Genomic DNA, 72,089 nt, shown 5'->3' with positions numbered 1-72,089 from the left:
AAGACATGTTTGGTGAGCAATCTTGTTATGCAGTGTTTGATCGCTATTGCCGGGCTAATTAAGGGCTTGTTACTAATATCCTGGCTTGGACAAGCAAACATTGTAAGCAGGAAACTCTGGTCCAAGCAATATGTGCGTTGTCATTACTGTTACATGCATTCACCACGCATTAGTCAAGCCCTCTTAGGTGTTCACTTACTCTATTACAGTCTGGCAGGCTCAATCTCAGGAAGCTCATTTTAAAGAGGCCTCTGGCAAGGTTGACAGAAATACTGGGAGCATGACTGATTTAAAATGTTTATTTTATAGTATTGCGTCCTACAGACACTGCTGTGGAGCGAGTTGGTTTGGTAAGGGAGAGGGGAACATGCCCAGAACCAGAGAGAGGTTGGCCAAAGTCCCAGCGGTACAGTGTTCAGGGTGCGTTGCTGGAGAGCGTGCATCTGGGGTAGTCCCAGAGCAGGTGTTCCAAGTCAGCCCTGGTGTAGCAAGGGGTGGTGGTGATGTGGAGTCAGCAGCATCACCATCTTGATATTGCAAAATGTAATGGTCTGCTTAAGTGAGAAGTCAGGTGAAAGGGGTTTGCTGTGGCTGCAAGGTGCCAGACCAGTGAGAGCAATTTATTTCACACTGCAATATAAGGTCGGCTTCTCGAGGAGCTTGGCAGCATATTGTTTGTGTATAAGCAGGAGCTAGGTCTTGGCTAGCATGAAGAGTAGATATGCACGTGCTAGTCGATAGACCTTCCTTGTTGCCTGGCGTATTAGAATGTGCAGAGACCCAGTAAATCATAGTCTTAGAAAGTGGCGTGAGTGCTGTAGTGTACATTGGAACTGGTTCGGTATGTTATTTGCAAGTCTGTATAGATGATAATGCTTAAATGTACCATTGTCATGCATCAGGGCTGAATTGAGATACCACTTGCAGTTTGGCTTGCATACTCTGGAACAGAAAGTTGGTGGTGTGATGTTGGTAGTCCTGTGCACGAATAGTTTGGTTGAACCAGGCTGTGTATATGTGTTGAGTTGCATCTACAGCTAGCATGGCAGCATCCATATAGATAATACCTTCTTGTGGCAAGATTTCTTGGGGAAAGAAAGCATGGCACTTAGTATGTGCAGATTTTCCACTGCCATGATGTGTTGGCTTGAGATAGGGAAGTCTACTGTTTGTAATGACTGTGCACTCCTGTTGCAGAGTGCGTCTTAGTAGTGGCAGCAGGCCATAAAAATCATAGCCGATCCAGCGCAGTGTGTGTCTACATACCAGCCTGTGCTGTCCGAAGTCTAGTTTTTTTGAGCTGGCGAGTTCCATACTGATTTTGGAGTGCCAGATAAGTCTCCATGTTGGAAAATACCCTTGATTGCGAACAAGATGTGTTTCAAATTTTGAAAGTCCTGTAGAAAAGAAAGGCCTTCTTCAATTTCTTTCCAGCTTTCAGAAATGATACTTCAGAATGCCCTTTTGTTTCTTGCCTATATCTTTATTAACAGAATTGCTGCTATGGCCAGAGCAGCAGGTAGAAAGCTCATGCCCAACTGAAGTGACCATTCAGTCTGTGAATAGTTCTTCAATTCTTCAGTTTATTCGTGCAGTGACAAGTTCTTAATATTATTTGTGGCAGATCTATCAAGTGTGCATGGCAGATTCAGGAAGTCATGGCAAAGCCCAGATGAAGGTAATTAAAGATTGCTGAGTCTTTTTAGGGGCACATATGATTACAAACCTGTTAGTGCAAAAACAAATGGTGTTCTTTTCTATTCACCGACTTTTTGGTTCCTAAAATTCGGACTCTGTCTTTCCAACCAGCTGCCTATCTGTAGGAGCAATACTGCTAACAGAGTCATATCCATTATTTTATGCCCTGAAATACAAAAGTAACGCAACATGCAAAAGCTAATGATTGAACACATTCCAAGAAATTAAAGATAGGCCACTTTTGTAAACGTTCACAATTTGCAACTTGTGGGTTGTTGTGGGTTGTGTTGGGTTTTATGGCGCATAAGCAACTAAGGCTATCATGCGCCAAGAGCGAGGTTAATGTATGTTCTGGTTGCAAAAGAGGAAATGGATATGTTTAATCTATAGTTTATTTAAAAAGCTTCCTTCTTCTAGGAAACTGAGAACAGATGCTAGGTTTACAAGTGCTCTTTCTCCTAAAAGCAAGGTGGGATGGAATGGGATGGTATGATTGTAAAATATAGTAAAATGTTTTCTCCGTAGTGCCTCAAGTTTTGAGCATGTAATTAGAATGTGGTTTACAGTGAGTATCTCGTCGCATTCTTCACAGGTCGGTTTGTTATGTTTCATTAGCAGAAAGTTATGTGTTAGATGTGTATGTCCAATACGAAGACGGCATACTATCACTTCCATAAAACGTTGTTGATGTGTGCTCGATTGCCATTCTCCTAGTACAGGCTTTATGAGACGCAACTTATTATTTTCTTGGTTGTTCCATCTGGACTGCCATTTATTCATCTGTTTATGTTTTATTAATTTCAAGCAATCACTATGTGGTATGTTTACTTTCTGAATCAATTTGTTGTGGGCAAGTGCAGCACATTTGTCTGCTCTTTCATTGCCGTCAATGCCTACGTGACTAGGGACCCAACAGAACACTATGTTATGTCCTTGTGTCGTGATCATTTTTACATTATGTATTATGTCACCGATTAGAGGCATGGCAGCATTTCTGTGATTTAAAGCCATCAGTACACTCAACGAATCGGTGTAGATGACACTGTTCCCAATGCCTTCATTCACTATTTTTTCTACAGCTGTCAGGATAGCATAGGATTCAGCTGTAAAGATTGATGCGCACTGAGGAAGCCTAATTATTTGTTCCCAGTTCTCTTCAACTACGGCACAGCCAACATAAGTAGAAGTTTTTGATCCATCTGTATAAAACTCTGTATAATTACTGTACTTTTCTTTTATTGTGCGAAATTCTTGTATTATATGCTCTTTAGGAGTTTGGCTTTTGTTGAAGTGTGTTAGAGTGAGATCGCAGACATTTGGAAGTTTGTACCATGGGGGTAGGGGGCTGTTTTTTGGTGCAGTGTCGGGCAAGGTGTCCAGAATTTCTAACTCACTGCAAATGTTTTCGAAACGCATTATCAGTGGCCTCGTCGCTTGTGGTTTATTTGTGAAAATTACTCGTGAGCGGCATGTTGAGACTATTGGATAGCAGAGGTGTTTTTTCTGTGACCTTATTCTAAGGACATAAGCACATGTAAGTGAAGCCCTTCTATCTTTCAGCGGAGGCTCGTTCGTCTCTGCATATAGACTATCAACAGGGGATGTTCTGTAAGCGCCACAAGAAAGGCGTAAACCTAAGTTATGTACCGGGTCCAATTTCCTTAGGTATGATGGTCTAGCTGACCCGTAGACTATGGACCCGTAGTCCAAGCTAGACCGCACAACAGATCGATATATATGTAGAAGACACGCCCTATCAGACCCCCAGTGTTTCCGAGAGAGAACCTTCAGTATGTTTAGAGATTTTATGGCTTTCCTCTTTAGGATGTTTATGTGAGGCAGGAATGTTAGTTTTCTGTCGAACGTTACACCCAAAAATTTATGTTCGCTCTTTACTGGCAACTCAATCCCATTTAAGTGTAACTTGGGATTGATCTGTATACCTCGTTTCAGCGAGAACATTACTGCCATGGTTTTCTGTGGGGAAAATTTGAACCCATTTTTAAAAGCCCATGAGTCTAGTTTATTTAGTGTTAATTGTACTTGTCTTTCACAAATTGATATGTTTGAGGATGTGCAGGCTATTTGAAGGTCGTCGACATACAGCGAGAACATAATGGATTTTGGGATTACCTTGCTGATAGAATTCATTTTTACAATAAACAAAGTTGTACTTAAAATGCACCCCTGAGGTACCCCATTCTCTTGAATAAAGTTCCTCGAGAAGGTGGTACCGAGACGTACTTGAAATGAACGACCTGATAGAAAGTCCTTCAGAACATTTAGCATCCGGCCTCGGATGCCCAAATCTGCTATATCGCGTAGGATCCCGAACCTCCAAGTCGTGTCGTATGCCTTTTCCATGTCAAAGAAAACGGCGAGGCAATTTTGTTTATGTATGAACGCTTCCCTGACAGTATTTTCAAGACGCACTAAGTGGTCGGTCGTTGCACACCCTTTTTTAAAACCACACTGATGAACATTAAGAAGTTTATGAGATTCTAAGATGAAAGTTAGTCGGATGTTTAAAACACTTTCAAAACATTTTGCTAAACAGCTGGTCAGAGCTATGGGTCTGTAACTGCCCGCTGAGGTCGGCGGCTTTCTTGGTTTCAGAAACGGAACAATAACGGCTTGTTTCCAAGCCTCCGGGAGTTTACCCAGAGTCCAAATTTTGTTAAAGAATTTCACAAGTGCCTCTACAGAGGATTCGGATAAATGAGCCAGCATTTCGTAATGAATTTCGTCAGGACCAGGCGCAGTCTGTTTTCCAGCAGCAAGGACGTTCTTTACTTCTTGGAGTGTAATAAAACTATTATATGATTCATTTCTGCCACCACTTGTTGGGAGTTTTTGTTTCTCAGCTATGTTTTTGTATTTTAGGAATGTTTCTGTGTAGTGTGACGAACTTGAAACGTGTGCGAAATGTTCGCCTAGTATATTGGCCTGTTCTTCTATGCTAGTCTGAACACCAGGGGCTGTGAGGATGGGAATTGTAAACGGGGAAAAGTTTCCACAGAGTTTACGAACTTGTTCCCACATTTTCTTAGACGTCATTGAGCTATTTATTGACGTTACATACCTCTGCCACGATTCTTTTTCAGCCTTTCGACGAATAAATCGTGCTTCTGCTCTTGCCTTTTTAAATGCTATAAGGTTTCCTTGGGTTGGGTACCTGCGGAAAGTTCCCCAGGCCTTATTTTGTTTCTTTTTTGCATCCCGGCATTCTTGCGTGTACCAGGCTTTGTTACTGCTATGCACAACTCCCGAAGACTGTGGAATAGCTAGTTTTGCTGCACGTATTATGCAATTAGTAAACCTTTCATTCAATTCATCTACAGTGAGCTCCTCTGAGAAAACTTCTTCCAGATTGGCTTTGGACTCGAAAAGTGGCCAGTCGGCTAAATGGAGCTTCCATCGTCGCGGTTTGCTTGGGGTGACCTTTGGTGATGATGACATGCGGATTAGTACTGGTAGGTGATCACTCCCATATGGATTCTCTAAAACTTCCCATTTAAAATCATTAAAGAGAGAAGGTGAACAAAATGACAGGTCTAAAACACTCATCTTTCCCGTGCTCGGAGAGCAGTAGGTCGGTTTACCCGCGTTTAGTAAGCAAATGTTGTTAGATAGAATAAAATCTTCAATAATTAGGCCTCGCGCATCAATTTTTTCGCTTCCCCAGAAAGGAGAATGTGCATTAAAATCACCAACTACCACATAAGGTTCCGGTAGTTGATTTATAAGGTTTTCTAAGTCATTGAGAGCTATTTTTCGATGTGGCTCAACATACACGCAGCACACCGTGATTCTTTTAAATGTAAGCAAGGTGGCTGCCACTGCTTCAAACTGAGTGTCAAGTTTGTATTCACTAGCTGCAATATCATTCCTTACAATGATAGCAACACCACCCGAGAGCCTGCTAACGTGCTCTCGGTCGCGGCGAAAAACTTTATATTTTTTTAGTATGTTTTTATGCTGCGCACCGAGATTGGTTTCCTGAACGCACAGTGCTGCGGGTAAGAATGAAGCAAGAATGTCTTTTATATCGCTGTAGTTTCTTAAAAGTCCTCTACAGTTCCAATGAACTAAGAACGCCATTTTATATGAGGAAGGTAGAGAGACTAAGTTTTTTCAGGCCCGGTGATTCGGGCCTTTTCTTTTCTAGTTCGCTCCAAGGAGCTCCGTCGCCTGTCAGATGTTGACGGCCCCGGACGGTCGTCGTTTGTTGTGTCCATTGCGTCCTCGGACGTGCTGGACGATTGTGCAGACTGCACAGACACATTTGTGGTAGATCTCGCCGTTACTGGAGAGACCTTGGGGCCAGCTGACCTAGAGGCCCGCGCAGCCTGCTTTGGGGGTGGTGGAGCAGCCCCAGCTACTTCCACCGGGGACGTAGAGGTCCCTGCCTTAGGTGCACCGTGTGTCACCTGGGCAGGTTCCAAAGACTGTTGTGACGCCGCCCCCTTTTGCGTCACAACAGAATAAGTTGGGGTGTGAGTGGACGTGAGTTTCTTACGTGCTTCCCTGTAAGTGAGGTTTTCTTTGACTTTTAGTGTGATGATATCTTTCTCTTGTTTCCATGTTGGACAGGTTCGTGAGTAAGCAGCGTGGCTGCCCTCACAGTTGATGCAAAGATGCGTTTCGGATTCACAGTTCTCAGTGGGATGCTCGGGGGAGGCACACTTCGCACATGTAAGTTGGCCTCGGCAAGTCTGTGAGCCGTGGCCATACCTTTGGCATTTGAAACAGCGACGCGGGTTAGGTATGTACGGTTTCAGTTTTATCTTCGTGTACCCTACCTCCACAGCCTCGGGCAGTGTGCTCGATTCGAAGGTAAGGACTAAGTGCCTGGTCGGTATCTCTTTGTTATCCCGTCTGATTTTAATTCTGAACACATTGATGACATTTTGTTCTCTTAGTCCTTCAAGGAGTTCTTCTTCACTTAGGTACTTTAGGTCGTCATCTGAAATGACTCCCCTCACCATGTTTAGAGAGCGGTGTTTGGTGACATTAACTGGGCATTCCCCAAAGCTGGTTACTGTAGGAAGTTTTTCATTTTGATGATGGTACATAATTTCCAAGAGTAGGTCGCCATTTGGAAGTTTTTTGACATTGTATCCTTGGCCTATTGCTTCAGTCAATGTCTTGGTCACGACAAAAGGAGATATTTGCCTAGCTGTTTTTTGAGGGTCTTCACTGTGCACCACGTGGAAGCGTGGGAATCTGTTTGCATTCTTTAGAAAGAAGTTTGCAGTTTCATCGGTCCGTCCCCTTTTTCGGGAACGATCATTGGAGAGCAAAGAAGAAGCCATGCAGTAAGTTTTTGTTCAGCCGGGGTGGCGGCCACCCACCATGGAGCCCAACGAGGGGACGGGACAGGAACTCGCAAAGCAGACCTGCCCGCGCCAGCCGTACACCCCGACTATAACCAAATATGGCATAACGCAGGGTGGTTAGCCACACAAGGTTAACCCTCGCCGCCTGGAAGTAGGAAGAAACGAAGAAGGTAAGAGAAGACAGGACAGTTGTAAGAGAGAGGATAGGAAAGTGAAAGATGGAGGGGAGGACAGGAAAAGGCGACTGCCGATTTCCCCCGGGTGGGTCAGCCCGGAGGTGCCGTCTGTGGGAAGCGTGGGCCAAAGTGGTGTGTTGCCTCCGCCGAGGGGCCTTAAAGGTCCAAACACTCGGCATCGGCTCAACCACCAGGATCCCCTTTTCCCCAGACACGGCGATGCCACGCACGGCTAAGCGTGGGTGCTCGGGGTCCGTGGTGTCGCACAGTACACGCAAACATCTGCTTTAACAGATGCCCCCTGCGGGGATTTGCAACTTGTGTATTGCTTGCAAATGAACATGCACCCCTAAACTTGAACTAGGCTTGCCAGGCAGTCAAAATTTAGTGTGGATATTACCAAAAGGACCTATAATCATATTACGAAGTTGCTAGTTTTGAGTTTTATATTTTTCGAGATGCGGTAATAGCTCACTAATTCAAGCTTCGTGGGACTAGGAAAAAAGTTTGGATTATCCGATGTTCAAATTATCGAATGGCCTCAAAAAGACAGACAAGAACCATTTACATTATGGTAAATTTGCCATATTTATCCACATAACGAACCCACTCGCGTAATGAATTCTCCAATCCCCAATTTGTGTCTAAGAATTTGAAAAAAAAAAAGGCGTTAGTCGTTAGCGAATCCCTCCGTTTTGCGCTATCATGGTCCACAACACATTTATTTCTTGGCAGTGTGCAAAGATTGGGCCCAGCAGTAACATCATAGTGTATTTACCTTTTGATGTTAGCACTAGTGGCAAGGGGGGGGGGGGCGAGGATTGGCAGAGTGCAAGTGCTTGTCCAGTTGTGCAAGCCTCGTTTTCAGAACAGTACATTCGTGTTACCATGCTGAGCTGGATTGGGGCTGGCACCGTCTGCTGGCAATCAATCATTTAAATGCGCGAAACCAGTAAACACCTTTTGAAGTGAGCGATGCTCAAAGCCAGCGTTATGCGTTTCCGTTGACGACTGGTGGGTGGAAGGAAGAAAGACTCTCGCAAAGAAAAAAAAAGTTCTCTCACGTAATCTGTGGTGCCCCTAGCCATTCATGGGCATTAGCTGGGACCGCGCTGGCAGTATTTGTCTGTATTTTCAAGTTAACAGGGCTCGAATTAAGTATTTAATCGCAAGTTTCAATTATCCATAGCAGAACCGACTCGCTTTTGAATAAACAGGCTTTTTGTACACGGATGTCTATAGCTCTTGGCCGGACCAAGTAGTTTAGTTCAAATTATCCGAAAATTTGAATTAACAAGCTTTCACTGTATTCTCCTCCATAATTTGAAAAGTTTTCAAAATCTGCTGTGCTTCATTGTTTTTTTTTATAGCTGTTACCGCATTGGGAGTATGTGGAGTACCAATATATATATAGCTGGAAAACTGGGTGCAAATAATTCCATTTTGCAAGGCTTCAAAGTGAAGGTTGTGCAAACTGTTGAAAGCTGACCCATCCACCAAATTTGTTTTGAAATTATTTTTGAAAACTACTTTTTTTTTAATGAGCTACCTTGGACATGTTCTTCAGGGTACATTTCCATGACAGTATATTTTTTTGTTGAAATTAAGTGTTGGACAAGCATGGTCGATCTAATGGGCAGACCATAAAAGTTCCCATTAGAGAGTACAATAATCATTGGCCAACTTTGTTTGTTAAATGTGAATGTGAATGGCCCTGTGTGTCAAGCAACAGTAGTCAATTTGCCTTGTCATTTACTTTACTGCTGAGGTTTACTAAAATTCTTTTATCTTGCACAAAAATCCTCAGGTGATTAGGACATTTAAGCTGAAGACGGCAGCTGCGAGTTCGACAGGGCTGGTGGGCAAGATAGCATTATAGGTTCTACCCGAGACGATGGGAAGGTAATTGCCTTCTATCTACTGTTCTGTTGTCTGGCCTACACGGGTGAACCTAATCTAGATCTAGACTGCCCTTTCACTCTGCGGGAGCTCGAAGTGGCCCTGATTGCTAATGCTATCTGTCCCGCTCTCGGTGAGGACAGCATTACATACGCTATATTCGGCAACCACCTTGACCACACCTGAAGATTTTTGTTCCTATTTCAGTGAAACCCGAGACACCGGCACCCTGTCATGCATCAATACTATGATTCTTAACCAGGCAAACCTCCTTCCCTTCAAAACCTCCTCCATATCTCACTGGCATGCTTTGGTAAGACTCTTGAGCAGATGGCTTAGGCTCGCATTTCTCATTTTCTCAAGATGACTTTTTTTCTCATTTGCTCATCAGCTTCTGATGCTCTGTCTGCGCAGGACATGTTCCTGCTTTTTCAGAACACCTTTCTTTTACCTTCCCATACTCAAGCACATGCTGTGATCACTGAGTGGGCAGGACGGCAGCAGCCTTTACAAGATGCCTAATCGTTGCATGTTCTTCGTGCAGATCCTCGCGGCTGTTGCTGTTTCGCTTTTTTGCGACTTCGACTCAAGAGCGCCTGCGCAACCATCAAGCTTGCGGCACGTGGATGGGACCATCAGCTTCGCTACGGACTGCCATGTCACCCTTGTTGGTGATATACCTGGCGTGCTCCCCTGGGCACCTGACGGCTTCCCACGTGCATGTCTACACCGTCCAATCACCATCGGCCCTTGGTCTACGTCAGCTCTTCCTCGGACTATAAATCAGACCGCACCGGCGTACCGCTTCAGTGGGCAGGACGGCAGCAGCCTTTACAAGATGCCTAATCGTTGCATGTTCTTCGTGCAGGTATGTTACCTAAAGAACGCTCACTGCGTTCGATCTGATGATCGTTGTTTGCTGCTGTTTTCCTGCCCACACAGTTTTGTTACCTTCTGTTCAAATGCTGTATTTTGCTTTTCTCGCCTTCTACAAAGTGGGGACGTTGAACAAAACCCAGGCCCCCCTAAACGATCAGTCTCAGCTAACTCGTCTAAACATCTTAGTGGGAAGCGGGCAACGCGTTCCAATACTGACTTGTCCTCCACTCCGGGGGTTGCAGACGTCCTTTCTCAGCTCTCGCAACTGATTGCTGGTCAAGAACGAATCGCTAGTGACATTACAGATATTAAGAAAACTTTTTCCGCTCGTCTTGATGTCCTCGAAGCTCGTGTTTCATCACTGGAATCATCTGCAACTCCTTCAGCCTCTGAGTCATTGAGCGCTAACCTCCGTTCGGACATTCGCTAGTGACATTACAGATATTAAGAAAACTTTTTCCGCTCGTCTTGATGTCCTCGAAGCTCGTGTTTCATCACTGGAATCATCTGCAACTCCTTCAGCCTCTAAGTCATTGAGCGCTAACCTCCGTTCGGACATTACCTCATTAAAAAAAACAATATCCAACTTGGTTGTAAAGAATGAAGACTTAGAAAACCGGTCAAGGCGGAACAATCTTGTTGTGCACATTCTACATGAGAGTCCTGATGAAGATGGCGCCAGTTTATTGTCCAAAATCCGCAAAATATTTACTGAAAATCTTCGCATAGAATGTCCGCGCATTGAGCGTTGTCATCGCATCGGCAGACCCAGTGATGGACGTACACGGCCTGTCATTCTAAGGATCCTCGACTTCAGTGAGAAGATTGTTGTCATGAAAAACGTATCGAAACTCAAAGGGGAAGATTTTTACATCACTGAGGATTTCTCTGCGAGCGTCCGTGCCCTTCGTAAGAAAATATGGAATGCATCTTCCTCGCTTCATGACGGTGGTTCAAAAGTGAAGCTTCGGTACAATCACGCTTTCATTGATGGTGTCAGGTACACATGGGATGAAGCTTCGAGTAGCTTGAAACGGGACCCCCATCACGATGCGACCGAATCTTCTGAGCTTCATTCGTTACCCTGTCATGAAGCTACCGAATCTAATGAGCTTCCTCCGTTACCCCGTTGACGTTCACCTAGCTCGCCACCAAGTCTCGTTGTCTTAAATCTTAATGCTAGAAGCATCTCTAACAAACTCCCTGATCTTCTCGCGCTTGTGTCCTCCCATGACCCTCACATTATTGGCATCACTGAAACCTGGCTTCACCCTGACATATATGACTCTGAATTTACCCCACCTGGTTACCTTGCTATCCGTGCTGACAGGCATGAGGACAAAGGAGGTGGTGTTGCTTTACTTCTGCGTTCTTATCTTAGATTTTCTATACCTCCTGCTCCATGCAACACCGAGTCAATTTGGTGCAAGCTTTATTTAGAAAAACAGACTGTTATTATTGGCGTTTTTTACCGACCCCCCGGAACCACTGCTGATGTTTTGCACTCTGTTGGTCAGTTCATACATAGCCTTTCAGTATCAAACATAATCTTCATGGGTGATTTCAACGTGCCTGGTATTCACTGGCCATCGATGTGTTATTCTGGCCGTGACGCTTCTTTAGCAAAAGAGTTGATGGATCTCTCACTCTCTCTTGGACTCACTCAAATAGTTACGCTTCCCACCAGGCTGAATTCATTGCTAGACTTAATCTTTCTAAGCCCCAACCTAATAGACACCGGGTTTCAGTGTACGGTTGTCGATGGTATTTCTGACCATGAAGCAGTTCTCCTTACCCTGTCCCGCTTCTCTAGTAACCCACAGTACTCCTTCATGTCATTTCCGGATTTCCATCACGCAGACGACAACTCCGTAATCGACAAACTAGCCGAGTGCTTCGACGCCTTCTGCGCGCTCAGCCGTGACGGTGACGTTAATGACCTTGTTGAATATTTCGAAAAAATTGTTAGACTGTGCATTAAACAGTTTGTTCCCGTCAAAACAAAGAAAAGAAATCCTACTCTTCCTTGGATTAATCGCGATGTTTTACAGATGTCACGTCGTGTAGCCCGGCTGAGACGCATGGCACGTAACAATAACCCTGATGTTGTTGCTCGATTTCAAGCTGCAAAAAATGAACTTCGAATTAAAATGCACTCTGCTAAAGATTTCTATTTCCGCGTTGAGCTCCAAGGGCTGCTAAGAGATAACCCTCGTAAATTTTGGCGCTCTGTTCTACCCTCAAACACTTCCTCCACCTCATTTGTTATTAATGAAGAAATTGTGACTGACCCTGTTCAAATATCTGATGCATTTAATGCCTACTTTTATTCCGTCTTTGCACATGATAATAACATGATTCCACCTTTCAGTCTTCCTAATCATGATCATTCTATCTCAGATATCATGGTTAGCACTCCGGGGATTTTAAATCTTATCTTGTGCCTTGACACAAAAAAATGCGCTGGACCGGACTGTATCCCAAACACCTTCCTAGCACATTATTCCCTCTGGTCATCTCGATATCTCTCAATTATATTTCAAAAATCTCTTTCCACTGGCATTGTCCCTTCCTCATGGAAACTCGCCAATGTACTCCCTCTCTATAAATCCGGCAACAAACAACTGCTTTCTAACTATAGGCCGATCTCTTTAACTGCACATTCATGTAAGATCCTAGAGCACATTATTTATAAACACATTATGGAATTTCTTGAAGCAAATATTCTTCTGTCCAGAGCTCAACACGGGTTTCGTAAGGGGTTTAGTACAGTGACTCAGTTAACCGAATTTGCACATGACATTCTTCTCAGCATAGACGCTGGTAACCAAATCGATGCTATATTCATCGATTTCTCAAAAGCTTTCGACACGGTCCTTCACTCTAAATTGTTATGCAAACTAAAAGTAATTCTCAATAACTCTCAACTCGCTGATTGGATTGCCGATTTCCTCTCACACCGCTCTCAGTCTGTTCGCTTCAATTCCGTCGATTCTTCTTTAGCCGATGTTACCTCAGGTGTTCCCCAAGGCTCTGTCCTTGGCCCTTTGCTATTTTTGCTCTATATTAATGATTTACCTGACAGTATAACCTCCAAGATCCGTCTATACGCCGATGATTGCGTACTGTACCACACTATCAACTCTGTTGATGATCACCTCCTTCTGAATGAGTCTTTTGGTATGTTCCGTGACTGGTGCAATACGTGGCAGATGAACATCAATTTCAGCAAAACTGTTGTCATGTCTTTCACAAACCGCCTATCACCTTCTATTTACGACTATGCATCACTGCAAAGGGTTCATGAATATAAATATCTTGGCGTCGTTTTTTCTCACAATATGCAATGGTTAAAACACACCGATTACATCACAGCTAAAGCTCTTAAAAAGGTAGGTTACTTACGACGCACAGTACGGGATGCTCCTAAAGAAGCAAAATTGCTCATGTACAAAACTCTAATTCGCCCTATTCTTGAATACGCTTCTAATGTCTGGAATCCATACAAGCAATGTGAAATCGATCAAATAGAATCTGTGCAATGTAAAGCTGTAAGATTTATTTTTCGCCGCTACGACTTTCATTTTTCACCCTCATCTGCAATGTCTTCCCTAAACATAAGCCCGCTTGCATCCCGCCGAAAAACTGAGTCCTTAAAACTTCTTCACTCCATAGTTCATTCTGCTAATTGCCTTTCAGAGGGTAAGCATATCTCGTTTTCAAAACCATCTGCAACCAGGAGCCATCACGATCTTAATATCCAACCTTTTTTTGCCCGCAATAACGTTTTCAAATACAGTTTTTTTCCGCGCACTGTGGAGTGTTGGAATTCTTTGGATGGCAACATTCGTGCACTATCAATCTCTGATTTTGCGTCGGCAATTGAGTCGTAGCATTGTATGTTGTTTTTCTAGCGTTTATATTTGTAATGCTTGTATGTACTTTTGTATGCGTGGAATTGTTCCACATTTTTGTACCCACTCCTGCTATAGCCCCTTGAGGGGCTGCAGTATTTTCAAATAAATAAATAAATAAATAAATAAAATATCTGCAAGACCTTCAAGGAGGTTTGGCATATCTTTTTTTTTTTTTTTCAGAACTTTATTGCTTGTGGCTCCAGCATGTACTGTACCTCATTTTCTTCCTCTCTGAGTGGCTCACTTGCAAGTAAATACCCATTTGTCCTACCTCTATGAACTCTCTTGGGGCACTCCATGAAGAGCGTTCCCTCCCTTACTCTGTTCAGTCTGGCTATGCCCTCTTGCCTCCCAGCTAGCCCAATTTCCCAGCCTTCACATCGTTTACCAAAAAAAATCACTCTGCTGTTTGTTTGTCTCTGGAATTCACATGTGCAGCATACCTTATAACCTACCCTAAACCTCATCAAATCATTTCCAAACACTGCACCTGGTCTCTTTCCTGCTTTAGATATCTGAGCTTATCTTTCTCAACCACCGTTCATGCCAGTGCACTCACAACCCCTGATTATCGACCATCTCTGCTACTGCCATTCTGATTTTCACCAAATTGCTTAACTACCTTTTTCATGCAGCCAAGAAATTGCAATCCTTGCATTGTAATGTTAGCACCTACCACTCGGTAACCAAGTGCTTCTCAGCCAGGCATTCTTAGAGACTCCTTGTCGACCAGTAGAAGTTGTGGTTTGCTATGTGATTAATCCTGTTGTTTTGGTAGGCTCGACAGGCAGCTTACAAGTTCGAGACTATCCAGTAACTGTGTTGTCTTCGGTTTGCTTCAGAGATTGTTAGGGCTATTGCTACCTCCTCCGCTGTGCGGATGCATTTGGTTCGTATAGTTAGTCCGTATATGAGTTTGCCTCGTGAATCAGTTACCATGGCTGTGGTTGCCTCTTCGCCTTTGTACCTCACCAATGAAGTGTTTATCAATCAAAACTGCTGTAGTTCCAGGAGCAGATTGCATGATTGAGATTGTTTCAGGGCCAAACTGGCCTCTAAAAAGCATGAACTTGAAGCCAGAGCACCACGGTGTATAGAGAACATGGAAAAGAGCAAGTATACTACTTCAATATTTTACCGGCGCTGCGACAGGGGACGAGGAACAAGAAGAGACGACAAGACAAGCGCTCGCCCCGAGCACTTGTCTTGTCTCTTCTTGTTCCTCGTCCCCTGTCGCAGCACCGATAAACTATCAAAGATGAACCAACTAGCTCAAATTTCTGTGTTACTAAAAAAAGAAAAAAAAGTATACTACTATTGCACCTTTTTGAATATTGTCATGATTTAAGATACTGCTTACTGCAAAGCAAAATGTATGTATGCATGTATTCGTGCTTTTTCTACAGTTTCTCAACATTTGGACTTGAAATGTGAGTTCTATTAGTGCACCGATGTAAAATTCTGGGAATTCGCTGCAGGTGTATGCAGGTGCAGATGCATGGATTGACCGGAGTGCGTGGGACGTACTTCTCAAATCGCCTACTGACTCTATGTTCTGCCGTGCTGCGGCTCACCTCTACTGGACGCCAGACCAAATGAGGAGCCGCAGCGTGACTGGGGTACTGTCAAACAAGTCAAAGTAACTTGGCAAGACAAGTGAAGCCTGCCCTTTCACCAGAAAAGGTCTCGGCTCTAAAAGGTGAGTTTTTCTATTTGCTTTCAGTAATGTCTAAAGAATAAAAAGGCGTCGGCAATTGAAGCAAAGCTTGAGATTGGGGCTGAAACAATGCTGTTGCATGTAACTGTTTGGTGTCATATGGTTAGACTCTATGCAGGCAAGCATTGAAAAACTGACTATTGCCACTGCATGCAGACCTTTTAGCGCAAGAGTCCTGTTGTGCAGAAAATCCAGCGCTGTCATTGTGAATAAAAAATCGGAGCACACCTCTTGCAGGTGGCATGGCTGGGCACTGATTTATCGATAAATTGTGTAGCATTACAAGACCACATGGCATGGCTGAGTTGGCAGGGGGAGCCAACTCATGTAGCTCCTTTGAGATGGGAATCAAACTCAGAACCCTTTGGTTCCTAGGCTACACAGGCACATTTGCAAGGCTTGGTTCAAATAGAGCTTTGTTTCTCAATACCAGCTTTGTTTCTCAATACATTATCTTTTAGCTTGCTGCTGTATGTTGAGTTTTTCTGGAATAGCAGAGGTACAGATTAATGAATTAGTGATTTGATGAGTTGGAAAGCACATATGCAAATGAGGATATGCAAGGGAAGCCAAGACGGGAAGCATGAAGGCTGTCATGTCATGCCCTAAAAGGCAAAGATGAATGTCCTGAATTTTACTCAGTGCATCACTTAAGGAAACAAAGTGGATAGGTACACCCATACATAGAAAAGATTGGTGGATTTGCTGCATAACTAGGATGTAAGTTCAGTGCTCCGCATAAGACAGCTGGGTGCTCTGTATTTTGTGGGTTTGCTGCGGTATGTATTTTCGGAGTATATTCAGAAGTAAAGCTCTTGAAAGGCAGCTTTTTATTCCAAGTTGATAAAAGGCATGTTGCACTTGCATAAATCGTGAAATTCAGGAGGGGCTAATGTAAACGGTTACGATCTCGTCGTTTCTTGCATTATAGGTTGGCGATAACATCAGGTTTGCACAAAGCGTGTGAGCACAGCCTTGTGGATATTTGGGTGCAATATGTTTCCTGCCAATGGCACCAGTATATCCTTTCTGTGTTAGCCTGGGATGTGCGATATGTATATAAAGACTGCGCATGCATTTTGATGGTCATGGGGTACACCTTTTAATTTGTCCAGCATATGTTACGAAATATTTTGACTGCTACTAATCGATAAGAATCTTCCTTTGGGTTATGCTTTTTGTTTGCTCGATTTGCCAGCTACCTAGAGGGCGCCTTACCGGAGGGCGGCGGCCCTCTTGTGGGTATAAATAGTATTTTGTGGGCACAGACTCTCCGGCTATGTGACCTTTTTTCAAAAGAAGGCATTCAGTAGCACCTTTTGACCCTGTACTGCATTGCATGAAACACGGGTTCAGGTCGTGTGTGGACTAAGCTGGTCACTGAATCACGCTTCATTTGAAGGTAATGCTGAGCATCCCTCACCTGTGCTGTTCTGTAATCTTGAATTAAGAATAGCATTCTCAGCGTGCCTTTTTGGTGTCATTTTAATGTTTGTAAAAATAAGCAAAACAAGCTTGAGCTGATTTTCATGTGTACTGAATATGAGCCTCAGTGCCCATTTTGATATCATTTGCACAGGTAATGCAAAAACATGGATTATTTCTCGCCTTTACATGACAGATAAAGTTTGTCTTTGTCACTCTTCTAAATTGTTGCTCACAAAGTTATGTTCTAATGTGCCATGTCTTTTGTTCTTTTGTGCAGCACTTTTCCACATCTACATGGGCGACGTGGAAGGCGAGGAGAAAGGCAAGAGGCTGAAGCAGGTGTGGAAGCACCTCTCACAGAAGCTGGGTGACATGAAGCGGAAGGGGACCCACATGTAATAGCTCCCAGCGGCTGCAACTGCCAATGGGAGCTGTAATAATTTTTTTTATCGTGCAAGTATGGCTTTCGATCAATAATAGAATAGGTAATCGCTAATAGAATCAGGACAACCTTAGACTGCAATCAAGCAAAGGATCAAGCAGGATTTCGTAAACGGTACTCTACTATCGATCATATCCATACCATCAATCAGGTGATAGAAAAATGCTCGGAATATAACCAGCCCTTATGCACAGCATTCATTGATTACGAAAAAACATTTGACTCAGTTGAAACCTCGGCGGTGATGCATGCATTGCGAAATCAGGTTGTAGACAAGCCGTACGTGAAAGTGCTAGAAGATATATATAGTGGCTGCACAGCAACCATAGTTCTGCATCAAGAAAGTAACAAAATTCCCATAAAGAAAGGTGTTAGCCAAGGAGACACAATCTCCCCAGTACTATTCACAGCTTGTTTAGAGGAAGTATTCAGAGACTTGGAATGGGAGCAGTTAGGGATAAGGGTAGATGGAGAATACCTCAGTAATCTGCGATTTACTGATGACATTGCCTTGCTAAGCAACTCGGGGGATGAACTGCAAATAATGATGACCTAGACAGGAAAAGTAGAAAGGTAGCCTTGAAAATCAATATGCAGAAGACTAAGGTAATGTTAAACAGCCTCGGGAAGGAACAGCAGTTTACATTAGGTAGCGAAATACTGGAAGTAGTAGGCGAATATGTCTACTTAGGACAGGTAGTAACCGCAGATCCGGACCATGAAAAGGAAAGAACAAGAAGAATAAGATTGGGATGGAGCACATTTGGCAAGCACTCGCAGATTATGACCAGCAGCTTACCGGTATCGCTCAAGAGGAGAGTATACAACAGTTGCATCTTGCCTGTACTCACCTATGGGGCTGAAACAGGAAGGCTAACCAAGAGAGTTCTACTTAAGTTGAGGACCACCCAGAGGGCTATGGAACGAAAAATGGTAGGGGTAACATTAAGAGATAGAAAGCGTGCAGAGTGGGTCAGAGAAATAACTCAAGTTACCGACATTCTAGTTGAAATTAAGAAGAAGAAATGGACATGGGCAGGACATGTAGTGCGAAGAGAGGATAACCGATGGTCGCTAAGGGTAACAAACTGAATTCCAAGGGAAGGAAAGTGTAGCAGGGGGCGGCAGAAAGTTAGGTGGGCGGATGAGATTAAGAAGTTCGCAGGGGTCAAGTGGATGCAGCTAGCACAGAACCTGGTTAAGTGGAGAAATATGGGAGAGGCCTTCGCCCTGCAGTGGGTATAATCAGGCTGATGATGATGATGATGGCTTTGAACATAAGGATCTAAATATATTGATGCAGGCCTGTAGCCCCAAAGAATGCCAACAACTCTCGGCGGTGTGGCCCATGTGTCCATACTCTTGTGCCAGGCAGTCTGGTAGGGTAAGCGTGTCTTCTAAGGTGTACCTTGCGGGCCACACGAAGACCAGGACAAGTTGTTAGTAAGTGGTCTAGTGTGGCCTTCGTAGCAGGGGCTGGTCAGAGAGGGCAGTTCAGGGGAGCAGTCTGGATGGTCCAGGAAGATTTGACAGCAGGCGCTAATGCAGCACCCATGTGGATTCTTCTCAGTGCCACCTCCTCATGGCGAGTTAAACCGCCGAGAAGGTTTGATCCACACGATGAAGTTAAAGCACGCGTGGAGCGGCAAAGAAATTCTTTCGCAGGCACTACGGCATCTCCTGCGGACAACTTTAGCATAGGCAGATGACATGAACCTCTGGAAACAGGACGCATCATCAGTTTCTGTGAGATGGTGCGTAGTGTGGGGAGCCCACACCACACGTACAGGACAAGGAAATGTTTGCACAATACTGCAGATATCGATGATGTCAAAAGTATTAGCTATACTCTGTAAGGCTCGGACTGCCTGGGTGGATTCTTTATGTAAGATCAAAATGGTCAGCGGTGCAGCATGTAGGCTGTCTGCTAATGCAGACAAACCGTCACGAATGGCAACAGCCTCTGTTATTAGAGAAGGAAGGTGCATATGCTCCTGTTCTATATGAACATATCTGGCATATTTATGGAAGCATTGGACAATTATGATGGTATTATGTAAAATCTCATAGTCAGTGCTTGCATTTACATAAGCTTAAAATGCCCCTGTAGTGTCTGTGCAATGATCGGGCTCTGCTTCTTCCACCGAATGTTGAACTCTGCGCTTTACTGTAATAAAATGTTTATTTGCATAAAGTCTGTGTATCGTGGAGCATTTCTACTCCTCTTGACCAGATGACAATGTGGGCTCATGGGATAGCATGCTTTTCTGTATAGTACACTGCTCAGGTGCTCATAATGTATTTCAAAGTAGGCCTAGCAATATCCGAACAGTGACGGGATCAACAAGCCATCACCACTAGACTGTCGCCAACAGACTATTGCCTTCAGGCCGTCGCCTTCAGGCTGCTGCCTTGAGGCCGCTGCCTTGAGGCCGCTGCCTTAAGGCCGCTGCCTTCAGGCCGCCGCATTCAGGCCGCCGCCTTCAGGCCATCACCATCAGGACGTCACCAACATGCCCGGAATTTTTGACAAGGGTATCTCAGTTATTTTGGGCATTTATGACCTTCGAAAGCAATGACGACTGGTCGGGTCTTACCGATCCGGTTTGCCTGTAGGGCCGTTGGGTTTTATGCTTGTGCACCAAATTGTTCGGAATATCCTTGGCCGTATCCTCGAGCGGGATGCCCCTTCGTAGGAACTTACTTTGTGTGCCGTGCCGCGTATGTCGATCCTTCCGACTGCAGTGTATAGATCGCATTCTCTCTCTTGGAGGTGCTCAACACAACGATATTCTGCTCGAGGTTGGGGCATACGACGTCTTCACTTGCTTCATTGACGGCGATCTGTGCCGCCGCTACAATTGCAAGACTTAGTTCAACGCGGGTCACGTCGCTCACGTGCAGCCCGCCTCATGGTTGTAATACAATAATTATGTCGCCGCACGGCAAGTCTGGCATGCGCGCGGCCTTCAACAATTTGCCCTTGTTTATATTTTTCGCCCTTGAGTGACGTGTATCGCTGCCAGTGGCGTCTCTGCCGAGGTTGTTGCTCCGGCTGTTAACATTTGCAGCCATGGCCTTGGAGCCATCTTGGTTCGTTTGAAGTACGGGATTAAGGCCTAGCTTGCCCATGCCTTTGTGCCTGACCCTCTCGCCGGAAGTTTTCCAGCCTTGCAATCTTGTGCACTGGTCCGGCGGAATTTCAATGCCGTCCACCTCTACTCGCAAAGCGGTAGTTACCTTAGGTCAATGATCACTTGCGTAATCACTGATGATTCGATGTTCCACTGGCGGCTTCACCGAGGCTCGGACTGGGCCTACCGCTCCTCCAGCCAAGGTCGGAGTCAACGTTAAGCCCAGCTGTGGGCGCTCCTCTTGGCCCACAAAAGTCCTTTAAATTCGGTTAAGGCGGTCCCCTACCTCGGAATTCGGGTTCCCGGTGGTCCACACACATTCATGCATCCGGTAGATGCACTTTCATTAAGATGAGACTCAAAAAATCCGGCAGTCAATGAAAAAAGCATGGGGCCCATGTGAAACGCGTCCTCTCGCTCAGCAGGAACGCAGCTCTTTTGACGGAATCGTTATATAGCTCGTTCAAAAGCTATCGTGTCCCAAGCGAAAAGTGGTTTTACTGAAATTATTTAGCGCCCTTATGAATATTTGTGCGCCTTGCATGAATATTATTTTGTGGTACAAATCGCGCTTTGTTACTTTCCATACCACGGGACTCATTCGCATGTTATTAATGCAAAAGCATTACTTCGCTATGTTCGCATATTTCCGTCTGCAGACCGTGTTGGCAAAATCGTGTCAGCAGCAGTTGCAATTGAGAAGTGGTAGAGGCTAATAAGTAGTGTGAATCGATAGAGGGTGACATAGTGTCCAAAAAAAATAATTGGGCCAATAAGTTAATTAGGTAATTAATTAGAATAATTGGTTGACAGGAAAGGCTCAGTAACTGCCACACTTGTTCTGTGGACACCTGAACCAGACCGTAAGGGAAGGGAGGAAAGTGGGAGTAAAAGCGGAAAGAGAGGGGTGCCGTAGTGAATATTACGTCAAGAATGTGACGTCACGCAATCGGAAGTATAGCCAAAAAAAAGGGCATGTGAAGGTATTGGAGCGCAATTTGAAAGTACCAGACTAAAATGGGTACAGAAGTTAATAATTATGAGATAGAAGATGTGACGTCACGCAGCCGGAAGTAGGGCCGAAAAAGGACATAGGAAGGGATTGGCACGTAATTTGAAAGTACCAATGACTAAAATGGGTAAACAAGAAGTGAATTAAGCAATTAGAAGCAACTAACAGCAGCATCCGCGCTTTCGCATTACTCCAATGCAGATTCTGCAGTGGACTTTAATTTTTGCTAGCTTCCCTGTAACACAGTTTTGGTGACAGCACTACACGACCAGGCGGAATTAATATTTTTTCTTTGTCTGGCCGCACATAACAAAAACTAAAAATATGTGTACTTGGGATGGAAATCATCCAGCCAAGCACGAAGCTCGCGCATGCGCTGTTTTCGCTCATAACTACCTGCGCTTCGTGGGGCTCACAGTCGATTTTGTGAAGATTAAAAAAAATAAAAGAAAAGAAAATGCTTGTAATATGACTGCATTTACCCGTTTTCCGGTATGCTTACGTTCTATGAGTTTCAAGCGTTTGGTAGGACTTCAGGTCGTCCGTAAGCGGCCACACCAGTTCAGTGAACAAAGATAATTGCATGCATGCTTGCCGAGACTCATCTTTTTCAGGGCAAAAATTGCTAATAAGTGCGTGTACTAAGGAGTGCTGCATATTGTGCCGGATGCGAATCCAGCTATCGCAAGATTTGAAGCAAAAATTGCACAGCAGCAGGCAGCTTCCCGCCGCTGCTTGCAGCAGGGAGACCCGGCTGAAAGGAGTGCTTCTGCCTACCAAGCCTGGCGCTCCCTTATTGTAATGTGCCTCCTTGACGTCACATTGTTTGCAAACAGGGAGAGGTCTATTGTGAATGAATCGGATCGCCTGCTGCTACGGCGTCCAGCTTGAAAAAAGTATACCCGGCACCATACTGCCACTCTTGAGCATTTGCAGAGAACTTTGCTGCTGCGTTCAGGTAGATATGTCCAGCAACCTACCTTCGTTGTTGAGTGCGATATATGTTACAAGTGCTGTACGGACATTGAACATTTTATCATTGCCCGCTCTAGTATTCTCTGAGCCCCGTACTGCTATTTTATTTAGACTGGACAGATATCGAGGCGCTTATCATGCGGCCCTGTAGACGTGAACCGCAAATCAAGGTGTATACATCAAGAAACGGCATGCTGAGCATCGACAGCATTCCTGAAGTCACTTTCCGTCGGCAGTTCCGCTTTGAGCAGATTTTCCTGTGCTTCTTAATGTGCTTGGCGTACCACAACTCGTCACGAGCGCCCAGGGAGTGTGAGTTTCCGGTCGCACAGCACTGTGCATGTGCTTACGCAGATTGGCGTACCCTAACTGGCTGTGGGATCTACAGGAGTACTGCAGCGTGATTTCGAGTATCACTAACAAGGTGATGCTGCAGCGCAACTTGGATGACCTCATAAAACATGAATGGATGTCACTTGTCAATTTGGAGGAGATGAACAAGGTTGTATATTAAAACATGCATGACGTTGCAGGTGAAAATAAATTTGATGTTTCTGTCTGTATGGTTTAATGAATGTGAGATCTTTAACGACTCGCAGGGAAGCATCCATTGATCATTGGGGGGGACTTCAATTGTGCACACACAGATTGGGGCTATCGGGCCAACTCGAGCCGAGGGCAACGCCTCTGGTCCTTGGTACGTGGGCTCAGTCTCACTGTGCACAATTTCACACTCCCACGCGAATCGGCAATAGCGTCTGCATGGACACCAGTCCAGATCTGACGCTCAGCCGCCACCTCGTGGACATCACCTGGAACAGGACACACCATATACTAGGCAGCGACCACTACATTATCTTTCTCGCGGTACCGTTTAAAAAATTCCTTACACACAAGCTAACAAACTGGGATGCCATCCGCAAAATGCGAATGGACTACCTAGATTCAACCATCACAGACATCGACCAATGGGTAAGCTCACTCATGACCGATGTCTCCACACACACCCAACACATGGAAACAACACAGGACACTCCTACATTAGACTCTAGACTCGCCCACCTCTTGGAGGCTTATCACAGCCTCCTGGAGCGCTGTAAAAAGAACAAACTTAACCGCAAGCTGAGAAAGAGGCTGGCCGCACTGCAGTCACAGATCACCCAACATGCAGAGGAGCTCTGCCGGTCCAACTGGGGACAGGTTTGTGACAGCATGGCCGGCAATCTCTCCACCAAGCGATCCTGGCAACTCCTTCTACATCTAATCGACTCTACACAGTCCAAAACAGCTACGCAACATCACGTCACTCGGCTCATACACAACATGGACTTAACCTCGGACGTCCTTTTGGACAACCTAAAACAAACACATACATCACCCGGCACATCCGACCCCCTCCCTCCCTATACAGGACAACCAAATTCTACTCTCGATGTTGAGATTACGGAAGCCGAGGTCCGAGCGGCCCTCCTGACTCTCCGCACCTCTTCCGCTCCTGGTGTTGACAAAATCTCCAACTCCATGCTTCGCAACCTGGATGATCAATCGATCACCCAGATTGCGGACTACTTTAACAAATGCTGGGCGGAAGGCACCCTCCCCCAGTCTTGGCGTCATGCCAAAGTTATATTTATTCCCAAACCAAATAAACCACTCACACTAGCAAACCTCCGACCCATCTCCCTCACTTCGTGTCTGGGAAAACTTTTCGAACGCGTCGTGCTGGCGAGACTCACTCAGCACATGACGGACAATGACCTCTACCCCCACAGCATGGTCGGCTTCCGCCCCCGTTTGTCCGCGCAGAATGCCATGCTGCAGCTCACCGCCGACATTTTTGACCCGGCTATCCCGGGCCATACAAAGGCTGTCCTGGCTTTGGATTTATCTAAAGCATTTGATCGAGTTGATCATACCGCGATCATGTCTTGATGTGGGCGTGCGTACGCACACCTATATCGGAGCTTTCCTTAACAACCGCACGGCTGAGGTCCACTTTGGCCCACACACATCACCTCCTTACTCCCTTAAAGGGGTCGGTATTCCCCAGGGTATTCCACGGAAACTGAGCACAGCGGTGTGCTCAGTTTTCGTGAACATGAATGTTTTTTTTTCGTGGTGCTGATGTCTTGTCATAATATAGTTCTACAGATGCCACTCACTGCTCATGAGCAGAGACTGATCACTGCCACAAGTATTACAGGATGTCACCAGCAAAGCTAGAGGAACTTCATGAGTTCATTGAAGCCCCGCTCACGAAGAACCTATACCATCACGAGCAAGACTTGCCATGACGTTAAGGTACGACTATGAAGCGCACACTTTCACCGACTAATTGCTGAACCGAGTATGCCAACCTGAAACTGCTTTTATATTTCCAACCAGGTACACGGCATTGGGAATGCAAGTTCAAGACATTGCTATAGCCTACCGTGTGGGCATATCTACAGCCGACACAATTATCTGCGAGACCTGCCAGGTGCTGTGGGAAATTCTTCAGCCCATTATTCTGAAGCTGCGTTCCTGGTAGGAATAGGTGTTCTATGCTTCATTGTTTCGAAACATTCCTTTTTTGCAAATGCAACAGTGATAGAGGCTGGCACACTCGCACAAGACCAATGAGCTTCAGACAGGATTATTATGCAATTCGTTTTCTGTGTTTGTTTTTTTAATGTTTTCATCAGGGAATTCAACATGGAGTGTACTAAAGGGAATATAGAAATGGCTGTAATGCATAATAAGCAATTCCTTTTAAAAATCACTTCATTTGAAGAGCTTTTCATAGTTCAGCAGTGCCTCCAGAAGTTATAAAAAGCATTGTATATGCAAGAAAACTATTTGCAAACTGTGCAGTGCTTCCATCCGCATGATGTGCATGTTGGGACCTCAGCTACTAGAATCGCTATTGTGTGCATGTGTGTCATACCCTCCCTAAAATGAATGGTTTAATAAATTTAGCATAGCGTTTGCACATCCTTTATCTTCCAAAGAGGAAGTAATGCTTGAATACTGCCATGAAACACTCAATGCACTGCACAATGTTGCTAATCTCTACAATTTGTACCTCAAGCAGGTAAATCAAAAACAAAGTTGAGTGAGTGAATAATTTACGAATGAATGTTTCATTTAAAGGGAGGGATTTTAAGAAACTGCAGGAAGAGTTCTCTCTGCATGCCTGTCTTTGGTGTGCACTGATTTACTCTGAAAGTACTCTTATGCATGTGCTTTAATGCTTCTACAGGTGCCAACTACCACTGACTGGCAGAAGGTGACCAGAGGTTCTTTTGAGAAATGGAACTTCCCCCACTGTCTCAGTGCCATTGATGGCAAACCACGTTCAAATTCAGGCCTCGCCAAATTCAGGCAGCCTGTACTTCAACTAAAAGGAAAGGCGCATGTTAACCCAATCCTTTTATTTTTTTTACCACAATATTGTTTTGCATATGTGAAGTGTTAGCGTACATACTCTATAGTTTTGATTGCTGTTGCCAACAGCAGCCTAAAGTTCATACTAGTAGACGTTGCAGCCTATGAAAGAGAGAGTGATGGAGGAACGCTTGGGGCCTCGAGGCTGGGAAAACTACTGATCTGTGGCCTTCTTGGTCTGCCGCCACAAAGGCCAGGAACATCAACAGTGGCACCGCATGTGTTTGTTGGGGACGAGGCGTTTCAGCTTCGTTCAGATTTTCTTCGACCTTACCCGGGGAGAGGCCTGGATGAAGCGAAATGCGTATTCAACTACAGACTCAGGCGTGCAAGGTTTGTTAAAACGTAGTATGTTCTGCAGTGGCACCACTGGCCTGATGACACAAGATGCTAGCGTATTTAATGTGCCTCTTCAGATGACTCATGCTATGTATGTTATAAATTTATTTTCAGGAGGTGTAACAGTGGCAGCGCATGTGTTTGTTGGGGACGAGGCGTTTCAGCTTCGTTCAGATTTTCTTCGACCTTACCTGGGGAGAGGCCTGGATGAAGCGAAATGCGTATTCAACTACAGACTCAGGCGTGCAAGGTTTGTTAAAACGTAGTATGTTCTGCAGTGGCACCACTGGCCTGGTGACACAAGATGCTAGCGTATTTAATGTGCCTCTTCAGATGACTCATGCTATGTATGTTATAAATTTATTTTCAGGAGGTGTGTCGAAAATGCGTTTGGGGTGATGGCATCAAGATTCCGAATTTTTCGAAGTTATAAACTTGCTGTCCGAGAACGCAGACTTGTAATGGCTGCTCGTGTGCTGCACAATTTTCTTAAAGAAGAAGCCTACATGCCACCAAATAATGCAGACACGGAGGACTGTTACAGCAACTTGACACGAGGCCAGTGATGACAAGAAGGAAGGAGGAACCAAGACGGTAGGCAATGAGCAATATTGAAGTAAATGTGGACAGTAGCTAACAGTTTGCAATCATTCTAACCAGGAGCCACAGCAACCATGAACCAACCGACCTGTCAGACTGTCAGATGGCCGAACTTTTCTGAAAACAGTATCAGCCCAGCACCCAGTGGTTCAAAAGAACCAAAGGACTGTTGTGATGAACTAGCAGCGATATTCCAGTCCCTCAGCTGTCCTGAACAATGCGATCCAGGGCCTTCTAGAGTCTCTTCCAGCCACGTTCCGCCGAGGCCCAAGAAACAGAAAAGGCGGCAAGAGCTCGAAGCCTTAGAAAGAGACCTGCAAACGGTGCAAAATGCAATTGCAGCACACAGGCCAATGGACTCACACAGCCACTTTCTTCTATCACTGATAGCCGCGAGTGGATGCAACCCCACCACACATGCTAATGCACTTTAAGATGGAAATGCTAAGCATAGCCAAAATGTACAGTACAGCTCCGGGGAGTAGTTCTGTTTTTTCGAGACAACTCCTAATTGATGCTGCCTGACAAAGAAGGTGGCTTCACGGTCCTCCCCACTAGTATGCCCAAGACGAAGGCAGTTGAAGCCCTTAACAAGAACTTTAAGACTTCCGTGCTTAAACCGGTTAAGGCCAAGTCTCGGGCAGTGGCTTTACTGTCGGACTTAAAGCTGGACAAGATGGTGCATGAAGTGAAGGACTGCAAAGCTAACGCCTTGCGTATGTGTTTTTCCGCCAAAACGCATAAGGGGCTGTGCCCTTTCAGAGCCATTGTCACAGAACGGGGGAGCTGGCAAGAGCGGGTCAGCAGGTACCTACAGCGTCATCTGAATTGTCTCACCCCGGATGACCCCTTCAAGGTCGTGAACTCGGGAATGGTTGTGGCTGCCTTGAAGGCAGGGATTTCAGCAGCCAACAGTGCTATTTCTGTGGACGTGGACGAACTGTTTTATTCCATACCGCATGACGAGTTGTTTTCTGTTGTACGTGAGTTGATAGAAAGCACGGGATGCATTACGTTTCAGAACGCCTGTGGTGTATCCATGGATTCCTTTTTGGAATTGCTTAAATGTTACTTGGAATCCACAACTGTTAGTTACAACAGCAACCTGTATGTCCAAAGCGGGGTACGTGCATTGGGTACGTGCATTAGGTCCTGTGTGGCTCCAGTTCTCGTCGAAATTTTTCTGGCCCAATTTGATAGATATGGCAGTCTCATCCGCTCTACAAGGATACCGAAGCAGCGTACAGTCAACAGCAAGTTTGAATTGGAAATTTCGACCACAACACCGTTGTGTCCCTCAAACATCACTCTTTCCCGACGCTTCACTTCTCGCGCAGTCCGGCACCAAATCCCCGCGTCCCTTCTTCACCGCCCGATCTGTATGCATCCATGCCATTTCGTTCGCTTCCCGGCAACTGCCGACTCGGCCTCCAAGATCTGCACCTCCACACTCGCACACCACTCGGCCTCCAAGATCCGCACACCTACACACGAATGCATCCCCTTCGTCCCACCCTCGTGGGATTGGTCCGCTTATGCCGGCACTGCTCCCTCACAACTCTCCCCCCCTTGAGTTGTGAAGCGGGGTTAAAAGAAAGAAGTAACGGTTCGTGGTAGAGGACCAGCTGATCGGCGTGGGCAACAGTTCAGCGACATCCCGTAGCAGGATCACTCGGAATGAAGTCATTGTCACCCACTCGCTTGACCACATAAGGTCTGCCTCGCCGTGGCGTCAATTTGGCCGAAACACCTTTGGTCGTGTCACTCAAGGTGTGAGTATCCAAGAGCACGAGGTCCCCTTCCCTAATGCATGTTAGCTGCCGATGACAGTCATAACTTGACTTCTGGGCTTGCCAAGCAGCTACTTGATGCTCCTGAGAATTCCTGAGGGCTTCTCCAAGGCACTGCCAGAGTTCCGCAGCAAAGACATGGTGTGCTGCTTCTGGAGGCTCCGTGTCCTCATTGTTATCCGCAGGTTCCCATGAAGTGACAACTCTCTGCAGTACGCATGGCAAGGCCAAGCTGAACTCTGCGGATGTGGGAGTCGTGAAAATTTACAAATATGCAGATGGCTTTCTGCTTTTTCTTAATGTCCCTGTTGAAAATGCCCTGGCCTCTGTTACAGATGCAGTGGTGGGTTTGTTCGGGCGCTGCTCTAATTCCCTGAGATTCACCGCTGAACTTCCCGATAATGGGTAAATTCAGTTACTTGACTTGCGGTTGTACCTTTGTGGGGTCGACCACATATGTTGAGCCTACACGCCGAGGTCGAAGAAGGCAATTCTGCCTTTTACTTCTTCCCATTCCAAGTTAGTTAAAAGGGGTTTGGCGTCTTCATGCCTCCGGTCGGCCTTGTGTAAGTCCTGTGCACACAGGGTTGATGAAAGTTTTCTCCTACAAGTTAGTAGACTGAAGCAGTTGGGTTTCCCGTTGGACCTAATTAATGCCGTGTCTGAGTCATTACTGAAGGGCTACCGAAAGAGGAAAAAACCGGTGAGTGAACCGTGCACTCAGGAACAGAATCCCTCCAAAAAGGCCTTTGAGGTGATACCCTACATGCACAAGGTGTCACATATTCTTAAAAAGGTAGCCGAGAAGGCGGGTGTTCGTCTTGTGTTTTCCGCTCCGCATAAGCTCTCCAAGCTGTGCAGGCTCGTTGATGAAAGACACACAAAGAAGGCTTCCTGTCACCAATGTGATGTATGAACTTGCCCCTCTTGTGCCTGCGTCCTTCTCCTCTCACCCTGCTACTGACATTGTACATGTTTCCCGGCTTAAGCCATACCGACTCATGCCTTCTCTGGCGTTTAGCTATTGTGGCTAGAAGGGGGCAGTGTGACGGGCGACATATCCGTGCCTTGTGAGGGAGAGGCACGATCTGCAATGAAATTTTTCGGTGCCGCAAGGGGCGCTGCGGTGCTCTGGTGTGCAAGAAGCCGGCGATGCCGTGCGAGGAAGTGCAACAGCACGGGCTTATGCGAGGTCTGTGGCGTGAATTGCGCTTGCTTGCATGTGGACCCCGATCACCTTAAAGCTGGGAAACGTCTCACCTGTGCAACTGTGGTTATTTCAAGGTGTGAAGTGGCTAGTGTTGTTTTTCCTGCAACGTGTAGTGGATAACGCTGCATGCCCTCATGGTGTCGAAAGCGCGAACATGTCTTATACCAGAGTACAAAAGCGTACACAGAATGTGCAAAGCGAAAGCCTCTCTTTTCAGACCGCCTAAAGATGCCGCTCAACGTGAACTGTGTCCGCGCAATATCAAGCGCGCTTACAAGGAACTTACAACCGAGTACGTTGTTTGCGAACGCCACTTCGAGTTGAAGTACATCGAAAGGACTTTTTGGCACGTTATAAATGGGGAAGCAGTCGAAATTCCACGTGATTGGCCGCAGCTAGCTGTCAACACTATTCCAAGTCTTTCCTGGTGCCCCCAAATACTTCACCAAGAAAGTGTGCGTGAAACGGAAGGAGAGGAATTTGTGCAAACAAAATACACATCCTCCAAAGCGCAAAAAGATAAGCACGGCTAACGACGTGCAGTTAGCCCTGTCATCCCTCGCACAATGTAGCTGACTTCTCATTGAGTCTATCACCAGTGTACGACAAGACTGATGCAATAGTAGAAAGGATCTGCCAAAGTCTTGTACTTTAGGATGATAGCCAGCCTGAAACAGATTCCTTGGAGAGAAAAGAAAGGGTAATCAAAAAGCTGCAGAAGGAATTGAAGGCAGCTGACTGCTGCCCTCCTGGAAAAAATTAGTGAGCCCCATTTGTTTTTGTAAATCAGTTCGCATAATACTTAACATGGTATGGTGGGGACAAATAGATAGTGGGCTCTGTCAATAGTGTGTCATGTTATAATCACCAAGAGACCATTCTTGCCAAAAATGGAGCTGGTATAGGCAGAAAAGAGCAAGAAACACAATACGGTTCTCAGTAAGCGTTGATTCTTTTTTGCAAATTCCAGGGGATAGGTTATGCTGCCATTCTCGTAGCATGGAAAATGATATTTCCAATCATTCACACTGCTTAGTACCTGCTTAAATCCTGCACTTACTGAACTCTAAAGCTAGTTGTAACTTGTATGTTTGTGTTTCAGATGTGTTTTGCTATTGTGGAGTTCACACTTCAACAAGAAGTAGTAGTTCCTCACAGAAGACATGTGCTACTGGCCAAAGGCAAAGCTGGAAAGGCTAAAGAAGTTAATCAAGGACCAAGCAGAGCCACGTAAGGATTGCCAGCAGTATCGTGCCTGTGTCTTCTTAGTGTTTTGTCTTGTTCCCAGCACTGTTATTTAGATAAGCACTATCAAGTCATCGTGAAAGAGATATTGTGCAAGTTCAAGTTTCTTTATTGTTTTTTTTTTCAGGGTGCCTTTTTTCTTTTTAGTTGTCTAGAGATTGTGAGAATTGAGTTCTGTATGCCCTGCCTTTGTGCCTAAGACACTGCATTTCATTATTTGCTGCAAAAGACAGAAAATGCCATGTATTGACTCTGTGTTGTCCTCACTGCCTATGGTTCATTATTTGCTGAAAAAGAAACACCACATATTGACTATGAGTTGTCCTCACGGCTTACGGAACATTAATGTGTTTCACTTACAATTTTTTACACGCATGTGAAACAGTAAGTGTATAAAGGTGCATATACAATAAGCATACAAAATAAGTATGTATTTGCAAAAATTATGGGCATCAAGTGAATGCAAGATTACTAACACGAAATGCATTGCGCTGTTTTCTGTTCATCAACAGTGGAATGTAAAATGGCGCAAAATCTTGCCTCAATTTTTCTCACCTCCAGCATAACTAAGCAATACAACAAAGCAGGTCACGGGCAAAGAAGTATTGGAACCACAGGAAAAAGAGCATCGAATTTTGGAGATTCGTTCATCACAATTGCTTTCCCGACATTCCAAAAGAGCAGCAAAGCAAGTATTTGCACTCTCGATAGAGCTATAGGAGCTTCATGCTGATATTAAATGCATAAGATATTCTAGTGAAGTGCAGTTTCACAGCACCAGCGTAAAGGAGTGTATAGCAAGTTACGCTATGCGGAAGTCTTAAAGCATAGCACAAAATTACGCGCTTACTTTTTATCATCCCAAGAAGGAGTGCGAGGGCGCACGCTTACATTAGCTAGCTTATGCTTGCAACTGGAGAGCTACAGCCAGCGACAGCAACTGCAGCACCATGACTCGGCCCTGCACCTTCTCCGCCAGTCGTCAGGGCGCTCTGTTACATTTGGCAGATACGGTACAATTTAAGCCCTTTTCATTTTCAGACCACACTGTCTTGGACAAACCAATATTGACAGCTCCTGAAAGAATAGGTAGAGAAAGTAAAATTGTTGTGGAGCTAATCTTGTTTTTGTTATTTCTAGGACACGGGGCAACGAAAAATTATGGGGAGCACATGGCAAATTTTTTGATCCCACGAGGTACAACCATTTTGAATGTTTACTGCTGCTTTTATATAAGCTTAAAAGCCTTGAATGGTGTACTAACAGGCACCGCTATAATGCTTCTTTTTGTTTTGCATGTACCCATTTAATTGACTCAATTCATGACATAATTTGGTTTCTGTTCTAACAGCACACGATGCACCAAATCAGACAGTGCAAAGCAGCTCTGAATATTCCAGAATGAGGTATTGTCACCCTGAATATTTAGCCACACTTTTTAAATTATTGTTGTCATAAGCTTAATGAGACAAACTTTGAGAACTGGGATAATCACAAGTACAGTTATTGCTTATCTAGAAACTCCACACACATTTCTGATCATTACCCCCGCCCCCCCCCCACACATTATTCTTGACTTCACAAAAACTTGATGTTGACTGCTAATATTCCGACATAGCATTATATTAAATGCATGTTAGGTTAAGTGCCAAGCAAAGAAATTGCTCTTTCTGCACTTTTTTTTCGTTTTACTGGTGTAGGCTTTTGTTTTGACATCATTTGCCACTGATGGCAACTGTATTCATGTTCATATAATCATGATACTACTTGTGCTCTGCCATCAGAGTTCCAAAGGCAAGTAGCATTCTTAGCTACTGCACAGCCCAGGATATTATATCCTAGCAAGTCCTGTTTGTGTGACTCTCCGTCGTGCCTTACTGAAGTCTCAACAATAAAAAGAGGAAGCAATGGCAGCTCTTATGATAATATGCCACATCTCCAAAGCTGCAAGCCCTTCCTTCTCGACAGGTTTAAAAGTTCATTAACTCAGTTATGAAGCAAGATTTTCGCTGCTTGTATTGCCACACACACAACCTGCATATGCATTTTTATGTTAGGATATACTTGCCAAGTCTTCTAATTGCCAAGTAAACCCTGTAGGGCCGCGCTCGAGGCTGATCACTTCCTGGTGCACGTCTCTGCTTGCCGCTGCCCCCCACCTGTCTGCTTCTTGTATTGTGGACACAGTCCCCATTCTACACGCGTGCCGCATGTGGGGAAAGCCGACCGGACTGTCGGCGCCGGCTTTGCAAGACCCCTTTAGCCCAAAGGTCATTCATGGGGAGAGGCACAGTGGAACGTGCTGCCGGGTGACCGCATGTATGGCACCCTTCGTTCTGGCCGTTAACGAGCACCAAAATGACACTTAAGCCTTTTTTTTTTTTTACACTGCGACTCTGAGCATTGCGAAAGGCAGTCTCGTTTAGCTTGTCCGCGGATGCGACAAAGGGCGCCTGAAGAAGCACTCAGCATTTGACTCTGGCATTGTGCTTAGAGCAAGCAAGCCAGAAGTTCCCCTTTACTCCGGCGCCGGACCTTCAGCATGGCAGCTGGGTGATCTTTCCCTTTCCATGTCGTTGCTCGTAGTAGCAAACATAGGTGGCACGGGGCAATGTACTGTGGAAAGGATTTAACCAGCAGCGGCAGCATAGATGGGGCGGCAGTGTGTGCGAGACAAGTGGGAAGAATGTCTCCCGCCAGGAGAGGGTTCGACACCCTCACCGAAGAAAAAGTTTCGCGGTAATCTTTATTTTTTGTAATTTGTATTGCTAGTGGGGCCCTGGATTAGAGGCTGAGGCCAGCCCACAGGGCTGTGCCCATCTAGCATACTTCCTGATTGGACAATTGATGTGTGGGACTGGCCTCAGAAAATGACTGCCCCTATTTCTTTATTTTGTAAGTGTGTAAAACGGGACATGATCCAAGAGAGTTTAGTCCAGTGTGAGCTGGGGCTCCATGCGTAGGCATGTAACGCAGCTGTTCTGTTTAGGCTCTAACCAATTTGGTTGAAGAGTAAAGTAGCGCAGAATGTTCTTTTTGTAAATGCATTTCTACTTCCAGTTTTACTCTCTGTATATATGTCATGCCGTAAATATATGCTCTACCATCATCACTTTCAAGTATGCCTCTTGGTCTTCTCCATGCTGAACTACATGACAGGAAGGGTTTAAAGAACCTTCCAAAAAGGAATAAACAACATAAATTCTATTAACCCCATATAACTAATCTTTTGCTGCAATAATTTGCTTGCCTGATTTTAGCTATACTGCTGAACAGGGTGACAAGATTTGATTTTTTTGTATTTGTTTTACCTGCAGTAATAAAACTTTCTTGTATAAGTCGTAATCACTTAATCTGATATACTACATGGAATGAGCAAATCCAGTTAATGTCATTGGCAACAAGAGCGTGGACATAGAGGAGATACATGCTTAATCACATTTCTCTGACTTGCATCCTGATCAGTGACTTTTTTTTTCTGTCATTTTTATGTTTATTTATAGAAAGGATCTTTTACAAATTGAGAGTTAACTTTTGTCGTAGCAGTAAACTCTTCCTTTGATTGCTTTACATGTTTGCTGCACTGCTTGCTATCCAGGTTGACATCCCTCAACACACAGGCATTGGAAAATCGTCGCAGCTGAAGGTAGCAAAAGTAAAAGAACTTGAGAAGCAAATGCCCCATAACAAGAGCAGAATAGAACAGTGCATCTATATGGTGGTTTTGCCCATTAGTGTGCACAATGGCTATGGTTTCAATGAGATGGCAGACTTAAGCCAAACTCTGAACAAAGACGTATCTGCACGAATTCGGCACCTTGTTTCTGAGGGTGTCACTTCTGTGCAGTAGAAGAAGTGAAGAAGTGCCTTGAATATTATGTGCAAGATGTCCTGTTTGGAGGGAAGAACAAGCAGTCAAGAAGCTGAAGAGCTTTATTCCAAATAGATGAGGACATTCACAATCCCGTGCAAGCAGCTCTTTTTAAAAATTAAGCTGCTTTGACCAAGAAAATGCAAAGGATTCGATTGAAAAATATCAGAGAAGAGCCTGATAGCAAATTCTTCTACAGACAATATCAAAGAAAAAATTAAGCTAATCACTGGACTTCCTAGTGATTGATGATATTTTGGAGCAAATCGAGCAGGAATGTAAAGAGACGCTCCTCTTTCGTCATCAGTCAAAATTCATGAAAGAAATGCCGATAAAATATGAACAATCAGTTTCGTGCCTAGATGCAACAAATAAAACGACTGATTATGCTTTGCCTCTTTTTCACTGTTGTAAAGACACCACACAGCTATATGCGTGCAGGCGTTTTCATAACGCAGTTCGAAACAGATGCCCACATTGCAGAGGAACTTGGAGTGTTTAGGCAGTGGTGCCCCAGCTTCAGTTGAGAATACTAGATGACCTATAACTGCCAAGCCAAAATCAATGCTCTTGAAAGCTGTTTTCACCAAAGCCAGATTAAAATTTGTGATTTTCACATCACAGAGAGCAAGCAAGGGGAAGGTGTCTAAACAGGTTCGAGAGCTACATTGCTGAGAAAGAAAACGCCATCCTCCTGCTGCGAATAGCCAATGTAGCCTCTGAGGAAGAAATGGAACACTACGTTAATGATATGCAGGCAGCTCAGTATTGCCAAAATAACGAACTGAGATGTTATATTGAACACTGGCTGAAAACAAAAAATGTGGATTCGAGTGTTGACAACAATAAACCCCACTGAAGCACAAGATAAAATCTTGAAACAGTACTACCTGAAAATAGCCTTGGCAAAAAGTCTAACAATGCTCCTCTCTATGCTTGTCAGTTTCTGCCCAACAGGCAGCGTCAGCACCAAAGGAAAGTGAATAGCCTGTCATCATCTTACGTAACATACAAAAATGACATCCCAGAGTATCTGCACAACAGGCCACATGCTTTTATTAAGCGCATAATGCAGAGCATGTTCGCTGCGTACGAGTATAATGTTGAAGACATCAAGAGATCTGTGGCTGGGTAGTACCTTATGCAATCACTGTCTTTATCCAGCTGGCCCATGAAATTCACAGGGCCAAACTGCTCATTCCTAGACTGCTACAATGAAGTTTCCCTGTAAGTACTTTGGTGCCATGTTGAGGCTCTCCGGCGTCCTCATTTTCAAAGTCACCTCCCACGTGGGGCCCCACAATTTATAAGAAATGTGTGTGCTTTGTATGAACTTATACAAAGTGGTCTCTTCCAGAGGCACAGTCAGCAATGTATGCATAGATGGTATTCCAGATATTGTTCCCGCCAAAGCTGACAGCATGCCTGTTTTATGCTCCCTACTACTAGGTCATGCAGAATGAAGTGGTGCTCGAGTTACTGACCAAATGAAATGGTGAAATATCTCCGCTACAATTTTGCAACATTGAAACCACTACACAGCACTAAAGAAATTGTGAATGCCTTTCAAATACCTTTCAATCATTATGAACCATTCAAAGACTAAGATGACATACAGTAACAGGGAGAGCTGAACAGTTTCCTGATCCAAAGTATGCACCCTAAATACATCTTATCACAATCCCTCCCTCTGCTTAGCTGACAGAGTATCCGCTCTGGAACTGGCACTTCCACCTCAACCAGGGTCCCCAACAGAAGAGTTTGCAGGTGAAGCTAATTCACCCGCTACTGCAGCTGAGGCACCTAGGCAGGTTTCACAGGCCATCCCACCATTACCCCTCCAGCTGCACTATTCGGCCCGGATGTCAGAGCAGTTTAGGCGATGTCAGCTGCTTCCTCTACGAGACAGTCAGCAGCATGTAGCATACAGAGGCAGTCAACAGTGCAACTAAAGCCTCCCCTCAGCACTACTCAGGCAGAAAAAAAAAAAAAAGAGGCAAGAGCATCCCCTGAGGATGCTCTTAATGAAAGCCGAGCACACGGACAAATCGGCCTAATCAGCCCGTGTGCAGCAAAATAACATTTAGTGCATGAAATATGAGGCCACGAAATCAAAAAAGATGTTCCTTGACCTAAAGATGAAAATGTTGAAGGGGGATGATATGGGTTGATTAAGTTGTGGTTGAGTGGAACAAAATGTACCACACCAAGACAAGGACGGAGAAAGAAGGCATACATACATTTTCTTGTCTCGGTGCGGTACATTTTGTTCCCTTCAATCATGTACCAACAAACCCAAGCATCTACCCTTGTGGTTAAGATTGGGGCCGACGGTCCCGTTGATGCCAACAGCGTTCATGGACTTCAAGGTTTCAAATTACGACTGTTCAGCACAGTCACCTGAGCGTCATACAACCAAATGATGTTTGTCAGTGCAGTAAAATCACAAATGCTCTCAAAGCAAGGACATGGGAAACCCATCCTAGAACGGAAGTATGTGACCCCGCTTCGAAGCGCATGTGTTAGGAATGTACCTGTTTTATACTGCACCACAAACAACATATATAATATATTTAAAAAATAATTATGGGGGACACTTAAGCTTCGCACTTAAGAGTACAGTGACTAACTTCGCTGAGACGCTGACTCTTTCTTGCTTTGAGTGAAAGGAGTAGCTCATCACTTGAAAATGTAACTATCAGTGCATGAACACACTACTCTGAAAATGTTATTGCCGGATAGGTGAAGCGCTGGAGCACAGTTATAGCCTACTGCACACTTTCTTCACCCTGACATGAAAGTCACAAGCATGGAGTGGTTACAAGCGTGAAGTGATACCTGCCACAAGACATGTTTTCTCATGTTGGTGATCATACCACAAAGTTATGAAAATCAATGCCTTTCATAGTATGAGTGTTGGATGTTTTAGAGGAAACCCTCAAGGCAGAGTGGAGTAATCATTAATGTCAACCCATGCACAGCTGCACGGCTACAAGCTTGCACAGAAATTTCACAGTAGCAGAAAAATTCGTGTGAATCACGAATGTTATGTAGGTTCATAAGTGTGATTAAACAGAACGTGCCTCGAGCAGTTGTGTTTTCAATTTCACGCCATCGCTGCATGTCTGCGCTTACTGGTTGGGAGTAAAAAACACCCAAAAGAAGTCTGTGCATGTGACAGAAACCTGTCACTCAATTGTTAATGCATTTCCCATTTGGTGGACATGGCACTGCACATCGGTGTCAAGCTGCGTGCTAGTATCGCGCCGAGATTCGGGAACATTAAAAAAAGTCATTCACGCTTGTCTTCTGCTATGTGGCGATTCTGTACTATGACTGTAGCCACCCTTTGCAGACCTTCTTCGAGTACCTCTGTTGATGTCGCGAAGCAGCTGCGCTGTCAACCCTCGTGCTGCAAGCTGTACCGGCTGCCTGGCCTGACAAGTTTGGTGACACGGGCTTTCTGATAACAGCACCTTGCTGTTAGTGCTGCCACCGCCTACCAACACGTTTGAACTCCAACGATTCAGAGCGATCCTTCTCTTGCAGGTGGATACAGCACAATCGTCCACTTACAGGCTGACACAAAAAGCGGATGCAGGCTTGTACACCAAATGTTCATGCACTCAGAATCACTGTGCTTCATTCTAGGTAAGAGACTCCTGTCACAAGCTTGAACTTTGTCGAAACTGGCCGCACATCCCAAGGAATCTTGTTTGCTGTGCATTGCTGAAATGGGTATCAAACTGAACACATATCGCATTTGCATTACCACAGAAAACAATGTGTTCAAAGTTGTTGTGGCTTGATGTGATTGAAAGCTGGGTGCTGGTGCCCCAGCACGAAAACTATTTTGTTGCCCTATGCATCGTGAATCGAATTACGTGTAACAGCGACATAGAGCTAAACCCAAGTTCTGACCAATTGAATCGTATCCTGGAAACAGTAAGTGGCCTTGAGAAAGCAATAAGTTCTATTGATGAGCATCAGGAGAAGACTGAATCGCAACCTAGGACAATCTCTTCAGGAATACACAATATTACTAAATGAGTAGGAAAAAAAAGAATTCACTGGATTAGCTACAGAAGTGAATACAATCAAAGACAATATAAATGTCCTGATGTCAGAAATTAATGGAAAACAATCCTTTAGGTCGAGCAGCAGTATGGTGCATTAAGCCTTGTTTATGGGATGAGTCGATGACCTCATGTTTGAATTGCAGAAGAACGTCATGGGTTGATAGGAACGTCATGGGTTGATAGGTGGCTTCCGAAGCCAAACATACTGTGGGGGCAGCAGGTTTTTGATGATGATGATGATGATGGATTTTAATGGCGCAAGGGCGACTCAGGCCAAAGAGTGCCAAACTCAAGGTTATTGGTGTACTCAAGTTTATATAATGGAATAGTTGTGATTTTTCATGAAGGGATAAAAAACAGTGGTGTATAGGGCCTAAAAATGTATTCGCTCTGTAATATCGCTAAAAACAATGGTGTATAGGGCCTAAAATTCACTTGCGATATATAATGGATGCGCAATGTATAAGTAGATGTATTAAAAGATCTCATCCGTCCTTTCAAGGAGGAGCGGGCTGAGGCCCACGTCGATAAGAAATTTCATGTAAAAAGCCTACTTGTGATAAAAATTTAAGCACCTGTTTTAAAGGAAACATTGGGTTGTCACCAATAAAAATGGATGGGTGTGCAGGTATTTGATGAGTGAACAAGGAGGGAAAATGACGTCTTCTTTCTGGTTCCAGTTGTGCACATATGATTAAAACATGAATGACAGTGAGTCGATCACCACCTCTCAAGCAGTGTGGTGCAGGAGAGTTCTTTAGGCAGCAGGTTTTTGTCTAAAAGGTCGCGGGAGAGGCAGAATTGTACAGCTTTCTCACAGAGGTTGCTGTACAAGATGTGAGAAATATCAGAGATAAGAGATGCTGATTTCTTTCCTAGGTTTGGAAATGAAGCTCACTTCTGCTGTCTTCCATACTTGCGGTAGCATCCCAGAGCACCCACACTCAATATAATGCGCGAGATTCTCATGCATTTCGCTGTTGAAGTTAGCAAGGAGATCTACTCCGATCATGTAACCTGGGGTAATGCCATGGTGCACTCATGAGTGCCACTTGTAGTCAAGATCCGGTTTGTTCACCATAAAGCAGTGCGACACACGATCTTGTGGAAAAGATTTGCGCTCTCTGTGAATGACGGCGACCAGGTGATAGCAGATGCTTATCATGAACGAGATTGCTGGTTTTCTTTGGTAGGATGACGCGATTAACCTCCCTCTGCATGCAAGTACAGTTTTTAAGAGCTTCGCAGTTTTATGATTAGTTCGGTTTTTGTTTTCGTTGTTGTGTTTGGTGTCCTTTACCTAACGTTTCTATAAATAAAAATTGAGTTGTTAGAAAGGTATTGTAGCAAAACTTCAAACTTGGCTTGTTGGTTCATAGTTATTAAAAGGATTTGCAGTGCTAAAGGAAGACACCGAGAGATGCTGCACAAGAATAAAAATGCCTTTCTTGATAGATTTGGAAGATTATAGCATGTGTCAATATAACTGCCCGTTACCTGCAGCATATACACCTCTTCAATAAGTGGTCGCTGGGCGGTGCCATATTGTTCGCTGGACGGCATTTCTTGCTTGTCGCTAACATGGTGCAAGCCGCAGCAGAACCGGCTTTTTCTGCACAAAATGCAGTCCAGCGAGTACTATGGTGGCACCCAGGGACTACTTATTGAAAAGGTGTATAACACCTTTTCAACAAGTGGTCCCTGGGCACCACCACAGTACTCGCTGGACTGCATTTTTGAAAGCATTGTTGAAAGTGTGCCATCATGTGCTTCTTCTCTGTGTTGTTCTTTAGCGCTGCAAATCCTTTTAATAATGAGTTGTTAGAAAGTGCTCATGTTGTCCCTTGTTCAGCTTCGTCTCATTTATCGCACTGCTTTACGATGATTCCATTCACACTTAACCAGTTTTCAGTCCTCGTTATCAGGATTTCCTTTGCCCTTGTATTTTGTAGGGGGGTCAGAGCCTTGAAATGCTCACCAATCACTCACATTAAAACTATATGATGGCTCAGCAGATTTTTGTGAAAGGTTTCTGACATATCTTCAAGTTTACACCGCCCTTTTATAATCAGCCCCAATTTTCACATACAAATTTGTTCAAATACTTACCTGTTAAGCCGCGTTCAGACTATGTGCGCATCCATCATAAGTATCGTATTTATCGCAGTGCGCATAGCGGCTGGAACTCCCGTTTTCGTAGCTTGCGACCGCGCATGTTTACACTGGGCCTTTCGGTAAGATGCGTTCTTTACGACCGGCTAATCACCGCTCACAACATGGCGCCAGTTAGCAAGCGGCTGATAGCCGAGGTCTGGGCTCTTGAAGCTCAAAATGAGCTGCGAAAGAAAAGACTGGACACACAAATAAAATACGAAAAAGAACAATGGGTATATTAACAATTAACCACTCGATTACAAATACACTTCGTGTCGCACACGCACGTTCGCACACAGTTTCCAAACGTCCGCTCACCGTGCTGACGCACCACTCACTCCTTCGCACATTTCTTCACGCGCCCACTCTCATTGTCGACGTACAGGTAGGTAGGTAGGTAGGGATATTTGGGATATTCTCGGGGGGGGGGGATACCGGACACGGACACTCCTGCTAGGTGTCCTGTGATCGCACTCTCTCGCACCAAAACAGGCGTACGGTCCGCCTGACCCTGCTTGTGATTTTGCCAGTGCCCCGAAGCGATCTTGGAGACGGGCTGGGGCGGTGACTCAAAGGCCGTACTACTGACACCAAAAAATGACCCGGGGCGCGCGGCAGACACAGAAACGTCCGCGGAACCTCGTCCCCCCTCAGAAAAGGCTGTTTTCTTTTTCTCTTTTACGGTGAGCTTCTTTCGAACTTCGACGAGTCCGCACGAGCTCCGTTCTGCGGCCCGACCGCAACGTCGCCCCGCATCGGCCTTTCACTGCAGGCCAAATGTTTCCTCACTTGTCAACGGAATCGATGGGCTGCGAGAATGCACGGGGATGAAGCGGGCATCCCCCGCCTCCATGACCTCACTTTTCTAAACTAGAGAAAACATTTGCGTTGTTGAGAGCTTGTTCGCACATGAAAAAAACAGATTGATAAACCACTTACTGCTTTGACTCAGCCCCCTCGCAATTAGCAGTCAGGCATCATTTTGCATTTCTCTCTGTGCGATTTCAACTACTCGTAGTAGAGAGCCGGCCTCTGTCGAACTTTTTTTATGAGAGGCTGATAATTCCTCAGCGAAGATTCCGCACTGCACATGATCAAGCTGCGGACAGACACAATCACCGACACAACACCAATAACACCGGCAAGCCGAGACACTGCAGCAGAGTAGGAGCGTTGGATGATGTCGCCTACTAGTGATTTGCGCGCGAAATCTGGGAGGACCGGAAGCCCCGTGACCGGAAAGGGAAAACCGAAACGGCTGTGCACATTGGTCGCGCGTAACAGACGTATCTGTGCTAGTCGTAAAAGTCGTGGGTCCTCCGACATTTATGCCCACGCTGGGTGCGGACGTTACGCATCTTACACTCAATGCAACAGCAGTCTGAACAGCTTACGCTTACAATCCTTACGTACGATACGTGCGTTGCGCATGTAGTCTGAATGCGGCTTTACGTGGCACATAAGAATGAAACAATTTGTTTCCAGATGTCATTTCCATCTAATCAAGTAACTTTCCTCAAGGATTTTGACAAATTAAAATGTTAAGCTGTTGCACTGTTACTACTATAAGGTGTTTCTGACAGTTTATCTCTCTTTTTTATGTACAGAACTTTGTTCTTTGTGTATTGCATTCCTTGCCCAGTATTGCACGTGCATACAGTTAATTTATTCAGGTCTGTAAAATCACTTTAAACTATATATCTATTTTATAAAAACACAGCTTTATAAAAGATATCTTAGCTCCTACATTACTAGCGCATGGTGTGCCGAGCATTCTTTAATGGATGCATATTTCTGGGAGAAACAAAAATTTGGCCATTGTCATGCTCCTGAATTCACGTCGACATGAAAGCATGTTTACATGTACTTGGGATCTCAGCCATGTGGCTGGAGAAGTGAAAGAGGGTATGTGAATGAACTACATTGCCTAATTGAGGAACGCTCTTTGAAAAATGGCTCTGAAATAACATTTCAGCTGTCAATCAGCGTCTGTGTCTGTCCATCTCCTGTGTGCCTGTGTTGTTGCGTCTCTCGTAGCCCGAGTCGCTTTGGGACATTAAACCCCACAAACCAAACCAAACCTTTGCACTGTTCTTTAAGAATGCTATACCAACTAGCTTGGCATCTCGCACTTTTAAACAGAAGTATCTTTTTTTTTTTTTTCACTGAAAAAAATGTGCTCGTAGCTAGTAATGGCTGCACCGAGAATGCTCTGTGCACCAATATACTGCCATATTTCATTGCATTGTCAAATATACTGCACTGGGCACTTTACTCTGCATCTAGAAAGCAATCTGGATTGCCTGTATGCATTTTTATTCATGAACTGTGCCATAAAGCATACTATGAAACCATCAGTGGTTTAATTAGAGCTGTGCACGGGCTCGGGCCGGCCTGAAAGCCCATCGGCCACGCTCGGGCCACTCGAAAGCCTTCTCCCCCAGGCTCGGGCCAGGCCCGGAACAAGGTATATTTGTCTCCGGCGGACCGGGCCGGGCCGGGCCAGATGCCATGATTACGAACCCATGAAACTTGTGTGAAAGCGCGAATAAGGGAATAGTGCAATAAGCGTCTAGAATGCACAGCATTTTCCCGCCTCTTCCGCACGCAAGAGCATCCGAGTTCCTTCCAGCCTTTCCTCCCCACCTCCTCACCGCGAACAGATTTTCACGAGGGACGGGCTAATTTCCTTTCATGATATTACTCACCACTTCAGGCTGGAAAGGCGCACATATCCGCCTCCCCACAAATCCTTAACAAAGGCGCAGGAAGTTACTGGACGCCGACTACACGCGCGCTCCCTCCTAAATCCGGCGGTGCTTGCCCTGATGTACCCAGGCCAGTACAACCCAAACTGCAGTAAATGTGGCGAAAGAGCGACATACGACCACATTCTGTGGAACTGCGCAAATGATTCGCGGCAGGCGAAATTAATACAGCTCCCTTCTCCCGAGCAGTAGGAAGCCATGCTGGTCAGCTCAGACCCGAAGATTCAACTATAGGCCATCGAGTGGAGCTAATGAGGTCGCCGCCAGCCATGAACTAGCGGCCATCTAGTATGTCTCTCATTAGACCTGCTTGAGCGATGAAATAAATGTTTTGCAATCCAACTAGTAGCTGTCAGCGACCGAGCCGAGGGACTGCTCAGCATCTCAGCTTTGGTAACATCGGCGCTGATGTTTAGGTATCCGTTTTAAGATTTGCACCATGCTGTCGCCTATCAAAAGTCTCAGCTATGGCTTACTTGTACCTCAACATGACCTCGTTTAAAGCGGGACACAGCTGAAAGCATCTGCGGTGCAAGAGCTTCCTCTTGTTCTCCTTGTTGCAAAAAGTTCACGTGAGAGGCTCACGTTCAGCCAGGCGAGCTCATCGAGTAATTGACCACAAAGCCAACCTCTTGCTTAGGTTTACTGCTAGCACACTTTTGAAGCCGCTTATCAAAAACTTGCTTTCCCGTATCAAAGAATTGCTAGTCATACCAGCCACAAGTTGTAGCACCAAAAGAAACTTCAGCGTTACCGTCGGGTTCATTATACAGGAGTACTGTAAATGCCTTAATTAATTGCATAAATTGTTTCTGCACAGTAAGCTAATTCTACGTACCTGCTGCGCCTCTACATATTCAGCGAATCTGCCATTTCAAGCGTGAACTCAACATTCCAAGATCTTAAATAAAACTTATCCTGAAATCATTCTTTTTCTTTCTCAAAGCTTCAACTGCAGCCTTAAATCTGAGTGCCGGGCTGATCCGGGCCGGTTTCAGGCCCTTTCACAGTCGGGCCTGGCTCGGGTCTAGCATCGGGCCCAGGCCAGGCTCAGGCTCAAAATTTCGGCCCGTGCACACCTCTCGGTTTAATATCTCTCTGAGACACATTGTTTTCACTGATTAGTCAAAATGAGGGTTAATGATTTAGGATGTGAAAGCTATATTATACAAGAGAAATGTGACAATAAATAAGTGGCCTTTTTGTTACCAGAAACCATGATGTACACCCACACAGAAGGCATTAAAGACTAATCAGAAAACATGAATGATTGGCCAGAGATAAAAGGCCAGACACTGTGTACTACTCATTGCAGAGAAAAGCACGTGACTTATACAAATTATTAGTCATATAATTACTTGTAGTCAGGATGAGTGAGTATTTTACTTGCGACACAGTGAATGATAACATTGTGATACTGAAATCTGAAGTGATGCTGTCACAGGCTTAAGTACCAGGCGGCATAACTATGGCTGTCAGCAAAGAGTACGGGTGAAGTGCTACATACTGGTTCCACCCGCATGGCTAGACAGGCCACAGTATGCAGTCATGTGCAATCGGTACTGTGGAAAGTGGTCTCTGCTGTGTCTCGTAGCTTCAGTAGAAGTACAGTGCTTAGAATACTGAAGTGTGATTACCGCCAAGCGGCTCCTATGGGAAGCACAGTGAAGCCTCATGATGCATCCGCGAGGTGGCGCTCGCCGTCGTTTACACGTCAAGCTGAACTGTAGCTGAATGCATGGGAAGCCTATATGCTCACGTTTTCGGCGCTTTTTGTGTGAATTTGAGTGGATTCCGCACGCTGTACGCTTTGTCTGGCTTGTTAAAAACGTGTGTATGACGAGCCGGCGCCAAAGCCACTGTTTTGTGCCCGGTTGCACAACCGGGTACAAATCGTGCAAAGAAAAGCTGTCACTTTTCGGTGTACCCAAGGACGAGGAGTTTTTTCCGAAGTGGCAGAGAATTTATCCCGAGAGCTGACAAGCCCCTCGAACGGAACGCCGCTGTTTGCGAACTTCATTTTGATCCCCAGTTTGTGTTACAGCACTTCGAACATAACATAAAAGGTGAGACAGTGCGTTTGGAAAGGAGCAAACCGGTCCTTCAGTCAGATGCCGTTCCCACGATCTTCCCAAACGTGCCCAAGTATCTGTCCAAGCCCGTACCGAAGAAGAGGAAGCCAAAAGAGCGACTGGACCCCCAGATCGTGCCTTCGAAGAGGCGGCGAACAGTTCCGCCGGCCAGCGATATATCAGCTGACGTTCCCGCGTCTGACATACCTGGGTATGCATCTGCCGAATCGGGGCCACCAAGAACTTTGGTTGCCAGAAACGTTCCCATTCCATCGGATAAATGGGGAAAGCATGTATTTTGTGAAGAGCCGCTTACAGTGGTCGTATAGTGTGTGCCTACCAGGGCCGAACATGGGGCTCCTTCACGCTCAGAAGCTTGTTTTGTTCCGCAATGAGAGCAGCGCTGTCAAGCATCAGGTGTTCGTCCGTGGTGTGGAACTCGAGGGCATTAGACAACAAATGCGATCCAGCGTCCCTGCTGCAAGAGGTTGACAGAATGCAGGTTTGCTCAGGAGCGGGGCTTCTGACGGAGTTCTCCGATGTCAATTGTTCGCAAATGATAAAGTGGGGCGAAGGCTTCTATTATATACGGTGCAAAGGTGCTGTGAAAGAAAATGAGATGCGGTGCATCGCATGCAAGTAAGTGCGAAGGCTTCTACTTAATCAACGGTGTCGAGAAAGGGAACGAAATGTCAGGTATGATTATGGAAAGAAGTTGAGGGCCAGAACTGAAGCAGTGCGATGTCTCAGAGCCAAAGTGAAAAGCTTGGATCAAACAATCGCTAAAATGAAGCAGGAAAATGAAGATATTGAAGAAAGTACTGTGCTAAAAAAGATTGAAAAGCTTCCACAAAAACAAAGAGTTGCAATCATGCAGTGCTTTGAGGCTGGAAGCCGCAAATCTGTGAAAGGGATGCGCTACAATCCAGAGTGGATATTAGAATGTATTATAATGCACATGAAAAGTCCACGTCTCTATGAACATGTGCGAAAGCAAAAAATACTTGTGCTACCTAGCCGCACCATGCTGAGGAAATATATGAAGAAGTATGAGACTAGATTTGGATTTAATACAGCAGTGCTTTCCGGCATATCAAGAAAAACGCAACAGATGACTGAATTTGAGTACCATGGTGGTCTCATTCTCGATGAGCTGAAGCTTGCAGAAAACTTTGCTGTTGCAAGCAGCTCTGGTAAAGTGGACGGGTTCGTTGATCTTGGCCCCTACACGCCTGAGGCTGACAAGACAGTTACATGTGACCATGGTCTGGTTATCATGTTTCAGCCTCTTTCAGGGTCATGGCATCAAATCCTTGGCGTTTTTGCTTCTAAGGGAAACGTTAAAGCACCGTTGCTCTCGAAGATTCTTTTAGAAGCTGTGCTGCTTTCTGAAAATGCCGGTCTGAAGGTTGACTACGTCACCTGTGATGGCGCGTCATGGAATCGGGCAATGTGGCGCAATTTTGGCATTGCAGCAAGCTCGAAAGCTATCAAACCATCGACAACTCATCCTTGTGGAGATGACAGACGCCTTTTCTTCTTGTCTGACTTTCCGCACTTAGTAAAATGTGTGCGCAATGGCTTCATCAAGGCAAGCTTCAAAACGCCAGAGGGACATGTGAACGTAAGGCCCATCAAGATAACCTATGACCATGATAAGTGCCAAGTCACATTGAAAGCATTGCCAGAAATAACTAATGTCCACTTGAGTCCTAATAGCTTTGAAAAAATGAAAGTCAATTTGGCATTCCACCTTTTTAGCCCACAAGTTTTGCATGGCTTGTTTTTGTACAAGAACAAAATTGCACATTCCTGTGACCACACCGATGCTACAGCCAAGTTCATCACCTTCATGCATAATCTGATCGATGTAATGACATCGAGAGAGCCATCAAGCTCACTCAGGCCAAACTCGAAAAAAGATGTCTTGAAAAAAGCCCTTGTGTATATTGATGAGTGGGAAGCCAACACAGGGCCTTCTAAGGCTGGTTTTCTATCACCTGGCACTGCGGAGGGGCTTAGAGTAACCTTGAAAGCCACTCTGGAACTCTTGACCTGCCTCAATGAAAGAAATGGCTACAAATACCTTTTAACTTCAAGGCTTAGTCAAGATGCAATCGAAAAGCTTTTTGGCATAATATGCCAATTTAATGGCTGCAATGATCACCCGACATCGGCACAGTTCCTCACAGCAGTGAACTGCCTTAGCTTTTATAATCTGGTAAAAGCTCCAAGTACTGGCAATTGCGCAGGCGGAACGCTCGATGCTTTAGTTGGGACTGCTGAATTAGCTAGCCACGTCGACACCCTGCCGGACTCTGGTAAACTGGACGAAGCATCAAGAATTCTTCAGACCTCCCCAACTTCATTAGCACCCGATCACATATATCCAGAGCAAACAAGTGACACCAGACTGGTGTACTACCTAGCAGGATATGTTGCACGACGAAAGGTCCTCACAATAAAATGCCAAGATTGCTTCGATGCTCTCCTTACATCACCAGAGAACGCAGAAAAGCAACTTTCATCCTTCACAGCACTCTGTGACCAAGGGGGACTGCTGTATCCAACACGTGAGCTGTTTGCTTTTGTTGAAGCACTGGAGGACTCTTTCACCATTTGGTTTAGCTGGAATAAGCTGCACAGAGATAGCATTACAGATATTATGCAGCACATGCAACAACTGCCACATGTTGGCTGCGATAACCACAAGGAAGCACTTACAAGCAGCATTGTAAAGTTTTTCATCATGACACGTCTTCACTTCTACACGAAGTCCCTGAACAAAGACCGCACTTCTACAAGGGAGAAGAAAAAGAATTTGAAACTTAGCAGAACAACGTTAGGACCATGTGGAGATGTGCTTTCAGCTATGCCTTGTTGTGTTTTGTATGTTACTTATTTTAAACTAATGTGATGTGACATTAAAGAAATGCCAAATCACCATGAATTCTGCTATCAAGTCAATATGAATTATTGTTCAGTGTGAAAGCAATCAACATTTCCATCAGGAATGTACAGTAGGGACCATATGTTTTCTACTTTTATTTGCATGAAACTAATGGCATTATTTGGTTAAGTCAAGCAGAGTGCTTATTTTACAATGAAGTAATGATCAGCGCTCATAGAAACCTCTAGTTATAATTTCACACGCATTGGACATCCACTTTAATTTGAGCCATTTCTTTAACGACAATCAATAACCATGAATGCGACTGCTACATTCACGCTGTGCGGAAGTTTTGTAATAGAGGTGTACACTACAAGCCGATTTTTATGGCAAAAAGTGTGAGTGCGCGAAGGCCCTATTAAACCCCGTAATACGCGATTTTCACATTCTGCATAGTCTTCTAAGCGGCAAAATCTGATCGTGATACAGCGTCAGCGCATCGCGACTGTGCTCAGGCAGCAACTTCAGCGCAACTAACGCGGCCGCAGAGAGCAATTTTAATCTAACGAAAGCTGATGGAAAGCGCAGCATGTATCGTCACTGCCACTGTAGCATGCAAGTGAACGAATTGCAGTCCGGATATACTATTCTATGAACCCGAAGAACCATTACAAACTCGCGTTTCTAGCACAAAACGCATAGCAGGCCCGCGATGAGCCTTCAGCCCACTTCCCATATTCCAGCCACTGTAGTAGAAGGGAATGCACAGACGCTGCTGCAAAATGGAATCGAGGGACAAAGCGCAACGCTGAGCCCAGTAGACTTAACCACTTCAAGTTGAAGAGAAAAGTCGACCTCTATATCCAAGCAAAGACTGGACCAATTTAAGCTCAACTCTTGGAGGAGGATTTCAAAAGGTGCATCAACAATCGGAATATTCTGAGCTCTTCACAAATACAAGTACCACTCGTTTTGTTATTGTGCATGCCACTACAAAGCCTTCTATATTTACAGTCAAGGCAGAAAACTGGGCTATTTGGTCTGTCATCATTAGTAAAAAGACTAGCGCTCGTCCTGTCTTCTTCTATGTCTGTGTCCGTGCTAAATGCACGTCTTTTTATTACTGACTTCTATCTTTACAGGTCCAACATTCGTTCTGCCGCTTGTACTAAGACGGCAAAGAATTTGAACAAATCATCTTGGCGCACTGATATCACCATAAGCAATCACTCCGCTTTTCTCGACTGTGACAAAAAAAAACTTCCCTAAACTACCTTGACTCTCCAACTCACAACTTGTCTGTTGAGCAACATATGTACACACAAGCTGCTGATCACTGAGGAAAAAAGGCCATACTGACATGTAAAGCCACAGACAACACAGACGATAACACGGTGCTTGACAATGCCATTGTGGAGGCTCATCGCAATTTAGAGGAACTTGCAAACTGCTGAGAATTGAAACATTCACAGCAATTTCAAAGAATTGTAACAAGTGAGCAACCACCTCAAGAAGCATCTCCCAACACCACTCAGCCAACCTCATTCCCATGCAGACGTCCTTTAAATGTGCGCCCTTCGGTAATGGACAAAATGTTGGCACTCATGAAGGAGCTGACCATACTGATCATTGCAGCACTTAAACATTGCCATGGATAGTGCATCATCTCTGAAGGTGCAATGGAGCAGAGCAGCCAAGGCTTTGCTGGTAAGGCATCAGAAGTGAACATCCGTCTGCATGATGGCAAACTAAAAGTCTGCACTTTCCTTCTCCAATAACACATTTCCCTTCCTCCCCTCCCTGTTTGTGTGCGTACCACTCTCCATCCATCCCTGATCACTGCTGCATTGCTTCCTTAATCTAACCAGGTAAATCTGCCCTTTACGTTCATCGTTCTATCCCCCATACACCAATCGATCTTTCACAATGGTGGAATACTTGACAAGAGGTCATTGGCCTTCTCATTAAACCTGCACATACACCACTGATCCTAGTATCTCTTTATGATCGTCCAGGAACAGCATCTCCAAACATTGGTTGTATCAAGTTCCTTTGTAATAACATTGGGCATCACCATTTTAGATTACTTGAACCCAACTCAAACACTGTAGGTCTGCCCTTCGGATTCCTCGTGGGGTGCTCAAATTCATGGCCCCTTTCTAGATTCACAACGAAGAGGCCTGATCTGATGAAACTGCAGCACAACTGTAATTTCACTGTAATCGTGTTAACAAATTCATTAAAGCATACAAATAACCTCACCCAACGAAATCACAATAAAACATTCTTGACTGTTCTGTCGTAGTGGCTTCGAATAGCAACTGTCATGGGCCTAAGTGTAGCTATTGGTTGTAACGGTTTCGCTAACGTTTTAGTGAAAAATACCTCTGGTAAGCAGGAGCTGTAGAACTCTCATAACCCTTAGTAGCCGGTACTGCTGACAGCTTCTTTACACAATAATAGCCCGTCAAGGTGCTTCTTTTCACTTCACGCTTTCAAAAAACTTCCCAATGGCATGCAGTAGTTTGCGGTGGCCGCTCGCGCCTGCCGCCGCTCTCTCCGCCAATGATTCAAATGAATGGGAGGTGTATGTCACATGGGCAGATACAGTCGACGACCAATTTTTCGGACACCCAATTTTTAGGACATGCTTGATTATTCAGGATATATCTATAAATTCAATGTATTACGCTGCTGAAAATTTCAAACACTCTAGGGAGGGCTATTCGATTTTTTGGACATTCCAAGCATCAGCCGGGCCAACTGCCACACATTTTGAGCTGTGTCGCCGCCATCTTGTTTGTTTACTTTTTCCTTCGATAGCCTTGAAATCAGTGCCGGCATTGCGTGCCGCTCCTCAGCTAAACTGAAGCTGGATCGAGGCTAAATTATTTGCCAAGCAGTTTTTGTTTCCGGAACAACATTGCTGTCGTCGCTGCTCGCCGCCGAAGTGCTTTTTTCTTTTTTTTTTTTTAGCGTGATCACTTCAACTGCCAATTCCTTTCTGTGTTTGCCATGCGTTTCATGAGCGTGCCAAGCATAGCGAGTAGGCCTAACCATGCTGATGCGAGAACTACATTCTTCGCTACTGTGGCTCGCGTCTAATTGAATCGGCTTCAGTTCTTCAAGAAGTTGTTTCCGGATAAGGATTTTTTTTTTTTGCATGCAACGCGGCAGCGAGAAGGCACTCAACAGAGTCGGTGTTGTGATCCAGTGGTTGGTGGTGGTGGTGTGCCTCGACAGTGGGAAAACCTACTCTGTCGATTTGCTTGGAGCACTTAGTACGCTCGCCGATGCGTGGAAGTCTGTGGCACCCACAACGTTGCGCAATTGCTTCTGCCACGCGGGATTTGTGCTGAATGACGAGTCGGCTGCCTTGGACGAGAAGAGCGTCTTCGAGCAGCTGTCGGGCAGTGAGCAGCTCATTCACGACCTTCGCAATGCTGGCATCGAAATTCCATCGGCTGTCTCGTTTTCAGAGTTCACAGACATGGACCACAAGTTGGAACTGTGCGCTGAACTCACAGATGCAGAAATTATTCGTTAAGTGCTTGCGGAGTCTGAGATCAACGACGACGATAACTCACTTGCAGCAGCGCAGCCAACGCAAGCTGAGCTGATGCAAGCGAAATTCAGGCGGACCTGTTAGCACGGAAGTGGAGCGTGGTGCAGAATAGCATTAATGACTTTTTCCGGCTTCAAAGTCAATAATAGGCAATAAAATGAGCTTTTTTGGTGCACCCTTGTTTTTTTGGACTGCCCGATTCTTCGGACATTTTCGTGGTCCGTTGAGAGTCCGAAAAATCGGTCGTCGACTGTAATTTTTTCGCAACTAAAGCCTTTCAACCCGCAAGCATAAATGTATTGTGCCCCATGCTTCTGTAGGTTAGGAAATTATATTTGTATTAGGCTCAGCCCAACCTGCGTTTTGCCTCTGCCATCGGTGCACTGGCATCGCTCCGACAGTGGCAGCCCCTATAGTGCAGACGCACAACTCACAACTTCAAACCTCCCTGGCTCCTCACTTCTTCCCCTGACCCTGATGTCTTGCGATAACTCTATCAAATCGCAAGACACATCCATACCAAAACCAAAGTCAAGGCGATACTTTTCACTTTTGAAGAGGCAAAAGTTGTCTAGCAAGCAATCAGCGGCCAGAATGCTTGACGATTAGCCAAACATGGAGGCCATCCTTAATGGCCCCAAGGCAAAGCAAATCTGTGAGGAGGCACGTCAAAAACTGTGTAGGGGCGAGAGCATAGCCGAGTACTAAAACATCATACACAGAAGGTTGATGGTTTGGTTTGGTTTGTGGGGTTTAACGTCCGAAAGCAACTCAGGCTATGAGAGACGCCGTAGTGGAGGACTGCGGAAATTTCAACCACCTAGGGTTCTTTAACGTGCGCTGACATCGCACAGCACACGGACGCCACTTCGTTTCGCCTCCATCGAAACGGAGCCGCCGTGGTCGGGATTCGATCCCGGGAACTCTGGCACAGTAGTCGAAACGCAGCCGCCGTGGTCGGGATTCGATCCCGGGAACTCCGGCACAGAAGGTTGAGTCCAAATGTCAGAAAACATTAGACCAAGGCTCATCAAATACCACTACAATGTCAACAAGACCTTTAGGCATGCTAGTGGCAGAATGCCAACCACTGAAATGGGTGACAGCATCAAGAACTGGGACGTGTGGCAAGAGAAATGCAACGACAATGACCGTGTTGCCGCTCAAATAGGTGATGCAAGTAGGTGGGACCACTCCATATGTCAAGCCCTCATGACTCTTGAGGCAGTTTGTCTCCCCTTTTCATGACCAAGAACATTGGACAGCGATAAAGACAGCCCTCGAACGTCTGCTGGCCAATTTGCTTCACATGACTGGGATTTGTTTTTACAAATCCAGGACAATGCGTGTCAGGACATGTCTTCACGTGGATCAACTCATTTTTGAAGGCAGTTCTCCATGAGCGGGGCTGGAAAGACCCTCAATCTTCCATTAGATGCAGACCTTGACGATTTCCTGACATTCAAGGTCGACAGAGACAACTATCACACCTCCATCAGCAACGTGATCAATGCCACCAATGCAGAGCTGCTTCGGCTGGACACCAAAAAGGTCAACATTACCATCCGCAGCAAAATGCTTGAAGGTTACCAACTGACTGATGACCTCATCGACATTGACTATCTCGGCCATTACTAAACACCAGTCATGATCAAGTGTATTACCACTGAACCTAAGGAGAGAGAACCATTTCGGAAGGTGGGAGTCACATGCAGCTAGCACAAAGAAAAATGGCTACTTGCAAGACGAAGTGATGAGCTGCTCGGAAAATGGTGTTTGACCATAAAATACTCCACAACACAAGACAGCACTTACACCACTCTCAAGGATGCTTGTGGGGAGAAGGTGATGGACATAAGCAAACAAGGACTCCAGATCGATGGATCAAAGGCCTTGGGCTATCTTATGCAGTACCCCCAAGTTTGCGCTGTATGCATCATTGCACTCACCATTTTAGCTCAAACAGGTTTTGTGGCAAACCCTTACTGGTTCAAAAAGTACCGAATGCGTGCCAAGCTTGGTAGTGCAGTCGAAGACGTCATTTCAGCTATTGGTAACAACGGCAGAGAAAACAAATCTTTGAGCTAGCAGGTGTTGACAGTGCTGCAGCCTGAATCTCAACTGCTGCCGCAACATTCTTTTTGATTGCCTTTTTTGCAATCGATTTGGTACGGTGTCTTTTTCCACAAATGCCAGTTTTAATGCAGTACCATCAATAATATGCATGCACTACTGCACATACATTTTCATATTTGCCTATTGAGCGTAATGATGCTCCATAGATGAGCTTGACAGCATGTTTGTTTTTCAAAAAATACTTACACCTTGCTTATGTGCCGTGTTCAAAATAATTTTGTAATTGGGCTGCTAGTTTCAAGCAAGCTTATTAGTTTCACACAACAGAGTTCCCCAAAGAATGTGCTTATCAGTGCAGCCTGAAAAGTAGCATCACTGTGTGTGCACAAGCAACGTATGCACTAATATTTATGCAGGCAACAAAAACAGGAAAAATATATTGCTTAATTGCATCTTCCACCATTAGTTGCAGTGGAACTATAAAAAAACACTCAACTTTCAGCTGTGCATACATTTATTGCACAGTGCACTGTGTATTTCAACAACACCACTTAATACACAACCTTTGAGTCCCACCAATGGACCATTAAAGTTACCAAATTACAACCCAAGACGAATTATGTTTTGCAGGCTGCCCTAATAAATGAATTTATGCCAAGCACACGATCTCACGAGCTCACCAACCACGTTTTTCAACCGCACAAGGAAGCTCAGTTTTTCTAACGCATGTTATTCACCTTACGCAAGCGCATGAAACTATGGACTCACCAATTCGCACACAGCATGCCTGTCCTCGCTGACACGATGTAACGGAAGGAGAGTCTGCAACACGTAACAAAAAAAAAAAAAAAAAAACGTGGCCACGAAGAAGTCCCTTTCGATATCCTTCCATGATCCTTCCAGGCAACATAGATGTTTTTCCTCTGCTATGCACCAGGCATGAGCCGGCTGGAACACTGCGAGGTGCTGCGATGAACGTCAGCCGTCAACCTCAAGCCTCAAGCATGCCTTCCTTGGTTCACAAACACTACACCACCGTGACACTACGCACACCGCACGTTTCGTTTTGTGAGAGACGCCATTTTCAAAATTTTAAACTCACCAGTAGAGGCACCTGGAGGCAAGAGCCAAGGTGGACCATACTAATCATAGCCTCCGAGATCACCTCCGTGCAAACGCGCGCGGGGGTGATCTCAAAGGCCATGTGCTAACTCACAAAGGATAGGTGGATAAATGGACAAGGCTGAAAACCCTTTGAATCGGGCGGCGGCACCACACATGCACCACAGGTCGCCTAGCCGTGAAAAGTGGTATGATCAGCTAACTTTCGTTTGGTTATTTCTACCCTTTTAAAGTCTATTGGTAAAATGGGTAAAAAAAAGAGTGCACAAATTTGTGCAAAGCCCAGATGTGTAATTTTAATTTGTAATGACGTGTAGTCGTGTAGTACAACGTACAACCATTATTTGTATGCTCAAACGTACAATTACCGGCGTGCTGTAGCACGGCCGGTCTCGAGGGAGAGCGCGTTTCTCTCTTCTCTTACGGCCTCTCCAATGGGGTCTGTTTCCACCGCCCGCCGCGCCTCGGTGGGGTCGCCACCGCCCCACTGCTGCTCCTCCGCTACAGCCGTTCACGCGCAAGGGAAACGCGCGTTCGCTCTTCGCTCCGCCCGCATCGGTTGCACCAGCAGGTCCTGATATTTCACCCCATATGGCTTATAGGAAGAAGCCGTAATTAGCGTCTGATTTATCGTGTATGAGCAATAAAATAGTCAATAATGCGCGTGCGCGCGAGAGCGCGCGCTCCTTCGTCAGTGCTGTCGCGCACGGTCGAATGAAGTTTCGGGTGCACTTACATCAACACTTTTTGCCCCTAAATTTTTCACAAAACTATATGTACCATTTTATGCACTGTGCCTTTGAAAGCTGTAAGCATGTAGAGCGCGACCTGACACTAGTGCATGGCAAACTGTTCGGTGGATATTCTGTCAACCGCTGCCGTTTTCGTTTAGAGCAAAAGAGGCCCTGACGAAAATTCATAGCACGTCTCAGATTCAGAGTAAGGAACAAAAATTTACGCATACAGTTAAAATTTCAGTTGTCTAGTGAAGTGGGCTGTTCTAGCTTCGTTTAAAAAAAATCAGTAGGTTGAAAGACAGCAGATGTATACGTAGTCTCGCGACTGACGCACACGTAGACAGTCGTAGTCAGTTTAATACAGTGATAAAAAACATTTAATCAAGGAAATGGGCACAAACAGATATGCATAATTGAAAAGAGCGGCAAGCAAATAAAAAAAAAATGTCCTTCAAAGTTAACACATTGCACTCATTCATCAAAACAGTACATGCAGCTAGAAAATTAAAGTCTCAAAATCTTTCTGGGCGGTTTGTGCACATAAGGAGCTGGCCTTTCGTTCCTGTCTGTCACTTTCTTAGCATAATTGACAAGAAGGATTCTGAGAAATTTCTCACATATTAAAGAAGCGGACCTTATAGCATAGCTATTGTCAATGCCTTCCGGGCAACTCAGCAAAGGTGAGTTCTCAAGTTCTGGCTGGATTAAGATTTGAAGGACTTCAAGGACATTTGTGTGTGGTAGGTGCACGACAGCTTTTTCAAAAAAAGACACAACCTTGTCCAAGAGGGCTACAAACTCTGCTTTTGGATAATGTAGTCCGCTAGAATCTTGTCCTCGCAGAATAGTGTAAATGGGGCTGCTTCTTTCGCTGGTTTCAAGAAGGATAGCACAAGCGTCACACCCGAAGTCACTGATTAACTTCACAATGTATCCAGCGACGTAAGCTAAACCAGAATACGTGACAGTGGGTAATGGGATGACAGGAGATACCATCACTTCTTTCAATTCCTCAGTTACTGATTGCGGCAGAGCTGAAATGATTTCGTCGGTGTCGACACTAGATGCCTTGATTTGGCTCCCAGATGAAACTTCCATCTTGACAATGTGGTCAAGTGCCGCTGTTACGGCTCTCGCATCTAGCATGTCGTTCCCTCCGCACATTTGCCTTAGTTTTCCGAAGAGAGCCTCAATATTATGCCATGATAGGATCTGCCCCACTATGCGCAGAAGCAGATCCTATCATGGCATAATATTTGAAAAAAATTTATTCGCGATTCGTTATTACGGACAACTCGTTTTAAGGACAACCCGAGAACAAAACTGTCCATAATAATGAGGCACTACTGTAATTAATTTTTTTGTTCTCCTCCATTTCGGCCCAGCTATCGCTCAAAATATTACAGTAGTGTTCAATTTCAGTTTTGGTCAAATATTATTTCGGTGTTCCTAACGTTCTTTTTTTTTAACGCCTAATAGAGCTATAAATAAACGTTAGCATAGCCTTTCTATAAATATTTTAACAACATATATCTAATATATGTGCAGCATTATACTAGCGTTCTTGAAAATGATAAAACAACCCTGCACGAGCATGTAGCCTACGTACCATTGGTGACGGTACACAGCTACGCAATACAGCGCGACATACAACTCCTATAGTTCCCTCTGAATAAATAGCACAGAGAAAAGTTTTTATATCCATTATTGAGGAGTGTCCCTTGAGTAACAGTGCCGAATGTGTAATAAGCAAAGCATTCTACCAAAATAATGGGACAGCGATTGCTCTCTAAGGCAGGCATTACTGCACAGATAGTTACAAGGAATTATTAGTTCAAAAACATACTAGAAAAAGAAAGAAAATATTGCTAAGAATTAGTGCTTGAAATAGATTTCCTGTTCTTTTTTTTTCATGAAATAGTTATGATATCATGCAAACATTTCATTAAACCAACGTTTATTTGCAAAATTAAAATAATGTTTATAATACAACATAAAACATTTGCTGGTCTATAAATTATAGCAAAATTGATAACAAAACTTAAAAGCGTTTTATGTCATGTAAGCATTGTGCAACTTACATTACATTTTTATAAAATTATTTTCATCTTCGGTGCTACATCAATGGTTTCTCATCTAGTGCTGAAAGACGGTTTTGCTATTGTCGCTGTTATGTTTGCCTTGAAGAAGCTTCGATGTGATCACTGCTCATTCATTTTTTTTTTATTCATCTTCTTGTACAGGCTTGGGAAAAAATTCAGATTAAAATGAACAAAAGTAGATACCATGCCGCAATACATGTCATATGCTTGTCGAACGTTTGCTGAGTGACAGTGTTTTTTTAATATAAAGACTCCATTCACGTGTGTAGCATGTTGACAGGATGCCGCTGCAGCATCTACCTTCTGTAATCTTTCATTTAGGGGCTGCACTCACCACGAAACCCGCGGGCGACAGCGCGAAATCAGGCAAAAGCTACCCGCCGCCACTGAAGCAGATGCGGAGCGAACGGTGAGCAGGTCGCGCCCCTTGCGGCGGCGGAGAGCGTGACTCAAGGAGAAAAATTCCCATTGTTCACGCGGCGATTGAGAAGGCCGTAAGAAAGAGCGCGCGCCCTCTCCCTCGAGACCGGCCATGGCTGTAGAATGCTTCTGAGACATGTGGCGCCACCTGGCGGCCGACGGGAGCTAATACTGAGGCGGCGCAGATTAAGCTGACGCCGTATATGTTGCGGCCGCTCTGCTCCTTCTGCGTTCGCGTTTCGTTATCCCAGTGAGTGTGATTTACTCATTTAGTGACTTCAGTGGTCTCATGTGATGCTTCGACTACTACGGATGTGAACAAGAATAAAAATAAGCGCAAGGGCGGCGAGAAAGACTACCACAATCACGAAGGAGACCTAAGCGTACCGCTTGCTGGAAGAACATGGGGAGAATGATGAGAGCAGATATTGGCTGCGAGAGAGTAATGTAACTGAAATTCGTTTTGTTATGGGGTCATTGGCGTACAGACGCCAATAAGCTAAAATAAGACGATTGCCCGTGAGCGGAGGAAACGGTATAAACTTCTGACTCGGGGAGTCGCACGCTGGTTGGGGCACACTATAGTACGCGCTGTAAAATTTGGCGTGTACTGGTATATGCTGTGCAAGATCGAGTGACATACGTCCAGAAAATCAAAAAAGCCGTGCAGCCGCAGCATCGTATTCCAGCCGCATTTCAACGGAGGCGAAATAAAAAAAAAATGTTCGTGGATCTGTGAACCGGATTTCTAATGCGGTGTCTATTCGGAACCACAAAGCCAAAATATCTTCAAAACTTCCAATTACAGATTTCGATAAGCATATTTATCTGTAAATTAGTTCTTAAGGTGCTGAAAAAGTCGAAGTGGCGGAGTGTAGAGGCCCGTGATACGCTGAGAATGGAACTTCGTTCTATTGTTCCGCGCCAAATATTTCTTTCACCGACTACTCAAGCTATTCAAAAGTCTCTTGTCTCAGACGATAGAATATTTCTCCATTAGTAACAACAGCAAAAAATTCTAACTCTTAACGACCTCCGTTACGAAAACTTTGCCGTTGAGTGCCAGCATTTCCCGCCGGCTTTCCCCAAGCTTGAGGTACGGAGATACAAAATGCATGCCAGTTATTGTTGTTGTTAAGGGCTTTATTTTTCCAACGGTGTAGAAGGCCCCCTACTACCCGCCCCCGGCACGCACAGTTTTCGTTGATGACGCACGCTACAACCGCACAGTGCTTGCAGCTTGCAGTCGCCACGACATCCGTAGCGGGTACCGCACCATGCATCCTATAACTTCCGCGGCACTGTCGAAAGGTGCACCACGAACAAAAGTGTTCGTCATGGTATTAAACTTTAAAGCAAAACCGCGAGGAAATTATTATGCTGCTGTAATCAAACAGCAAGAACAAAAAAAGAAGAAACGGCGATCAATCTCTTCTCAGGTTCTCTCTGCACTTTCAATGTTTGGGTATGAGGTGTGAACGCAATAGGTGAATGAAAAGCTACGTTTACAACATTTTTTATTCATTTAATTATTTCTTAATTCATCATCACATATCCGACTAATGCCCTGAGAGAATAAATTTCGTTAAAAAAAATTCCGTCTACTCACGCGACATTCAAAGCTGTGCGCGCGGGTTTTCCGTTGCGAGCGGCGCGCACTTCGCGGTGACGTCGACACCGTTCACGTTTTACCTTTTAGGTACTGACTACAGTGACGGGGCCCGTCACTTTAACAAGGCCGCTGCAGTGACGGGGCCCGTCACTTTAACAAAGGCGCTGCAGTGACGGGGCCCGGCACTATATAGGGCACTGTGCACAAGTTAGCACAGTGCCCTAAATATCTGTTAGCATGCATTTTTAGCAATTGATACGATAAAATTTGTTTTTATTACAGTAACCTGTGTTTACTTTTATAGCTCAGTGAGAGCGAGAGTGCTAAAGCCCGCTTTCCGAGTCTACTTGAAACCTCAAGCGCGCTTGGGGAATCGGCATCGGGCCAAGCACGATTGGACTCAATTGCGTTTGAAAGTGGCCGTGTGACAACCTCCGATTTGCATTGAGTTCGATGAGCATTTACTCAATGAGGATTGAAAGTGCCCGTGTGACAGGAGTATAAATCCCGAACGCTTTAGATATATATTTTACACATATATTCCTTACAGCTATTGCTGAATCTCGCGTTACACAGGCTTAACCGTCCTGGGACTTTTTCCTATACACACACGTGACGTTACATGACATTAGTAAGAAATGCATAGGAACCGTTGCATATTCCAGTATTAGGTAACATAATGGCGATATAGCGTAGAGGTAGGTGCAGCGTCCACCTCTCGTGAAAGATTAAGGTAGTTAGAAACTTGGTGCTGCGCAATTAAAGCAATATATGTATCACTGCACAAATTTATTTGTTTCAATTGCATAAATTTTTAACACTTGGTAGCGGCCGGCAGATTAAAACCTTTTATATTTAATTCATGTTAATGCATATCTGTATCTTACCTTGATAGAATGTTTCAACGGTACACTTCATATGCTTGGCAAATGAAGGCTTCAAGTCATGCCGAGTCGAAAGGAGAAAAAATCATTTACACCAATTTATTTAAAGATGAGACGAGGGCCGAGGGGTATACAATTCAATATACAATTCTCTGTGCATGCATGTATGAAGAGAACAAAGCTGGCATTTCCCAGTTTATACACTAAGCATACGACAAAATATCAACAGGAAACATTACATATTTTGAGACAAAAAATTCATGTATAACAATTTCGACAAAACCACACCTTACTTCTTGGCGCAGATGTGACAGATGCACATTTAAAGTGAAGCCAATGCAAGCATGCGTCACACCCAATGGCGTTGTCGTCAACCTTTTGCTGACACGCACTACATGTCCATAAGCCAAGGTTACGCTTATGAGCAACTGTTGCAGTAAGCGCTGCCCAACCATCATCAGTGAAATAGTTGCGGATTCCATCTATTTGAACTCTGTCATCCAGAACTGCTGAAGGGACTTTCTCAGGGGCGACTTCAATTTCCGCTTCACCAATCCTGTGTCCCCCATTGATAGCTTTTTCTGCTACATCGACTTCAACAAACCACTGCAGCATCATCATGGCACGTTCAAGGGGTGCCTTCATTAAAAATGTCACTATACTGATAATGTTATAGTGCCGGGCCCCGTCACTGCAGCGACGTTGTTAAAGTGACGGGCCCCGTCACTGCAGCGGCCTTGTTAAAGTGACGGGCCCCGTCACTGTAGTCAGTACCTAAATTTTAAACATGAGCATTCTCGAACAGGCGGTGTCCTTTCGTCAGTATTGGTTTCCGGAAGTAGCTCTGCAAAAAATGAGAGCCGAGATGCTTCTAGCCGTGCAACATCGTACAACGCGAACGCAACCCGACCGCGCCGGCCTACTCAGATAACTCGGCGCCGCTGAACGGCTGGCTCCCTACGCTCCACTAGCGCCGCCTGGCCACTGCAGGTTGCCTATGATCCCAGCTAAATTCGTACCGCGGAATCCATGCAGATCCAATTTCGCACAGAAGTGGCATTTTGTCGTTGGTAATTTTAATACCAAATTTGTTTCGGGAACTTGGGAAAGGCAAACGGCGGACATTGCGTCACGGCGAAATTTGTAACGTGAATTTTGACTTTTTAATACTGAGTGTGACGTCACCGTTTCATCGACTGGAACTGTTGGAACGTCGTTTCTGGCCGTGAAAGCAGTTTCAGTTTCGATTTCCTGTTTTTCTTTTTTAAAAATACTTTTAATTGGAATTTTGAAAAACGGTTTTTTGTGTTGGAGTCAGGACGTGCCGAGGAATGTAATTCAATTAAAAACACAAATGATTAAAAAACCACCGGAGTTGCCCTTTAACGTGCGCTGACATCGCACAGCACACGGACCACTTCGTTTCGCCTCCATCGAAACGAGGCCATGGTCGGTTTCGAACCCGGGAATTCCGGACAGTGGTCGCGGGCGTCTTACTACTGCACCACCACCGCGGGGCAGAAAAGGTTCGCAAATTGTGTTCTTTGGCCTTCGTCAGTACAGCGTGATGTACAGCGCGTTGCACAAATTAAAGGCACGATGTAGAATGCATCTCCCAGCTAAACCGTGGAATGCTTGCACTTCAAATTTTGCACAGAAAGGGCATTTCGTCGCTTGTATTTTTTAATACCAAGTTTGTTGGGGGTACTTGCCTGATTCGATCAAAAGAAGTCAGATGTTCCCATCTAAAGCCCGTTTCACATGATGCGATTCCAGCCGCAATGCGACAGAAACAACAGAAATGCTCGCCGCTCTCGTCGCAGAGCCACTGCCATGATAGAATTGACCTTGCCACTGCGACGGGCTTCCCGCGGCGACGGCGACGACGCCAGGCGAGCCGCTGCCCCAGCCACGGCCGGTCTCGAGGGAGAGCGCGCGCGCGCTCTTTCTTACAATTAATCGCCGCGCGGGAACAATGGGAACGTTTCTCCTTGAGTTGCGCTCTCCGCCGCCGCAAGGACCACGACCTGCTCACTGTTCGCTCTGCGTCTGACTCAGCGGCGGCGGGTGGCTTTTGCCTGGTTTCGCGCTGTCGCTCGCGAGTTTCGTGGTGAGTGCAGCCCCGAAATTAAAGAACAGCTGGTATACTGCAGCGGCATGTCGTCAACGAACTATACACGCGTGAACGGATATAAAAAACACTGTCGTTCTGCAAACGTCTGGTAAGCATGGCATACATTGCGGCATATGATAGCTACTTTTGTCCATTTTAATCCGAATTTTTCCCAAGCCTGTACAAGAATAGGAAAAAAAAAAAAAAAAAAACTGTATGAGCAGTGAGTGATCCCATCGAAGCCTTCTTCAAGGCTAACATGACCAACTCGTCTGCAACAGTAAAACCGTCTTTCAGCGCTAGATGCGAATTAATGTAGCACCGAAGATGAAAATAATTTCATAAAAATGTAATGCAAATTAATGCTTGCAAGATATAAAGTATTAGTATAACCGTCAAAGTAAACGGTGTACTAGGTTGAGTTTTAAATGTTATTACAATTCATATATTAGCCAATGTGTGGATTATAAACATTATTTTAATTTTGCAAATAAACACAATGCATTAATGAAATTTTTACATGATATTAAGCTTATTATGAAAACAATAAAAAATGGTTTGATATTCATGACACCACTTGTGCTCGAAGTGGTAAAAAGAGGCCGATAAATGATGAAGGTGATACTCAATGTAGTGACTTACAAATGATTTCACCTGCAATATCGAAAGTATGCAAGAAACTTCTAAAGCGTTAAAGAAGGACACATATCTCACTGAAGACTCATTTCAAGCTTTATAATAGCGACCCATTGAGGCTCTGAAGAAAGTGATGGCATCTCCTCATTTCCCACTGTCACATATTCCGGTTTACCTTACGTCGCTGGATATATCGTTTAGTTAATCAACTTTGGGTGTGACGCTTGCGCTATTCTTCTTGAAATTAGCGAAAGAAGCAGCCCCATGTAGTACGTTCTTCTACGAGGACAATATTTTAGTGGACTGCATTATCCGAAACCAGAGCTTGTTGCCCTATTGGACAAGCTTTTTTTTTTTTCTTTTTTTTTGCGAAAGCTGCCGTGCACCTACTACACACAAACGTTCTCGAAGTACTTATAAGATCCAGATTCGGTCAGCATTTCAGAATTCAACACTGAGTTGCCCGAAAGGAATTTACAACCGCTATTATTAGGTCCACTTAATTCTTTGATATTTGAAAATTTTCTCAGAATTCTTCTTCTCAATTAATTTTACCAGGAAGTGGCAGAGAAGACAGAGAGGCCAACTCCTTATGTGCACAAGCACGTGCAAGAAGATTTTGAGACTGAATTTTCTAGACGCAGGTCGCATTTTGATGAATTGATGAATATATAGTGCAATGTGTAACTCTGAAGGAAATTTTTTTATTGTTTGCTGCTCTTTTCAATTCTGCTTAACTACATTTCCTTAATTAAAAGTAGTCGCGAGACTACACATCTTCAGTCTTTCAACCGACTGATATGTTTTGAACGAAGCTAGAACAGCTCGATCACTCCACTAGACAAGTGAAATTTTTACTATATTAGTAAAGTTTTGTTCTTTACTCTGAATCTGAGACGCGCCATGAATTTTTGCCGGTGCCTCTTTTGATCTAAACGAAAACGGTAGCGGTTGACAGAATCTCCATGCAGGGTGCCGCAGGGTACCGTTTTAGGCCCACTCCTCTTTCTCATCTTCATTAATGGTTTGCAAAGTAGCATTGATGTTCCAATAAGACTGTTTGCTGACGACTGCGTGATGTACAGTAGCGTAAATACGATTGATGGTCAGATTAAAGTAAATTTAAACCTACAAAGAATAGTCAATTGGTGTAACGACTGGCAGATGAGTTAAACTTAAAAAAGTCTGTTTTCATGTCAGTAACTAGGAAAAAGAATGTTCTTAATTTCAAGTATCAAATAAATGGTTACATGCTCGAAAGAGTTGATCAGTATAAATACCTAGGCTTAACTTTTACATCAGACCTACGATGGAATACCCACATTGAAAATGTCATCTCCAAAGCTTTTAAAACATATGGTACCTGCGGCGCACAATGCACAGTGCTACCCCGGATGTAAAGTGCCTGGCTTACAAAACCCTAGTCAGACCAATTATCGAATATGGGATCCTCACACAGCAACTAACATTCACAAGCTAGATAGGATTCAGCGGCTTGCTGCAAGCTTGTTTATATATAATAAATACCGCCGTAACCATTCTTCAACAGACCTCTGCCAACAAGCCCAACTACCAATGTTAGAAAGCAGAACCAGGTCATCATCATCATCATCAGCCTGATTATACCCACTGCAGGGCGAAGGCCTCTCCCATATCTCTCCACTTAACCCGGTTCTGTGCTAGCTGCATCCACTTGACCCCTGCGAACTTCTTAATCTCATCCGCCCACCTAACTTTCTGCCGCCCCCTGCTACGCTTTCCTTCCCTTGGAATCCAGTTTGTTACCCTCAGCGACCATCGGTTATCCTCTCTTCGCACTACATGTCCTGCCCATGTCCATTTCTTCTTCTTAATTTCCACTAGAATGTCGTTAACTTGAGTTATTTCTCTGACCCACTCTGCACGCTTTCTATCTCTTAATGTTACCCCTACCATTTTTCGTTCCATAGCCCTCTGGGTTGTCCTCAACTTAAGTAGAACTCTCTTGGTTAGCCTCCACGTTTCAGCCCCATAGGTGAGTACAGGCAAGATGCAACTGTTGTATACTTTCCTCTTGAGCGATACCGGTAAGCTGCTAGTCATAATCTGCGAGTGCTTGCCAAATGCGCTCCATCCCAACCTTATTCTTCTTGATATTTCCTTTTCATGGTCCGGATCTGCGGTTACTACCTGTCCTAAGTAGATATATTCGCCTACTACTTCCAGTATTTTGCTACCTAATGTAAACTCCTGTTCCTTCCCGAGGCTGTTGAACATTACCTTAGTCTTCTGCATATTGATTTTCAAGCCTACCTTTCTACTTTTCCTGTCTAGGTCATCAATCATTATTTGCAGTTCATCTCCCGAGTTGCTTAGCAAGGCAATGTCATCAGCAAATCGCAGATTACTGAGGTATTCTCCATCTAGCCTTATTCCTAACTGCTCCCATTCTAAGTCTCTGAATACTTCCTCTAAACAAGCTGTGAATAGTACTGGGGAGATTGTGTCTCCTTGCCTAACACCTTTCTTTATGGGAATTTTGTTACTTTCTTTATGCAGAACTATGGTTGCTGTGCAGCCACTATATATATCTTCCAGCACTTTCACGTACGGCTCGTCTACCCCCTGATTTCGCAATGCCTGCATCACCGCCGAGGTTTCAACTGAGTCAAATGCTTTTTCGTAATCAATGAATGCTATGTATAAGGGCTGGTTATATTCCGCGCATTTTTCTATCACCTGATTGATGGTATGGATATGATCGATAGTAGAGTACCGTTTCCGAAACCCTGCTTGATCCTTTGCTTGATTGCAGTCTAAGGTTGTCCTGATTCTATTAGCGATTACCGTAGTAAATACCTTATACGTAACAGACAGTAAGCTGATTGGTCTGTAATTTTTAAGGTCCTTAGAGTCCCCTTTCTTGTGAATGAGGATAATGTTTGCATTCTTCCATGCTTCCGGTACCGTCGATGACACCAGGCACTGCGTATACAGGGTGGCCAGTTTTTCTAGCACGATATCCCCCCCGTCCTTCAGCAAATCTGTAGTTATCTGATCCTCTCCAGCTGATTTCCCCCTTTTCATAGTTTCTAGTGCTTTCTTGACCTCGTCCTTCATCACTGGTGGAACGTCTGACTGTTTTTCCCTGACGCTAATCTCATTACGGTCCTGACTACTTTGGCTACTGTAGAGATCTGTATAGAACTCCTCGGCTACTTTGACTATCTTGTCCATATTAGTGATGACGTTGCCCGCCTTGTCCCTTATCGCATACATCTGGTTTTTGCCTATGCCCAATTTCTTCTTTACCGCTTTAAGGCTTCCCCCGTTCCTTACAGCATGCTCAATTTTCTCCATGTTATACTTCCTTATATCGGCCACCTTGCGCTTATTGATTAGCTTTGATATCTCGGCCAATTCGATCTGGTCTGTTGGAACCAGGTATGAAAGACAAAAAACTCTTTACCTCATTATCAATAATTATCTAAAAATTAATAAATCAGACTACTTTGAGATCAAAACTAATGAGACATCAAGGCATCGTCATAGTAGGTTCATTCCATTGCCGGCTATAAAAAATAATTGCTTCAAGTTTAGTTATTTTCCGCGAACTTGTAAGGACTGGAACTCTCTTCCAGATTCTGCTGTTCGATTATCATCATTATCTGAATTTGTACGTCATTTAGAAAATTTCATCTATGGCACTACCACAGGGCCGGGATGCATGAGGTTCTATTGCTGTTGTGTAGGATGGCTGTTGTTCCGATTTCTGTGTAATTCATTTTTGTTTTGTTTGTGTGTGCATTCAGATAATTTTTGATTGACTATTGATTTTCATCGTGTTCTATATTGCTCATTTTTTCGTTTTGTATTTTCCACTCCTGTTACAGCCCCTTATGGTGGTTGACAGTATTAATAAATGAAATGAAATGCACTCACGTCAAGTCGCGCTACACCTGCTTAAAACATTCAAAAGCGCATTGCATAGCCTGGTAAATTTATTTTTGTACAAAACTTAGGGGTAAAAAATGTTGAAGTGTACCCGAAACTTCATTCGACCCTGCACGGCCGCACTGACGAAGGAGCGCGCGCGTGAGCGGATTGTTGACTGTATTTTATTCCTCGTACACGATAAATGTTCGATGTTGATTACGGACTTTGTATAAACCATAAGGGGCGAAATGTCAGGACCTGCCGGTTGCAATTGACGCGGGCGAAGCTAAAAGCGAGCGCGCGTTTCCCTTGCGTGTGAACGGCTGTAGCGGAGGGGCAGCAGTTAAAGCCCCTCGATAATTTGAAAGTAGCGACACTCTCCTCCACTCCGGCACTTTCCTCCTCGAATATCCTCGCCCGTCGGCTGCGCGCGCTGCACACGGCATGCTTTTTTGGGCAGCGCTCCTTCGCCGTCCGGGAAATTGGCTGGCACGTGCGCGCGCTCTTAAGTCTGCGCTTTTTCCACGCTCTGTTATCAAATAAAGACACGAGTAAGACATGCGAATCGCTTGACTGTACCGCGAGCCACATAAATTAGCGTCTCGTACGCGCAATGAAAGTGCAAATTACGAGCGCTTGTGGCATAAAACAAAAACCGCTTGCTGCATACACCTCACATTCCTTTTGACTTTTCATTACCGTGTATCTCAACACGGCATAATATATTAAGCATAATATTTACTATATATTTGAACATTCCTGAATATTCTCAGTATACCTATGCTCAGTTGAATGTACATTCACCTGAAACTAATTTTAGCGGAAGTAAAGTTTATGCAGTTGTTAACGAGCGGAGTTTCATTAATGCGATGGTTGCTAGCAACAGGCTGGAACAAATGCTTTGATGGTCATCCTAAAATTTCTCAATAAGGTTTAGACTGAGTTTGGTACTGCGCAGTGAACATGCAGCTGCTTAATTGTTTTCGTAGTTAAGAATTTTCGCGCCTGCTTGAAAACGATCGAATATCAACATTTTTTTCTGTTAAGCATGAAACGGATCTAGCTCCTGGTGTCGGCGGCCTAGAAGTGACGTCGAGCTGAAACCGAGAGCCAAGATCAGGGCACCGATTTTCGGTCGTCGGTACCCCAAAATTTGGCCCTGTCCACCACCGATGCTTGGCCTTGTCGGAAGTTCATCCACATTGGTGTCAACCCTAATTTTAGTATGACCAATATTTTTTTCTTTTGCTTTGACAAGACTAAACAAACGTGACCCAAAACGCTTTCAACTCTTTTAGTGGCAAAATGTGGAAGTACAGGCCTTATATCGATGACTGCGACAGGGTGCGCACATACAAAATACTCCTATATCAACTCAAGACCAAACAGCATTATTTTCTTTGTACACACTAGACTCTCGGGCCCACGGCCGACGGCTGCTCTACGCTACGAAAATGGACATATGACGCCTGTTAACTAGGCAAATAATTAAGGAGGCCCACCTAAATTTGGAAGTCAAGATTGAGTTGACCACACCCAAATTAGGTTATAGACACCAATTTCCGGTCAGACTCGGACCAGGTCTAATTTTGGGGATTCAGAGGGCCAAATTTCAGGGGTGGCCCTCCTAAATTTGGAGATTACCACTGAATTCCCCATACTCAAATAGGTCGGAAACCAATTTTTGTCAAATTCAGACGAGGTAAAATTTCGGGGGCCCAGAGAGCTAAATTTTGGAAATAGGCCAGCTAGGTATACGCACATTAGGTTGGACACATATTTTGGTCAAATTCGGACGAGGTCAAACTTCGGGGGTCCAGAAAGCTAAATTTTGGCAATGGGCCACCTCGGTTTGGAGGTAACCGGTGAATTTGCCATGCGCAAATGAGGTTAGCCACCAATTTTGCCACCTTTGGATGAGGTCAAATTTAAGGGGTTCCTGGGGCTACATTCTGAGGGAGGCCCGCGGAAATTTGGACGTAACTAATAAATTCACCATATTCAAATTAGGTTTGACACCAACTTTCGCCAGATTAGGACGCGATCTAATTTCGAAGGTCTAAGGAGACAAAATTTTGATGTGCGGATATGTTATACATACACTCTACACGCTCCTGCGACATAAGCCTATTAATGAATTAACAATCCCTCACATTGCACGCGTTAGCGTTGAAAAGCGAGACCTTCAGTTCAGAAATTAAAGCGGCTATTTTATGCGCATTGTATGCATCAGCAGTCGCTATTATATAGCACGTTGAGCGGAACCATGAAGTCAGAACAACGCGCACAACGGCACAAAATGATCAGTGAATTAAGTGAACTTATCAGCTTTGTGACGCGCTTGCAAGCAGTTTCATGTCGCTTGGAACAAATGCAGAGTATGTCGCAGAGGCAGCAGAGGTGACTAGTCTTCGTCGGGGTGAAGTTCTTGCGGCTGATGTTGTTGAACCACTTTTTATTCGAATGGTGTCCTTCTTCCTGCTCGGAATTGCGAAAAGAATGAAGCCCTTTTTCACGACAGCTTGTGCAATTAAATACGCAGCAACTCAGCATAGCGCTGCACTAAAACAGCGCGAAATGCAAGCGCGGAATGCTAGGGAGCTTGCTCCCAGCAACGGCGGCTGCCTAAAAAATGGCGCCGGCTAAAAATGAAAACACGAAAAGAGCAAACTTTTCGCGCGCTTTTCCCGGCGACGGCCCGCGTAGCCAATCATCGTTGAGAAGAGCGCCGATGGGGGAGTTGAGAGAGGAGGATCAGCGAGGGTAAGCGGAGCAGCGGCAAAGTTCACAGAAAGTCGCTACTTTCGTATTATTAAGGGACTTTAGCAGCAGTGGTGCAGTAGCGACCCCAATGAGGCGCGGCGAGCGGTGGAAACAGACCACATTGGAGAGCAGTGTTGCCAATTTAGCTACTTTGTAGCTAGATTTAGCGACTTTTGGACTCAACTAGCTACCAAGAAGCTTAGTTTAGCTACGAGTAGCTGTTTTAGCTCCTTGCTTCAAATCTAGCTACAAATCTAGCTATTTTGGTGAAATCTGGCTTAAATCTGGCTAAATTTCAGAAATATAAGCGATCGCTCGCTCTCCTATTGGCTGAGTATTAAGCTGCGCGGAAACCAAAATTTCGCACCTGTTGAGCATACCATAAAAAGAAAAAAGTTTTTGAAAATATATACGGTTGCTTATTTACTTCAAGAAGATTTTGATGGCATTTTAGAAAACCGAAACTGTTTATTGGCGCAGTCTTCTGTTGCGTTTGCACTACTGTGGCTTTTGCGCACTACGTTTGTAGTCTGCTACTGCTCGTCTGCTCGCTACCTATAAGCGCGCGGCGCGCGCTATTTGACGGCTCTCACCATGTCTTGGCGTTGTGCGTACGGACTCTGCAAAGAGAACCACAAAGTACGAAGTGGAAGCCTGTCCTATCACAAGTAAGTACCTGGCGTATATATTTACCACTGCTTATCACGTTGGTATTTCCGTGAATTCGTGAAGTCGCGTCTGCAATGCGCGCGGTGACTGCCCGGCTTCGAAATGGGTGGGAAAATTTCAACTGCGGGTAAGGTAACTGTAGCTTGTCGAAGTAATTGGAGCTTCTAAAAGGCAAGTGTCGGCACGAGAAATGTGCAGAGTTTGACAGTAGCAGGTTCTGAAGTTTAAAATTCACAACAAAAAAGCGTTCATTCATTTTCTCACCTGTTCATTGCAGCTAGCAAGTTAACTCTATAATACAAAAAAAAAAAAAACTTCTTTTTTTTTCGGTTTCTCACCTGTAGCAAATGTGTTCAATGCACAGGTTCCCACTGGACAACTCCGACTTACTTTCGAAATGGCTGCAAGCGATGGG

The 72,089-nt window shown here is 44.8% G+C and overlaps 1 pseudogene; it reads left to right on the top strand.

Moving 5' to 3' along the window:
* Window positions 1-45,934: 45,934 nt before the first annotated feature.
* Window positions 45,935-54,263, top strand: LOC146194432 (uncharacterized; annotated as a pseudogene).
* Window positions 54,264-72,089: the final 17,826 nt, after the last annotated feature.

This window comes from Amblyomma maculatum, chromosome 3, assembly GCF_055883805.1.
Source record: "Amblyomma maculatum isolate TAMU_Amacu chromosome 3, ASM5588380v1, whole genome shotgun sequence".
NCBI classification, from domain to species: domain Eukaryota; kingdom Metazoa; phylum Arthropoda; class Arachnida; order Ixodida; family Ixodidae; genus Amblyomma; species Amblyomma maculatum.
The sequence above is the reverse complement of the archived record's forward strand: the minus strand, read 5'-3'. Positions and strand labels throughout refer to the sequence as shown.